We start from the raw sequence: 69,292 nt of genomic DNA on the forward strand, positions 1-69,292 counted from the left end.
CCTCCGTTGTCAGAGCCGAGGAGCTGTCTGCCGCTTTCCCAGCAGCCCTTGGGCCAGTGACAGGGAGATGGATGATATCTGCAGCCTGGCCGCACTGCTCCCCTAACACACACACACACACACACACACACACACACACATATAGAGCAAACAAAACACCTACACACAGACTCTTTCGTCCCTTTCTTCCCTCTGCTCTCCCTCTTTTCCTCTGACACACACACACACACACACAGACACACAGACACACACACACACACACACATATACACTATGAGCATGTGCTGTTTGTCTAATATACCTCTCTCTTTGTTGCCTTTGGTCACAAAACCAATATCCTACATATCAAGGGGAATGAAAACCTCGGAAGTGAAAACAATGGAAATATTTTGAGAAGAAACTGCAGGATTTGCTTCATTGTTTGCTTACACAGCGCTGTTTGAGACAAGTCATATTTATGAATAAGCAAAACACACCAAATATATTCAAAGAGAACATTTAATGACATCACATTATTTACAAAGCACAGTTTTGGCATTCCAATATCTAGTGTACAAACATTTTATTTTCTAATAAGGCCTAAAAACAAATGACATAAATGGAAAATAATGGAAACAATGCATACACCATATGAAACACAAATTTTATTTCAATAAACACAACTGTATGATCCCAGAGATTACACATTACAAAATAGTGCACCTAGTTTCTATGCATCTCAAGAAAAAACATACAGTTACACGCAATTATATTTGTTTTATGATTACATGAGTATTTCTTACACTTACTTTGAACAGTTATGCTATGGATGTGGCTTTGAGAGCGAGGCTGGATCTGAGTGAAAAGAATCACAGTGGTGTGTGTGTGTGTGTGTGTGTGTGTGTGTGTGTGTGTGTGTGTGTGTAGGAGACTACGGTCCTCAGAGGAAGTCTAGCCCTTGCCCTCCCCTCCTCCCGTGATCTTCTCCCTCCCAATCTTCCCATCTCTCCTTTCCTTTTCTTCTTCCTGTTCTAGTTGCCCTTACCTGCTATCCTGCTCTCCGACACTGTGCTGACGCTCCTGCGGTCGGGTCCAAATCCAGCAGCCGTGTCACCCGAGCGACACCCGCTGCATACTAATAACGAGGAGAAAGCTAGGCTCTGCTTTTGCACTGGCAGAGAGAGAGCCACCCCCCACCTCTTTTCCTTTTCCTATCCCTTCCTCCTGCTCAGGCTCCTCTTCCTCTTCGTCACTCTAGGAGAACAGAGGGGGGAAGGAAGGGGGCAGGCAGAAATACAAGGAAAAGAGAGAAATAAGGTAAGAACGGTGCTGGGGGAGGCGGGTGTAAAGAGAGACTGAGTGAGGGAGGGGGTGGCAGGGAACGGGGCATTAAGGGAAACATCCATCACTGTTTTAAGTGACTGCAGTGGGACGGGGCTGAGTAAAAGGTCGTCTGGTCTCTCTCTGTGCATAGTGGGCACCTGGGCAGAGCCGAGCGGCTTCCAAATGACTCGGGGCTAATTATCTGGCCCAGGCCGTCTGTTATGGCAGCCTGACACTTTTACTGACTCACTCATCTACAGCCAGTGCACAAGCAAAACAAGGCAGCCACACGGCGAAACACTAGCGCCGACACTTGTCTGCTAACGAAATGGATCGTGTAGAGACGCTGGGAGTGAGGTTTTAAGTTTTTCAACAATTAGCAGAGACTTTGGTGGTGCGTGCGTTGGAAGTGCAAACTGTGATTTCTCTTACCTGGGAACACGGGGAGAGAGACAGAGACAATTGCCAGGGCTCCTAGACAAGAAAAGATAATGATAGCAATTTAGCGAAGAATATAGGTAAAAACAAAGTAGATGCAGAAAGTAAATTTTTTTTTTACTCTTTTCACACGGGTGAGAAAAGCTCTCAAGAAAACTGGAGTCAGAGAGCTAAATTAATCTCCACAACACCAGCCTTTTACAGTGGAGTATCACAGCCGCTCAGCGCACAATCAGAGTAAACATATTGTGTATATCTGAGTGCCCACCTGTCCGTGGGCAGAATGATGTACTTGAGAACACACTAGGAATTTCTGGCCGTGACCTGCTTTAGTAGGGACACAAAGGCAGCCAGTGGGCCGCTTGAACGCTTATGTGCACACGTGTGAAAAAATGAGTGTTTATACATTTAGCATTGTGGAATCTCTGAAATACGAATAAAACCACTGCAGAAGTTCTTAATTTTTTACTTTTACTGCTAGAATTTTTTACTATGTACTTGCAGAGCAACAGCTTCACGCTCAAAGCATTTTTTGTTTTGTTACCGTGTGTTACAATTAACAGGAAATGGCAGAAGCACAGAGGTATATGAATTTGGATCTACACTGCAACATCCACGAAAAAAACTGCCTGCAGCACTAATGCAGCATCGCAGACAGACATGTAAAGGAAGACTCGTACAACAGCTGCAAATGTAGCTCACTGACTGGGCATCTTTGCCAAGGTTACACCAGCCCAACTGTCTGGTGGCCAAGGGGTTAAAAGCTTTTGCCTGTGGCGACAACGCTAGGCCAGCTGTAGGTCACATTCAAGTCCCAGCCACTGGAAAGCCAACCTGCAAGACAGAGCATAATTATCCCAGCCAGTTACAGTTCAATAACTCCATCAAGCTGCTAGCCAGATACCAGGTTTCCCTGGCAACGCCTCCGAAGTGATTCACAGATCAGAGGGAGAAGGGGAGATAACACCGGACCTGAGGAGGGAGCGGGGCCACGGGGGCTGGAGGGGGGGCCTGTCTCAAAAACCAAGTACCTTTAGACAATACCAACATTCACACACAAATACATATGTGCAGCACCGATGTACACACACATACACACACACACAGGGCAGGTCTGAGTGCAGTCCAATTGGCTGTGCTGAGACCTCTGGCCTACCAGACCCTCAAAGCACTCCCTTTGAGCTCTGTTGTTTGGTTTTCAATCATCAGTTCCACTTTCCAGCCTCCTGGGCTGTGCCCACAGGCCTGCGGTGAGAACACTCTGGTCTCAGGGCAGCTCTACTGTCCTCTCAATAGACTCTTTGCCCTGCAGCATTCACTGTAATCTGCAAAACTTAATGGAGTTTATCGCTCCTTTCCGTCGCCCTGAGAATAACAGAGAAACTTTTGTGCTTTCATTGCGCAAGGATGATTGCATTACAAGTGGCACTACAATTTATACCTTAGATTGAATTAAAAACCAAAATTGAATTTGCTTTAGTGCAGATTTAATGGGGGCTTTGTGCCTGCACATGCGTGCAGTGTCATCTGCACACGTTTGTGTGTGTGTTCAGGTGACTGTCTGGCCTCCTGCCGCAGTGTCTGGAAACTCAGACACCCCCACCCCACCCTCCTCACCACCCTCCTCCCCACTGATCTGCTATCAGGCATACCTGATGCCCCCCCCCCTCGGCTCCATACACACACACACACACACACACACACACACTCCTACCCCTTTGCGATAAGAGATCCGCTGAGCACTAAGCTGGTTCAACAGACAACAGAACCTGACAATCAATGCAAAAAAACAAGCCCTCTAATTCACTAAATCCATCTGATTTCCGTGTCAGCTCTAGCCTAAATCCAAATGTGGCGGATAAATGTTAATCTGTCCTTATTACTTTTATCACAGAGCGATGCGGCAGCGCAGTGTGTTACATGACCACCTCTGAACAATGGAGTGTAATCTCCAGCACACACTCCAGTCCATCGCTGCAAACACTAATCTAGAATCAGCTGGAGCCTTTGGTTTATCTACACCTATTCAAGGTCTGAATCAGTCTTTCCTACAGCTGGAACTTGAAGACTAGCCGAGGATATGGACCGCATTTTGCACAGTGTTTATTTAAGACCTGGGCTGATAAATGTGCATCACAGCATATCACACATTTTGCTGAGATTGTGGCAGCTACTTGTGTGTTAAATGCTACTTTAAGCAGCAAGACCTTTATTTCCTGTGTCTGCTTCTTTGTCAATTTAGAATATGTACAGTATTTTTAAGTGGATATTAACACCTCATTTCTTAAATTAGCAGGTTTTTTTTCAGTCTCAGGGGTCTATTTTTTTTATATGCAGTGGCTGTATTTTGATTAGCCTTTTGCAAATAGAAAAACAAATTATTCACTGAACATTTATTTTAATGGGAAAAAAGCATTTGAAATAAAAGCCAATATTGCAATCTTGTGTTATGTAATTTGACCTTGACAACCACCTCCACAGTTGTTAAAGATTACATCTCATTACAACAAAATCAAAACAAACTTCCCACAATGGCCATTCTTAGAATCAAGCAAAATTAGAAATTAACAACACTGTTTTTTCTTCACACCAACCCAACCTATATCTCAAAAGATATTCACATTAAATAGCATTTATATCTGCTAGAATATTGTGAATACAAGAACACTTCAATTATTCATAGTATAGTGAAATAAATAAATTGAAACAGCGCTTGGACAGTGATTCTGAATGGCTTCAATCACATTTCTTCTCACCATTTTACCCATTTGGTACAGCAAACAAACACTTTCATCTCCCATTGTCACTGAACATCAGCACTTTTACCCTACAGGTCGAGGAAACAAAAGAGAATTTGTTATTTCAATTTATGTAGGTTTTTGATAAAAAATACTGTTTCACAGAGTTTCCCTTTAGGAAATTTCCTTCTCGATGCACACGGATCCGACGCCGCACAGTGTTTAGATAGCACACATTAAGTCGATTTACCAGTCAAGAACTAGTTTGACTTTGAACAAACTTTGTATTTCCCCTTTGACTGGGTTACAAACTAGCCCTGAGCTGATTTTTACGGGGTGATATTTATTGGAACCTTGGCAGATTGGACTGCGCATGCTGCTTTGTTACTGTTGGGGGAGCGGTGAGGATTTCATCAGTGGGCTCGGGTGCTGCCAGACTTTGCTGCGTGTCAGACAGATCCTAATAAAACTGTCTGGCTGTTTTGTGGGCACCAGCTCTGCTCTGGCTGTGCTGCGTCTGACTGCTCAGCACTTGTCGCACTGTGCCTGGCTGTTTGGTATTCATAGGGCATGGCACTCCTTCAGCTGTTGCTGGGGGCTCTGTGGCATAGGCACAGACTGATTAGTTGGCATCGGCATTGTTCACTATGAAACCAAATGGGGAGACAGGGGAAAAAAAACATAATTAGGGAGAGAGGGAGTTAGGGGGAGAGAGAGATGGAGAGAGGGGTATTAGAGAGAAAATCAATTGTTTTGAACTGCATTCCTAATATGGGTAATTTAGCAGAAATTAGGTTTTCAGAAAAGCATGCTGCCTTGGGAAAAACTGAAAGTTTAAAAATCAGGTCAAGCTGTGATGGTGAATGAATTCACACCTTTGAACAGCATAAAGGAACAGAACTAATTTTTTTTAAGCAGGCCTAATTTATTGTAATTGCACTTCTTTAGTCATGTTCACAAGAGACCAATCCAATGTTTTCATTTTCTATTCAATGTTCAATCTTGTCTCTTTTTACACCAGGCTGTCCGGCTAAATTACATGTCTGCCTCAGTATTCTTAAGCCTAATATTGAATTTCTTCATTCACCACCTTTGGTTGTGACATTTTATGAAGTCGACAAATTATTGAAAAAATAAAGACAACAAAATGCGTGTGGAGCTGCTTAAACCTTTTTTTTTTTTTTTTTTTTTTTACAGTTTACACATTGTTTGAGTTTTAAAGAGCATTAGTAACAAATAACGAGATAGATTTGTAAGTTATTATTATTATTATTATTATTCCATCAATAATGGTGTAACCCATAAATCCTTAGTAGAAAATATTAGTAGGCTACTGCAATTATTACTTGAAATGAAATTCATTTTAAAATTAAAAAAATAATCTGCAGTACTGAGAATAGATGGATGTTACTTGTTTGGCCTTTGTAGGTGAACATCTGTGAGTGTATCAGCCGACGCAACATTGAAAACCTGATTTTGTACATAAAACATAAAATCAAAATACTTTCACACATGCTGATAGTTTGCTGGGGTGATTTAATGCACAAAAAAATAGGACAATTAAAATAGCAATGTGTGAAAATAAAAAAAAAAAAAAGAGACGAATGCTGGTTGTGCTGTTAATCAATCACTGCTGTCAGTGGATTATGTTAGCTGACAGCTAAACAAGAAACTGGAAAACAATAAGGTATTGCAGTCAGTATTTTCACCGCATTTGAAACAGCCGCGACAGACGTAGATATAAGTCTCAGGCTGCTCCGGTAGCGTCTGAATGCAGCTGGAATGATGAAATTCAAAGTGACTGCCTTGGTAATGGTGGATCTAATATATTGGCATGGCTCTCTCCATTGCTCTGCTGTGGTGGTGACAGGGGTTAATCAACACAAGTCCGGGGTGTGGTGGGTTGGAGTGGTTGGTGTCCTGCCATTTCTAATCAGATCATGTACTGCATTTGAATGGTATTCACACAAAGATGTTTACACAATGACAGATTAGGATATCGGTTGACAATGCAACGCAGTGTCGATGGGTATAGTATTTCGGGGTAATGGCGATGACACTGCTACGATCACAAATGGCGGTCTCGATAAGTCACTGGAAAAACAAAACATTCTGGCCATCCCGAACATGCATGCTCCTGCAGATATACCTTTGCCAATGCTGTCATTCATTCAGCACTTTATAAATACGAGTTAGACAGTATTGTCGAACAGAAATCCTACATGTATTTGTTCTTTATAGCGTGGAAACCTTTTCGTGTGCCAGCTCTTCCTCTCTGTCTCTTTGTGTCAACCCTAACAGATGTACGTTTTTAACAGTAAATAAATGGCTGGTTCATGGCCGACTCCACCCTTGGAACATTCGGTAGAAAGTCGATTGTGCCCTCCGCCCGCGTCCCAAGAGCCTAACCCGTGATTTTTTATCAAGAGAGCTCACAAGTTAGGGTCTCAGGGAGCAGGTGAAGTACGACAGGGTCTACTGAGGAGCCGCAGTCAGCTGCAGGGCACTGAGTGGCACTGACACCGTTCTCTCTCTTTCTCGCACACAGACACTCTCTCTCACTCTCCTCTTCAACCGCTGCCACTTAAAGGTACCCGATTACTGCCCCAAAGGCACCCAAAGCCACAAAGTGTCTCAGTACTGACAGGCATGAGCTACATTGGTTCTGTCAAAGAAAAAAAAAAAAAAAAAAAAAAGTATAACAGCCCTCTGCCCTGGGCCGTGCAGAGAATAAAAAACAAGAAACTCCTATTCTTTCTTTTCTTCACTGCAGATAACTTATTTCGTTCAGAAGGCTCAGCTTGATTCCTGCACACACAAAGACATGCAAAGGCATTAAAAAAAAACTCACAGACAAATGATAACAGCAAATGCCACAAGAGAACAGGCAATAGCAGCAAGCAGAGGACAGCAGAGAGATGACAAAGGGAGAGAAAGAGGTATCAGACTCATTGGAGACAGCAAGACTTGAATTATCTCCATCGCAGCACCGAGATAGAAGCAGAGGCAGAGGCTCAGACAAACAGACAAGCCTGCACTGCCTGCTCTGTGCTAACTAGCCTTTGTGCTGGCAAAGGAAAAGCCCCCCAGCCAAGCAGCCGGGCTCGCCTCTTTGTCCTCAGAGCGTCGGCTGATCATCAGTCTAGATGTCTCTCTTCCAGGACGGCAGGACGCGGACGCCTCTGCTGGAGCCTCCATCCGCCTTGCAACTGACCAACGGAGCAAGAGAGCCACCTACCAGCCCACAGCCTCCGGCTTCCACCACAGGGGCGAGTGCCGACAACGCTCAGTCAGAAATTAAATAATAAAAGCCAGCTCTACAAGGCGCTGTGGCTGGTCAGCATGGAGGAGAATGCAGGTAAAATTCCACGCTGAGCTCGGCTTTAAGGAAGGTAGCAGAAACGAACAGTATTGTCTCCAGCACAGGTAGAGGTTTACAAAAAGCTTCCTTCAAAACTAGTGGTGTGCACCCCCCCCCCCCTCCTCAAAGAGCCCCCCCACCACCACCACCCTTTCACTTTCTACCTCAGACTGCAGCACCCTCTTGCCACCAGACCCCACCACCTACCCTCCGAACTCTGCCGCCATGGGGGCAAGCTTGGCACATGATAAGTTGTCAGTGTCACAGACACCCAGCTTCAGTCAAATAAAAAATAGCTTCTATCTGAACCAACCAAAAAAAAAAAAAGAAAAAAAAAAAGAAAAGAATCTACAGGCACAGTTGGAACCAAAGAATCCGCTGCCATAAAATGCCAAACTGCTCTGTCATACATGTTAGCAAAGTGACATTGAAAACATTCCCATGTCATTTTCGCCTGTCATGTACCCAAACACACCACCGATTGCCCCCCATCACCCCCCCCTCACCTCCCCACCACCACCACCACCACCATCACCGCCACCACTACCCCACCATCCACCTCACAACTCCTCCCCCTCAGACTAAAGAGGGAAAAAAACAGATAGATGTCTCTGCCTGTCTCTCTCTCTCTCTTTCTCTCTCTCTCTCTCTCTCTCTCTCCCTCCCTCCCTCCCTCTCCCTCTCTCTCTGGGGAACGCCAGGCAAAGTGGAGGCTTCCGGAAATGAATGCTCCCCGTCGCCCGGCACCTCGCCTCGCACGCTCTCTCCTCTGTCTGCCGCCGACTACGCCTTTTGTTATCCATCTTTGAGCTGAGGATAAGGAAGAACGAAGTGAAAAAAGGAGAAGCGGCGGAAGAAGGAGGGGGGAGAAAAAAAAGAAAAAGGGAAAGATGTTGGGGCAGGGGGGCTAAGGTGTCCGGGGGAAGCTGCAGCCAGACGCAGGTCAGTGAGGTGGGACGCCCCCCACCCCCCGCATTCCACCCCTCACCCCCACTCAACTTCACCCCCTCCGAGCGCTTGCATCGTCAGCTCCATCTCAGCATCCCACCCTTACCCCTCCCCGACCCTCCGCCTCCCCTCTCCTCTCCAGACACTGGGACATCAGCCGTGTCGTGACACTGTCATCTATACCCCTGTCCCCCCCACCCACCCAGCCCCCACCCCCCCTCTACCTCACAGGTCCAATAGTACGGGCTGCCATCAGAAAAAAAAACAGGGGTGCCAAAACCCATTCGGCTCCTCGCTCTGCCACCAGTGCTGCCAAACGCCGCGGCCGCCACCGCCACACCCCCCTTCACCTCCACCCTCCCCCTTTGACCCTTCCAACCCCGAAACCCTGCCTCTCCAGCCACTGCTGCCCTCTACCACTATCTCCATCACTCCCCCCCACCCTCCCAACCCCCTCCCATCCCATCAGCCCTCTACCTGTCTGCTTGTCTGGCTTGTCTGTTACTCCCTGTCTGCGGCTGCTTGCCCAGAGTGAGATACTGCAGCAGGAGTCTGCAGCGACAGCCCTCTCTCTCTCCCTCTCTCTCTCTCTCTCACACCCTCCATCCAGCCTTTGCCAGCGAACACGTTCCTCCCTGTGCTGATCAATTTCTTCTCTTTTCCAGAGGCGCTCAGACACACACACACACACACACACACACACACACACTGCAGCTAACTGGTTGGCCGCGGAGGAGGATGCGCTTTAGCGATCACACTGTCTTGTACCATGCACTGCAACATGAATGCAGTGAGCTCACACAGACACACACACACACACACACACACACACACACAGCCACAGCCACAAACACATACACAAATACATGCAAACACCAAATGAACAGATATAGCCGCTGACACAGAATTGGAGGCAGGCGCAAACACAGTCATCTGAGACAGTGCAGAAAACACACAAACAGGGACGCACAGTCAGAACCAGCAGCAAATACTGCTGGCAGTAAACGCACAGGCGACAACAAACAAACAAACAAACAACACATATTCAGAAGCAAACACGTCCCCGAAAACACAACCGAGACACCCCACGCAGTTTAAGCGGGAGACGCGAGAGACAGAACACAGACTGACAACACAGTGCCTATGCTATCACTGTCACCCAGCAAACACACACACACACACACACACACACACAAACTGGAGCACAGACAGCGATGCGGTCAGCCAAAGCATGAACACAAACAGTCACTGTCACAATATTGTGACCAAGGCTTGAAGGCAGCACGGAGCAGAAGAAGGGACGGGACTGTCCTAGTCAGACGGGAAAAGCAGCGACCAGCGCTGCATCAAAGAATTCAAGATCCACGGCAAACTCGTCTTAAATATTTTCAGGGTTTGTCAAGAACTGCATTGTTCAATTATGTGTTTGTTTGCTGTGGAGTCTGAACACATAAGTAGCTTTGATTTGTTTTCCTCTGAACTACCTACAAATAAACTGATGCATTACTCTTGTGGTCTTCTGCCAGCTGAGCCCCTTAAGATGCAGGACCACAGAAACACGCCACCATGTTGTGGTTAATAAAGGAGGACCTTTACATAGCAAAACCATCCCACCATACTGTAGACTGTCAGCTGAATACTAATCACATGTACACACAAACACACACACACACAAAAACATAGTTCCTCCACGTCAGAATCCATTCAACCTGTGCTGTGCCAATTTTACATGGAATTACTAAGAAAGTGTCTGAGAGTATACAATGGCGTCCCAAGAAAAATGTATAAATGACATATGCTCTTTTCGATGTTACATTTTTGCCTCTTAGCAGAAACGTCAAAATTAGTATCTCATAGTATCTCATAATCATATTCTCCTAGAAACTTTTGTCTGATAATGTCTGCAACAGGAATATGGACTCAGGGTCCTCATCATAAAAAACTGTTCGACAACTGCAATCCAAGCAGACACACCAAAAATCCATTAGTCTGAGCGATTGCGTATGTCCTGAATGTTTTCATGACATAGCTGCTATAATAGATGCCTGGGGTATTTTGTGTAATGCATGGTATATCAAAAATATCAACTCCAAAAGAAATAAAAAACAAAAAGAGAGGAAGACATTTTTGTCTCTCCCTCCCCCTCATGTCTGAATGAGATCTGCCCTTGATGGCTTGTTCTAATCTCCAAGCCTAATCACCTTCAACACCCTGGATAGATTAGGGTTGTGACCCTGTGCGACATTGAGGGGGCAGGGAGAGAGATTTGCAAATGTTATCATTGATTGATTATACCCTTTAATTCAAACGGAAAACGGCAGCTTTTTGACTCTGCTGCAATATATAAGGGGCCGAACTAGAGAGCGTCTCTGTCAGCTAAAGATGCCAAACACATTGGCGCATTTACGTCTTACAGAAACATACAAATGCAGGTCGACGATGGAAGACATATAGAGGTAAATCCTTCAGCCAATGTCAAAACCGTGGCCAGGTTGAAGTGTATGGGGGAGGGTTGGTCTTTGTAGATCGGCCCGGTGATGGCGGCGGTGACGCAGGGAGTGGGGGTGGAGTTGCTGTATGCTCGAGCCAGTGGGGCCAGCAGGCGGCTATATAGGTGATCAATCAGCTCCATTACAGCCGTGTCACTGCAGCGTCTCGAGCTGCCGCCGCAGCCCGCCCATCACCCCTCCACACACACAAGCACAAACATACACACAAACATCTTTCGCTCCATTCCAACTCTTTCGCTAGTCTAGACTGCAAGTATAACCCTTACCGGTGATGAAATGAATCTTTAAGAGTATACCTCATACACTGGCAGGTACACAATCCTGTTTTTGTTAAATAACAGTGGCATATGTAAGAAAAGCAGTAAGATTCAGTGCAAGCAAGCACCTTATTACGGTAGGATTTGCCATCGATCAGAGAAAAAAGAACAAAGTTGATGCGGCATGGCTGAAACAGATCATAATTCACCTGTTTTCGTTTGCACCAAAAAAAAAAAAAAAAACTTGACATGAGACAGATCTTTTCAAAGCATCCAAAAATAGGACCGGCTCCATTGTGATTGGTAGGTAGCACACACAATGAGCCAGGAGACATTATGCAGCAGACATTTGCAATGACACCATTCGTTTTACAATGAGCCCAAAATAGCTCCGCATGGCCTGGAGATGCATATCTGTGCCACAGATGCCAAGCAAGCGTCAGACAGGTATCCAAACAATGGACTTATCTCAGACAGAGCAAACAGCAGAGAATGGGAACATGGAGGAGCAGAAGTAGGAGGAGGGGCGAAGGAGGAGAGTGGAGGAGGAGAGTAGGAAGAGGAGAGGAGGAGGGGGCAGAAAATATGTGATGCACAGTGCCTTGCTAGCCAGCCAGCCAGCGGGACATTAATGACGATCATGTCTTGTCACACTAGCTGTCGGGCCAGTCAGCAGATCCTGCCCTTGTCCCTGCCCTTCTCCGATCAATGGCATTGATCTGTCCCAGGGGTCAAGGGGCAAGAGCGTATCAATAGGGGGAGAGTGGCTGATGCAGCAGGCGGAGAGGGGCTGACTCCAGACAGATCAATGACACCCCCCGTCTGCCATCGGTGTGTTATGATTATTCATTTGCCATTAACCCAATCACGTTAAGGCAGTATCTTTCCTTGTGAAGAATGAGTATGAGGCGGCTTGCCTTTGTAGGTACGTCTGGTTTTAGGAGTTGGGGAGCTACAACACCAGTTTGGCTGGAAGGAACCATCTTCAGGTCCCAGACGATTTGTTACTAAGGTTTCCGCCCTTTAGTGATGACAGGAACAAGCCAATCGCTGCTCGCACAGCGGTTACCGACGGAACAAGCTATTGGCTAACTTTATAAGCATTATTGTGCCAAAGTGTCGCTCCCTGTGATAGATTTAGATCATTCATTGAAAGCTTGACAAATCATATATGGTATCCTTGTGGCCTAGGTCATTTCCATCAATACCTGTGTATATACGCTCTCTAAAACCTCTAAACAAGAAAAGCAAGACTGTTATCTGCAATATGATCATGTATGAAATGTATGTATGAAATGTATACCTTGGATCTACTCCACTGATGATTAAAGAGACTTACTTTACTGGACTGGGCTGTTTGTTTTAGCTTTTCAAGCCAAATGAGATTTATCTTACACTATAAAGAGCTGTGAACCAGAAAATATACCTTCATAATGTATTCCTTCAACCACCCCCTTGTGTATGGCTCTCATAGTCACTTTTTCAATCTTTTCCAATTCCCTCTCAATTTAGCTGTAGCCTACATTAGAATGAGAATATACAATGGAGGGCAGAATAAACTCTTCTCTTTCAGCCCTGGCAATAAGAGGCAGCAGTCAATATTTGCCAGTGCATACTGAACTGTGCTGGGATGAAGAGAATATATTTTAACACTGAAATTCAGTGGTTTGTATTTTAAAGAAACTTGTAGAAAACAAAACCAGTGGCACATTACAGCATTTTACACAACAATACATTACAGTACATTATGATTTTATCACAATACATTCTAAAAGTACTGTTTGTTTTATTCCAAAAGAACAATTTAATTAGCCCTAATTTTCATTTTTGTTTGACCACAAAACAAAACATCTGTTGGCTCTTTGATTACATTGTTTCTATTTTCATTAACAGTTTGGTGTAAAGGTGACTTTCAGCCATTGTGTGGCTGGTAGGCCTAGCATACCAGTGCCCAGTACCCCGTGCTGCATGAGATTGGACTGCAGCATCCTGAATTCAATAAAGAGTAACTTTATTTTCTTAATTCCTAAAGTCAGCTGAAGAACCTTGAGGCTCATGGCCAGCAGACTTCTCAAAGGGGCTGTTGAGCCAGTGGAGACAAAAAAAAAAAAACAGCGGCCCGATCCACCCCTATCTAATCCCATAATTTATTTGTTCAACCATCCCATAAATGAAGGCCCAGCTGGAACCAATGACTTTTAGCTGTGCTGCTGGGGCAGCTGGACAGAGGAGTGCTGAGGCAGCATGATTCTCCGCAGCGACGCTCTCCTCTACACATCTGGAGGACCGATTGGGGTTCAGAGGTGAGGAAAGACGAGAAAAACGCAGTTCTTAAAATAAACTCTCCTTGCTCTGTTAAACTGGTGGGGGGCTCAGGAACAGGAAAGAGATTCATATTTTAGCTAAACTGTAAAATATGCTATATGAGTCTGATATAATAAAACAGTCACTATTTCTTCCTGCAGTGTTTTCTAAACTAACTGTAAAATTTGACACTAATTGTGAATAATATTCTGCTCATGCCACTGTGAGTGCGATCATCTTTGTTCTTGTAGTACCTCTCTATGTGAGACAGTCAGAGCCAGGTGTGTTCAACACCTGGTGATGGTTAGTTGACCAAGTCGGTGTCATCACCCTAACGATGCGGTAGCAAAGTGCCAGATAAAAGGACTTCATGGGTTTCTAGGGATTTACCAGGATCAGATTCTCTTCCAAGACCCTGTTTGATGGCAGTGACTTTGGTGGCAATGTGATCAGGCTGAGTGGGCTCACGTGAATCACTTCAGTTGAAGTTGTAGTGTTATTATCACTCTTTGTTGGGCTCTAATTGATAGCTGTTTCCAATTAATCCCATTCAATACCAGCACTGATAAGAGATTCCACCAACTGAGAGGTTATCATGGGGTGTTAAGTACCATTACCAGTGGGGTGTTCCCAAGAAGATGGAATGCTCCCAGGAATTTAATGTCTTTTTGGACTTAAAGACTTAAATGTAAAGACTACTGCTCCATCTGTGAAGCTAGTCTCTAAGACACAGTGCTTTGGCACAGCAGCTTGAGTTTTCCACTATTACAGAAAATGGATGGCCTAACTTGGTTATTATTATAGGTCTAATGTATACACTATCTTTCAACCAATGGAAATGTTAATTTTTCAAGATCAATCGCTGCCTTTGGAGAAGCCTATAAACTTTTATGTATTTGGTTTAGAACTGTAAAGTACAGCAACACATCTAACGTAGCGTTAGGCTGGCTCTGTGGAAATCCTGATGACCAAACACTATGAAAAAAGATGAAATCTTCACAACGTAAACCCAAAGGGCTAATAGGATAAATGACACAGGTCCCCGAATGGTGGCCCACTCAGCCTTGGCCCTCAACTCAGCAAGAGCAGTGTCATTCATCAAACAGCAAAAACACTGCCACAATGATAAAGAACTACAACAGAAATTACAACAACACTCCCTACCCAAGCTGCATTTCAAATCAGCTTGGCCTGAAGAGTAACAAACTGTGGTACATCTTAAGCTGATTCGTCAGGCCATTTTTCTCCTATGCGGTGCTCTGGAGTCATTTTACAAGTCGTGGCCTGGTGCCAGACAGAGATGAAGTCACAGGCATTGAGCCTAGTGGACAAGCCTACAGTAAACAGAGACTTCAGTGTCACCGAGGCAAGCTTCAACCTGAAACTAGACCTCATATCACAAATGTTCACTGTATGGAACGTCGGATGCTATATCACAAGGACCACTGACAATGCATAAACATTCGGCTTTTCCCACATGGCGACACTTGAAATATTACAGAGGTCTATGGAGGCAGCTTGGGGTAAACAGCTCTAAATACTGCCAGGGATGATAATCAAACCTCCAAATCGCTGATAAATGTATTTGACCTAAAACCTCATCAGCTTGAGAAAGATATCAAAATGAAAAATATAAATGGATATGCTGTTAAACACACACACACACACACACACACACACACATAATGGGCATTTGTCAGTTGTTGGGAGGAGTCCCAACTTAGATTGGGAACTTTGATCTTAGGACTTCAGATTTATTATGATTATTCCATTTCATACTTTGTGTTCGTACCCTATCATCTCTGCATCATACAGCTTGGCAGTGATTCACATCCCACATGTGACTGATTCAGATGACGTCACAGCCCTGCACCAAGTAAACTGTGGCTGAGGCGCAATACCCGGCCTCAAGGAAGGAGCAACAGTTTGAAAAGCAAAACCACCACGGTGTGAAATAGGTTCCAGCACACAATTACGCCTTACTGAGAAAAATGACCTTTCACAAGAAGGCCAATAATATAGCGTGATTGGAACATTTTAAAAGTTTTTTTTTCTACATTACCATCCCCAGCACCAGAATGAGCTTTATAGGTATAAATGGCACAGCGATGGTTAAACAAGGAGTCGTTTAATTTGGTCCATTCACTATCTTCAAACTGCACTTTTAACTACTTCCTCTTCAAATCTATCAATATAGCAGTGGTAACCCTGGGGAAGGGGAGAGGAAAAGCGTAGATTTCCAATATGTTTGTTCTGTGCATTTTGCAGTTAAAGTGATACCATGAGACGATCGATTACGACTTACCACAGTGCATTATGTCTAAAAATATACTGCATTTAAGGCAGGAGCTAATTGACGGTTTTAAGCCGCAGCAGGCAGGCTGACCATGGCTGTCCGCAGCTAAAGGTCAGCCATGAGCCAAGAACCCCAGGTGGGCAGGAACTATGTTAATGTAAAGACCATTAACACTGCAGAAAGTAACAGCAGCCTACACATCAGAGTATGCCACAGGTTGATATAACAACAATCTTATCAAACACTGCTACATCGTATTCTGTCAATTTTACACAAAGCAGCTGGTTGGACAGACTTACAAAATGACAGTATGTCTTTGTTGTCGTACGTGTACTCCAAGGAAAGCTAGAAGGTTGTACAGTTAACTCCCAGGGTGTAATTCTAAACCATACAACCTACTACCTCAACCCGGATGCACACATTTTCACTATGGCTCTTCTTCTCTATACTGAACAAAGTCTATCATCTTGTGGCTGATATTACTCAGCAACCCTCCTATCTATCACAGAGCATCATCATAGTTATTAAAGGTTCAAATTAAGGTACTGCTGCACCTAATAGCAGTGTCATGCATTGTTGGGACATTTGCAGCATCCTGCTGTCACAGAACACGTAAGCATTTCCAAAATAAAAACTGCCACATGATCACTGACAATGTGGTTAATCACCAATAAAACCATTCATGTTTCATGTAATGAGAGAAAGTGAAAAAAAAAAAAAAAAATAAATTAAAAAAATAACCAAATGTGGTTAAAAGACGACGTTCACACCACAATGACAAAGACCCACAGAGGCGAGCTTGTGCTGTCAGATGTGCCACAAGATCGGATCTACGGGTTTGTGCCAAATGGTTAAGGCCAAAGTACCAAAATAATTCAGCAAATGACTAAAAATGTATCCTAAAAGCTAAACACTGTAACCTCTGTGATAAAGAACCACAAAAGTGAATGTGAGCCAAGCGTCTCAGATGATGTCATTGCAAGAGAATGTCAATAAAAAACGGTCTTGCCTTGTGTGTTGATTAACAGTTGAGTATCAGATAATAGTCCAAGTTCTCTGCAACATTTATATAGTGCAACAACAACAACAAACCTGCAGTCTAAAGCAAAATTACGTTGAGTTCAGTTTGCTGACATTTAGAGAAGCTGCACAAGAGGCTCTGTTGTGACTCCTCCTATCCCCCCGACCACCACAGGAAAAAAAAAAACAAAAACAAAAACCAGAAACAAGAAAACAAGGAAACAAATGCTAAGAGTTTTGTGATAACTTACCCTTCATGGATGTGCCATGCTCAGGGGTTCATTTTGTCCCAGGTCGAGTTCTGTCCTCTCTGAAAACAAGTGAAAGAGTTTCTTTCAAAGACTGCTTCATTCAGGCCTCTCATAATAAGGAATTGCTATAAACATAGAATAAGTAATTTCTGTGTTGATGAAGTGCCAGCACTATCAATGAAATGCATAAGAAACTTAAGAATAGTATGATGATGGAGGAGAAACAGAGAAGAAAACTAAGTTGTAAGATATTGCCAGTAACAGTTTTGACAGCAACTGATCCACATGGGGAAAAAAAACAACCAAAAACTGAAACGCAAATGACATTCTTACATTCCCAAATATGAAATCAAGTCCACAATAATAACAATCATAATTCAAAACCAACTCTGTTATGGACTGCTGTCCTAAACAAGCCCACAGAATCGCCATATCTGTCCTCCTCCTGGCCATGAGCATTGTGGTTGTGGCGAGAGGTTAGCCCAACTTAGCCAAGACCGCAGATAGGAGAGAGCCATGGCAAGGAGCTGAATAAATCAGAGCGACTGAAAGGGATGCCAGTGTAATCAAGCATGCCACGGTCAGCTACCATTAACCGTGCCAGTGCCAGAGAGTCGCAAACAACAGAATATTCCTACGGCTGCAGTGCGACAAAGGCAGGTATGGAGTGAGGAGAGAGTGAAAATGCCACTTACCCAGACTTTTATTATCTTGTCTGATTTATCATCTCTGTTTTTCTCTGGGGGGGTTTTCTCTGACCACTCTTTTTCTACCTGGAGACGAGCAGCACGAGTTACGGCCATCCATGTTTTTTTGTTTTTTTTTTTTCTTATAGAAACGACAGGAAGCATTTTTTACCACGCACAGGCACATTCATGATGAAAAGACTGAGGGGCATTTCTACACTGAGCTCGCTGGCAAGACGGGTTCAGTTCAGCGATGCACTGTCCGCCATTTTCTCAGAAACAAACAAGAATGAGAGAGGGAAAAAAAACTGGATAAAAAACCTTTTGCTGGCATCGTTATTCAAAGTTTCCCCCTTTTCTCCCTCTGTGTGTCTTTCTCTCTCTCGCCTGGCACCATTACAAAACCTTGGCTGGAAAGATCACATGATTTCCTACCAGAAAGCCACAGCATTCCCAGTAAGTATTCTGCTGACATTGTGAAGACATCTTTTGTCTAAATCAAAATGTTAGCCCAGTCTGCCCCCCCAAAATTTGGCACCTTCCGGGGGGGTGGGAGGTTAGGGGAGGGAGTCAGTGCAAAGGGGTGGTGTTAGGAGTCATGGCAACCCTTACCTGGCAGGCTGCCCAGCACCCTGAGGTGGGGAGAAGTAGGGGCTAATGTGGTGTGGAGCAGGAATGCTCAGAGCCCTCCAAAGTCAACTCTATGGGCGTGCTGGCTGCTTAAGATTTCAGCTCAGATTCCAGATTTTTTTGACACAGTCAACACAAAGGGCTTGCCGAATGACAATCTAATAACAAAGTCATACCTGATGATGCAAATACAATGTGGTGTGCATTTACATTTACATTAGCTGGTGTGTGAAACTAAGCTGACGTGTTCCTCTTTTTCAATGTAGAATTTATCTGAATGATCGAGCCTTTCAGTTACCAGGCGTGGTAGGTCAGCTTCAAAATATGCAGAACAATTTTATCAATTCATGTGGTTTTGGTGGAGAATACACGAAACCAGGTTACTGGGAAATATGAGGAATCTGACCTGATTGTTAATGCCATAACTCTTGTTTCTTGTGAACTGTAAATTTGATCAAGCCACTTCTGGGTGGAATTCCTGTTTTATTCTTCAGAATGTCAACAACTCAATAAACTGCAATAGGGAAATGATTTACTGGTAGATAAACCCTGTTTTGTCACAAATATATCAAAAGCAGGCATAGCAGATTTTCCAAAGTTGCATACCATTACAGTTAGCCAGAACAGTAGCAATACACAGGAATCAGGTGGTTTATGGTAATAATAAAAGGATATGACATGGACCTGCGTCACTATGAGCAAAGTATCAGCCGGATGAAAGATTAAAGATCTACCCACAGAGCCTTTGTTATGGTCTCATCCAATTTAACACTAAACTGCTGAGAAACTGCCTTGCTTCCTGACCTCTGTGATGATTTAAAAACAAACAAACAAAAACAAAAAAAAAAACAGACAATGCTCTGTCTGTGATTGGAACAGAAGTGCTATGCAAATGGATATATTTTTACCCATCTGTGCATGTAGGTATGTATGTCAGGCTAAACAATTAATCACAGATAAGTGTGTATTTGACAATCTTCTATTTTTTTTTTTTTTTTTTTTTTTACCATTACTGATCATGTAATTTAGCAATGTTTAATTGGTTGTTAAGAAGGCTCTGTAGTGGCATATAAAGCCCTTCCATCACACATGACCAATCAAAACCTTTGAATTTCACAACATGCACCTCTGTGACCCAAACAAAAGTTGAGATGGAGCAAGTGCCAAACCTAAACCACAGACCACCTCCAGAAAAAAAATGTGTAAGTGTAAGTCTGTAAGTAAAACACAGTAACAGACAACAAGCTATGCACAAATATTTTCAGTGACCCTTGCTGAATTTTATTTATGATTTGGATTTTGTAAAAAAGAACCACAATGAGAGTAAAGCAGAGTAAATAGGTTTCTAAGGTTTCTTTAGTGGTTTACCTCGAAAAAATTAAAACTGACTCAGAAATCAAGAGTTCTCTTTTTAATTTAACTTGTGCAACATCACACCAAAATGCCTTTTTATGTGGCTCATGGAAAAGTCAGTTATTAGGCTTAACAATATTATTAATGAAAGGCAGTGTTGAATGCTCTTCATTATCAATATGTTCACTGTAATTATGCACTGTATGCACAACCATATCAAATCAAAACAAAAAGTTTGTGTGCAAGAACTGCGGTGAAAAAAATAAATAAATAAAAAGGAAAAAATGGTTCATTCCATGTTTTTAACATATAACAGTTTTGCTGACAAAAAACTGCTTGACTGCTACTTTTTATCTGCTGCTGAAATATTATGAGAAAAAAATTAAAACGTAATTTGTTAATGTGCAAAAGTGCAATAAAAAATGTATTTCCTCAAACTGAGGCAAATAATCTAGAATAATAATCATGATAAGAAAATTTAGAAAACCACTTGAAATCATAATTTTGTTATTTATGTATCTAGATTTTTTTTTTTTATCTCCTTCTGTATCTGCTGGTGCTATGATTAATAAAAAAAATTAAAAAAATTAAAAAAAAAACAGAGAAAAAGACTGAAAATGCTTAGAGAAGACAAGGAAATATATGCATTACAAATGATAAACCATGGATTATTTATTCCAAATCCACTGTGGCCAGTCTGTCTCATCCCCAGGGCTGCGCACCACAGCCTGGTGCGGTGGCCGGGGGAAGCAGAGTAATAAGACTCCCAAACAAAAGGCCATGCAGCCCTCTGAGCCTCATCTGCTCCAGCCTCCATTAAACAGACTCAGCTGAAACAGTTCCAAAACATTCCCCCACTGAGGGGGTCATTTCATATCCTGAAAGGCAGGAGGCCAGGGTCAAAGTTCAAATGAGATCGGGAGGGGTGGGGTGGGGTGGTGGGGGAGGACTTCCCTTGGGATGGGATGTACCACTGCAAACCAGACAGGGGTGGAAAATCAGACACCTCTCAGCCTGGTAATATGGATGATGGGATATATATAGTCAGTGGGGGAGGGAGAGATAGAGGTAGAAAAAGAAAAAAGTGTCCACTGCACACAGATATGACAAGGCTAAAAAAAAAAAAAAAAAATCTGTAGCACATAAGATAAAGCCTCTCTTTGCAAAACACCCTCCAGGTCTAATACTAATATGTTGCCTGCATCAACAAACATTTCTGGATGAAGCCTTTAGTTAGTTAAAAATCATTTTTGTTGTTTGTTTTTATACAAAAAGTAGTGACATATAATTGGTTTTGAATGAAATTAATAAATCGAAACAACTGAGACACATCTTACTTTTGGAGTAAAAATGCCCCTTTCTCAGAAATTATTCATTTGACACTGAAATCTGACACATTACACACGGCCTGTTCATCTTCCCCACAAGCCTGCACTACAGGCAGCCAAAACTAGATAATATGAGCTATTTTGTCCTCCGACAGCACACCAGAGACTAGGTGTTATTTCTGGCTCAAAGCCCTTATCACCATTAATTTAATGTTGCCTCAAGCCATGACAGAAAAATAGTCAACAGGTTAATCCAGACACAAGTTTATATAGTTCGGGTTAATGACGAGAACTGCATCCATCCACCCATTGCAGGGCACCCAAGTATGTGACTGACTTGCCAAGAATGCAATAACACAATATTGAAAAAAAAAAACCAAATGTTGAAATCTGACATTCTGCACAGCATATTTTGGATAACTCTGTTTCCTTAGTTATTTTACAGACTGTCAAAAGTGCAGGCTGTGCAAGACAATGAAGGAAAGTTGAGGTTTGAACGCAGGTTTTCCCCTGTGGAGAGGCCTCGCCTTGCTCGGCCCTGCTCTGGCCCTTCGTCTTCAATGTTCCAGCCACCCGAAAAACAGGAATCACAAAAGGCTATTCCTGTTATCTTACATCAACTGCAATTTGTGAAAATAAACAGGTCATTCCCAGACTAGACACAAGAAAGTCAAGATATCCTCAAGAGAAAAATCCTGCTTCTCCATTAATGGAGATTATAATAGAGTCTTTGTGAGCACGGTGATGTAATTTCACAGACAAATGAGCATGTTTTCTGGTCCATACATGTTCACATTATGATGAAACACAGCTCAGTTGGATGCAAAAGCCAAGACGAAAATTAAACTATGACACAAAGTCAGACTCCAATTCACTTTCAGGAGGGCAGCTCTAGGTTCTGTCTCTTGAGGACAGCACACATCAGAGCCGTGGCTCTCAGTATTCTGGCTTCAGGAGGGAGCTGTTGATACTCACAAATATTGACTAAACCGTTGAGGATAATAGAAATAGTGTTTTGTGAATGCTGATCCAGGGTGTAATGTTGCTTTAAATGCTTACAGAGCTTTGCCGTGCAGCCAGCCGGGAAGATGACTTTGCCTGACCCACCTGTCTGTTGATCCTGCTGCCTAGCACCAGACTAAACACTGAGACTTTCGGCAAGGCTTATTGGCTGCAGCTGACTGAGCTACAGCCAATCAGAGCGTTGGGAGGGATGGATGGTGAGCGAGAATTGGGCTGCTATACAGTGAAGGGGAGAGGAAGAGGCAGTGCAGAGACAACCAAACCTCCCAACAAACTCGGGTGCTGCCTCGAAACAAGGAAGCACACCAAGACAGAAATGCACCATGCAGACAACAACAAGCTCTCCTGTCAATAATTTGTTTTTGTTTTGTTTTTCCACAGAAAAATGTGATAACACGACAGCTTTCCCAAGACTGAATGCAAAAGCTGTCTTTTGGGATATAAATAGATATAAATGCTGCAGTTTGACTTAAAGTCATCATGCTCCAAGAGATAGGAGTGCTTTTTGCTAGGGTAGCAAATGTTGATGCATAACAATAACAAACTAAAAGGGCATCAGTTTCTGAATGGCACTGAATTGATTACTTGGCTTCAGATAGGGCCGCTATCAGACTGTGCTTTTACCATCGCTAAAAAGGATCAATACCTAATGAATTCCAAACAGCGGAGTTTCAAAAACATAACTGTATCCTACACATGAGTGCATAAAGTAACCTCTGTGGATCGATGAATATGACATTACACAAAGCCGGAGAAATGCATCTTCCTAATTGACTTGAGCATTTCAAATTAATTCAGATGACAATTAAAATGGATTGGATTGTGTGGCACCTTTCGTCCAGGGATCTCGGAGAGCTTTGTATTGTATGTTCAGCTCACCTCATGACCTGGCCTTGTGTTTTAATTACCACCGTCTCCTATCAGACGGCTCAGGCAATACAACAATAGGAATGGAGAAATTGCAAATCTTGGTTTAGCATTTACAAAGTGACTGAATTAGCACTGTGCAGCGATAAGGGTTAACATTGTTAGCTAATCAAATGTAATTAACAAGTAGAGAATTGCCGGCCATGAATGTCGAAGAACAAAAGAAAGAAGTCAGTGACAAAGCTTGGTCAACGCTGAGCGTTTGTTTATGTCAGGTGTTTTCTGATCAGACATGTACAGGTTCTGCATTTTCAGTGAGAGTCCTATGTTGTGTTATGGCTATAAAGGATGTTTTAAAAAAATTGGATTTGTGTTGCTCACTAGGAAGTAATTGCTTGAGGACGCCCCTGTGTGGTGAAGTGTTTAGAAGCGCAAAACTTGTTTTAGTGAGATCGTAATATCAATCACACAATCGGAAATGCAAATATCCTAACTGACTTTCCAACAGAATCCACATGTGAGCAGGTACATTTCTGCTTAACATTTGCTGATATTGAGACAGACTGCCATCACTATGAGATGCAAAGTGTTTACAAATGCACCTGACGCTGTCATGAGTAACTTACAACAGGTGAAATAACATTTAATCTGATGGCTGAGATACATCCGTGTTTAACTGCTGCTTACTTAGTGTGGAAGTAACAATGCTTAAGTTTAGCTGCGCATATTTCAAGAGTGTTGCAACACATGAATGAAAATATAATAAAATAGAACAGAAAACTAATGTTTGTGCATGTGAGCTCAAACTTTGAGACGCTTGTAAAAACAACTCACTTTAAAATTACTGAATGCTGTTATACCATATCGTGTAAAAATATTATTTTTTTTTATTACTATTAATATATAATGAACACACAGATGTTATTCAAATAAGATTTTTGTGTTGCTCCACTTTCAGTCTGGTGAATCTCTAAAGGTTCCACACTATGTTCTAGTTACACCAAACATTAGTAATATCTGACATTGTTAGTGCACTAAAAGACAGCCTTCAGCTCTTTTCTGCCACGTAAGAGGTTAGTGACAGGTGTGTAAATGTCTAAGAAACCCAAAATTTCTATGTCCCACAAATTTTTTTCTCTGGAGGAGCAGACTGTAATCAACTGCATTAAGGATGACTTCTCATTTGGGAGGCAGAGGCGGCAGTTATCATAATGATACCTTTTCTCAGCATGTCCTTAACAAATGCTTTCCCAAAGATAATCCCCCTGCACAACCTCTCATTATCAAAGCAATTGACTGACAATGGAAAAAAAGAACACTGGAAATTACGCGAATTAGTGTAAGCCTATAGAAAAATGATTGCCGATTTAAGACTTTAATTAGGCTATTGCAAAACAATCAGACACAATTAGGAGCTACCCGTCAATAAGCTAAAACTCATAAGCAAGAGGAGATGAATTAATATTTGATGATTTCTAATGGCTATTTGGGCTTCGATGCCTTTCGCTAACAGTTGGGTACTAGATAGTGGAAAGTCTCCACAGCTCCTGTGGTGGTTAATAAAGCAGGTGACTTGCAGGTAAATCAGCAGGTGAATCAGCATAACCTCACGATGAAAACGACCATTAGGGTGTAATTGACTTTCTAAGTACCGTCTGAGTGGGACCGGAGACATGCACTGAATACTTAACAAGGCCACAATGCGCCATACAAATTTCAACGAGGTCAGACAACAACTTTCAGCATTAAAACTTGTTCTTCTTACAGATCAGAGCTGTTTCTAAACAGCGTCTTAGCTTCAGCACTCATTACGGTGCGGTCAAACCTGCTGAGGCTCTGATGGAAAACCTTTAACAGGCTTTTGTTCATTTTACTTTCACAAAAAAACTAAGCTATCAGTACAACCTGAATGGTTGTTTTGATTAATTTGACATTTTTAGTGCTTATCCAGAAGCATGTGCACAGGTGAGAGAAATTCAGCCCCAGACATTTTTATTTTACAAGACATAGTGCACTCCTAGCTTATGCACATACACATATGTATTACAAAAAATGTTTTATTATTGTTTTTACCTAGAAACAGAAAGATATTAATGCTATTTGGTGAACACACTGATCTGAGGCCACATACAGCATCGTGACAACAAATGGTTTCAGCAAGAGGTTTGAGCCAAGGGTTTCCCTCGTGGAAATCTAATCCCCAAGCCTGGCAGAGTTAGTGTCATGTAGCCATTAAACGTAATATGACAAGGTGTGAACTCAGGATTATAGGGTTCTGTCTGACTTTATTTTATATTAGAATTAAGTTATACCCATATTCATCGTATTTGATTCTTAGACTTGTTAAAGGGTTATATTTTCAAATTTCTAGTGTTTAAATTCTAACTGAGACCCTGGCCTTCAAAATGTTCCCCCATCCTTCCAAATACCACTAGGCTGTAGTTTGTATATTGAGCCCTTTTTAAAATGAGGAACTAAATTAGCCTGAATAAAATTAAACATATTGAGCAACAAACAGAAACTCATTTGAATATAATGAACCACAGATTGCATTTTCACAACACAGAAAATGCAGAATTAAAATTGGGTTACAGACCTAGAGTGCTTCAGAATCTCGGACAGAGAGGGTGAAAATCTGTTCCTATTTCATTTTGTGTATTTATTTATTTATTTTTACTTGAAGTAATGGAGAAACACAGCATTATTTCTTGTACCTAGAAGGTAAGAGACACAAAAACATTCGGGTGGCTCAGATAAAGGTTCGAGGTTGAGCTATTGTATGAGAAACAATGAAACGTTTTACCAATATGAAAAAAGGGCTCCAGGGTTGACTGTGATGAAAGAAAATTACAATGCTTTGATTAATCATTTCAGAGAATTTAACTGCTCATTCAGAGAAGGGAGCTATGATATTACATAAAGCAAAATGGCAAGCCAGATTTTGATTAGCCAAGTACAACACAGACAAAAAAAAAGAGGGCTGCAAACATCAACAACTGTGCGACATTGTGTTGTGCACTGATTTATCTAGCATTCATCTAGGCCTGTATACAATCTCTACCATAAATGGAGAGCCGTAAGACACATCTAGACCTAAAGCACATGACACATTTGATATGTATGACAGATCAAGGCTTATATCATCCATATCACGGCGGCATACAATACACCCAGAAATCACATGCAGCTGGGGTGAAAACAATGAAGCCAGGCACCGGTCCAAAGTTCACGTTCATCCATTCGGAATTAAACCATTTGTCTTTAATTATCATTTCTCGAGCCAGCTTGTACAAAAGCGTGAAACATCCTCACATGGCCTGGAGGGCTGTGTGTGTGTGTGTGTGTGTGTGTGTGTGTGTGTGTGTGTGTGTGTGGTGAAGGGAGTTCTAGAGAGATGCGCCCCAGTTGAAAACATGTGGCTCCTCTCACCCCCAAAGCCATGTAGCCGTACAGAGCACATGTGTCAGTCAGCCATGATTCGAGGCAGAGCAAACGGGATGGGACAGAGCGGGGATTATAAGGCAGCCTGGTGTTTCCACTGGGGTCTCCCCTGCTGGGCTACATGGTCCCAGCTCCCTTTGTCTGCTGTTAACCCGTTAAATCCCGCGGAAGAGCCCATTCAGAGAAGTGTCACATACCCCGGGGGGGCATTTTGTGTGGAATAATGATCTTAAAGGGGTTACATAGCATTGCCACTGATTCCCCCCCCACCCCCCCCCCACCCCACCCACCTTGCACAACCCCCCCCACACACATTCATTTGTTTCCTGGGGTGTTTGTACTTTCAATTATTGTCAGCTCTTGTCTTGTCCTTGTTGCAAACATCTTCAAATGATGTTCCCTTAGAGGAAGTCCCCATGCACTGAATCAACACCAGCACAGTTGTTGATAAAAATCACTCAGTGGGCATCCAGGCATTTCTCACAGACGAGTTTAACAGGGGTATTGACTTTTGGCTGTGATACGAGGATATGATTTAGCTATTATTCTGGATGCACACTGGTTTGTAGCATCACCGCAATATAGCACTGCCTCCCTCTCTCTCTCTCTCTCATGTTCCTGTGATGCACTAAACACTTTGCAGTGGACAACATATGACAGCGTGCGTGTGTGTGTGTTTGTGTTGTAGACGGAGATAAAGAAAGGACACGCAGGGAAATGTTGCGGCTACACTGAGAGAAAGTGTAATTATACTGCAGTAATGCCCTGCATGATTAATGATGTGGGCCTCTGAAACCAAACCACTGAGCCAATGGCAAATTACCACGGTAAAAATAAACCATGATGTGAACAGGTCAGTGAGGCCAGAGCACAAAATGTCTCCTAGTGTGTATTTATATAGAATGTATGAGCAAACGGGGAACGAGGTCTAGTAACCCAATTAGCGTTCGTCCACTTTCCCGAACCGGCTCCATCTACATCACCGTGTTACGCACTTCTGTAGTCAAACAAGACGGTATATATATATGTGGCGTTGACATTTCTGCCTCAAAATACGAGACTCTCGCGCATGCACATGTATAAGTACATGTTAGCAGTGACAGTGCTGGCCGACCCGGGGTGAAGCCAGGAGAGCTTGTAAGCAAACGAGAGAGAGAGACGAGAACAATGTCATCTAAATTCTCGTTGACGTCGTACCATCATTGCTGCACTGGTAAGGAATGTGGTACAAATAAATATCAAGTGAACAACTGTATGACCTAATCCTTGTGGCGCAAATTATTCCCAGAAAACAGCAGAGGACGAAGGAAGATTTGGCTCTATCTGGACAGCACAATAAACCTACAACCGAACTGAAGGGCTCTAAATTCTTGGAAGGTTTCTTGAGCACTACAGAGTCAAGCTCACATTTCTCGTCAAACATGTGAGTACACTGTTGTGCGCATACCCACATTTGATTAGTTACCAAAAACTGGCCCCCCTCAACCCTCCATCCCCAATAACACATACACACATACCCTTCTCGGGTGGAGAGCACTTGACTCGTACCCAAATTGAACTCTTATGCACTCTACTTCTATGAAAGATAATGCCTTTTCACAGGCAAACTGCAATGGAGTATTTTATTGAGAGCATGACACTCAAAGCAGCAGCAGTCAGAGATTCTTGTGGTTCTACATCAGCTTTTTGGAAAAGCGCGAGCCGATGTCAAAAGCATGAAAACTCCCACCATTAATTGACAGCTCACAAGGATATTGAGCAAATTTATTTGAATGTGGCCTCATGTCAAAATAATATACTGCAAATTTTCCATTTGCAAGATAAGTAGAATGTCGCTGCCAGAATGAGTGAAGCCAGAAAAATAATTCCGTGCAATGGCACAAAATGTTTTTTTTTTTTTTTTTTAAATTTATGTCTTGAATCTTTGAGACATAAATCAAAACAGAGTTAAAGAGTGAGTGAAAACTGGCTGGATAATATAAACACACTCAGAAACACATACACACACACACACACACACACACACACACACACACACACACATCAGCCTTTTTTTTTTTTTTTTTAATTAAAGGCACAGTATACTGATATGACTAGGACAACATTTCAGTAAAACAAATATAATGTCCAAAATATCAGCTGCAATTATGATAGCAGGGATGTTTCAACAGCTCAATTTTAAAATTGTGTGTATCTTTAACTTTCTAATATTTGCAATTAGATCATAGATTAAAATTGCTTTAAGTGTATGAGTGAGGGGGTGCCTGCCTTCACTTTGTGCCAGAGTGATCTTCTTTATCCCTTTTATGACTGTTTTTTTTTTTTTTTTTTTGAGGTGGGGTGGGGGTTTCCTTATGAGTCATTTGAAATTTATTTGATTTGATTTGAGTTTAAAACTTGTCAGCATACTTCCTTCAAGCTGTCTTCATAAATTCAAACAAGTGAAATAAACAAAACAGTGTTTCAATGCAAGTAATCCGTCTAACTTTATTGCACATTCAAATAGATAATTAATAACCCATTAAGCCTGTGAGCTTCTTATGAGTATGAATTTGATATGTGTATGCATCTTCAGCATCAATCAGTTGAGAGCCTTACAAGCGGCCCCCATTCTTTTTTAATAACAATAAATCAAAGAGCGCACATGGCCATCTCCCTGAGACAGAGATAATCAAAAGCAGACAGTAAGATGGCCAAACATCATGTCCGACGTCCCCTCAAACCGAAAATCGACTGCTTCCAATTAAGATTACAAAGACACATGCAAAAAATAGAATGAACCCATCAACCCCACCGCCTTTGACACACACCGAAAAAAAAGGAAGTTTCTTTAAAAAAAAAAAAATAATAATAAAACCCAAACAGCAAATCTTTTCCATGGGTCTCCAGCTCCTCCAGTTTTCTCTGCACAAAACAGGACACTAGCAGTTGCTCGCAGTGGCACAAAGCGCCGTATACCATTCTCTGTGTGCCTATGTTAGTTTTCATTTCTCATTTCTTTCATTGCTATTTAATCCAGTCACAGCTCCCTGAGCAGGTGAAGTCAGCCAAAGACTTTCCCACGGTCTCAGAGCAAATCCAGCGCCCCGAGCCCTTCCTGAGGGCCGGCCATCTGTCCGTTCTGTTTGGAGTGTGTTAGGGGGTAAAGCGTCAGCTGCATGACCAAATTCAACGTTCCAACACACCCCTCCTTCGTCAAGAAAAGCCCAAAGCAGCCATTCAGCCCAACACACACACAGCTTGTGCCCAAACACAAACAAATCAACAAACAAACAGACAGATGTGACTTTTCACATTCATTTGATTTGCATTCAAAAAAATCCTCACTCATATTCTGCATGTAATTCATGGGATACGTTGCAAAAACTGATCTTTAAAATCAAGTAATTTTTTTAACAGCTTACAATTTTCTACTAATAGTGAAAAATCAAACGCCACAAAAAAAGTAAGAACAGTGTGTTAAATTCAATAATTTTCTTGAATGACACACCGTTTTTTTCGGCTTGTTTGACAGTCTAAAACTTGAAAGTTGCTGATGGGTCGAACTCTCATTAAGAAGATATCCCTGCCTCTTAACAAAGGAGTTCACCACATAAACCTTGACCTTTGCTCCCTCCGAAGATAAATCATCTATGCCACTGGCTTCCACAGAACAATACGAATTCCGCACAAAAGCAGCTCAAAATCTAGACCCAACAAATTCGAGAAACAGCGCTGTGCCTCGCCGAAAAAACATCTTACTTTGAATTAGGATTCGCCACGATCATGTGACGCATTTCTTTCTTTCTTAAGCACATGCCGCCGCCCCCATCCCAAAGCGTTCCCCCTACTCTTTTTTCCCTCCTCAAACTGACATGTGCTATCATTTTATTTCCCCTCTCAAAGAAGCGACTCTGCCGCTTGTGGATATGGTCCTCACCCCGGCCTGACGCATTTTTAAAATGCGTGACATTGCCTCTGTGGGAGCATGAGAACGGAGCTTCCTCAATAGTAGGGTCCCCATACCCGGCCCGTAACCATGGAAGCAGATGCCTGCCCTCCCGGCCCTCCTTACCTCCTGGCGGTCGCGGGCTGTGAGCCGCTTCGGCAGTGAAAAGAGGCCATGCCTGCCTTTCTCCTCGCTCTGACCGAACTTGCCCCGCTCCTCAAAAGGAGCCATTGAACAGGTCACTGGTCTAGACTTGTTTGCACGGTCCAGGGAGCAGCCTTGATGTAACCCTTGCTCTCCTCTCTCTCTCTTTCTCTCTCTGCCTGCCACACCAGCCGCCCAGCAACTGCAGACTGTGGAGGGGTGGCGGGGGGGACATTGGAGACGTGGATTTGAAAAGGAGCCCGTCCGATTTTGCCATTGTGCCTTTTCATTCATCGATCGAATGAATATCGAACCTTCTGTCCCTGCGTGTGTGAAACGGATAGCTTAGCAAGCATTTTTTTTCCCTCCCTCTCCCTGCCCAGGTCTGTGTTGTGGGCCCAGAGCTGTGATTTCTTTTTTCACTCTCACTTGTAAGAAGATCATTCTTATTTTATTTTATTTTTTATTTATTTATTTTTCTAATTGTTTTATTTGAAACATTTTTGTTCCTCTTTAATAATCCCTGTTCCTACTAATTTTGGCATAGCCTGATATTCTGAGAGGTGATTTACACAGTAATAAGGTCTGGGGATTTCATCACTTTGATCAGTGTAGGGAGTCTGGATTTTGTTGAGTGTTCATTTCTGTTATCATTTGTGCTAAAACAAATAGCTGTGTGTAATATAAGGCAAAATCATGTAATAATGAAAAAGATAATACAACAAATTGTGGAAGTTACAATGAATCAAGGAATTAACAACGAAGTAAGCAAATTTAGCAAATGAGGCAAAAACCTTTCTGGTAAAAATTTAAATCTTCTGGAGGGAAATTTTCTCACAGACAGAGCAGAATGAATAAAAAACTTCCTGCAGCTGGTTGAAAATTAAACTAATACTGACTGAAAATTAAATTAACAATTGTAATTACATCTATATCAATCTTTCTATTTATCTATCTATATCTATATATGTATACACACACACACACACACACACATACACACATACATACATAGATGTGTGTGTGTATGTGTGTGTGCAAAAGGAAGCATTTCATTTTTCCCGTATGTTTTTTTTTTTATTCCCCATATGTAATTTATGCAGGTTAATGCACACACAGTATTACACTGCCTGATTCAAACTAATATGTTTCAATTAATACAGTATGACTAAGATCAATAATAATATTCATTTCAAGTCAGCACAGCCTCAGTCTGTCAACTCACTACAAGAGAAAATTACTTGAGAATGATGATTACTTCAGTGCAGGCTAAATGATATCTGTTTATATTAGCATGAAGTAGTTTGTGTTCATCTATTGACCCCCAGCAGTAAATGGTTATGGGCGACTACATGTGGCTCTGACAGGGAGACAGAGAGAAGGACAGCGAGAGATTCGACAACAGCTTTAGGAAAAGGTGAGACGATCAATGTTAACATATCAATATTGTTCAATCAGGGATGAGGTCTGGGATAAGCTGGCGATTCATAAAGCAAATCTCATTTCATTGTCCACATTGCCTAAAATTTCAGGACTTATCACTTGACACTTTTCATCTCACTGAGTTTCAATTACATTCAAAATGAGACTAAAAAGAAAACAAAATGAATTAAAGGCATCTTTCCTTGACTTATCTTAAAAGAATCAAACAGAATCAGATTAGTTTATGTTCATACAGCTGTTGCAAACATTAACGATTGAGTTTACACTGAAAACATGATAGCAGCCTTTTTAAAATTTTTTTGTCTAAATGTGATATAAATGTTTCTGAAAATGAGAGGTAAATGTCTGTGTCTGAACTGTGTTAGTCGGGCAGTGGGAGTGTAACAAGACAGCGCATATTCAATTCTGGTGAAAAACAATTCATGAGTGTTGGAAATATGCTCCTGGCAGTCAAAATTTCGAAGGGAGAGCGTGAGGAGCAGCTCCCATGCTCCGTGTGACAAGTTGCTATGCAGGGGCCAATCAAAGGGGGCATGAGGGGGAACAAAACAGGGCAGAAAATGAGCAAATTCAAAGGCAGAGGAAGGAAAGCAAAGGAACCAGTGAAGTAAGAAGGCAAAGGCATTGTGTCCGCAAAACAATCTAGGCTGCTCCCACAGTGAGTACCAGGCCTGCCTACGAAAATACTGCTACCACCACAACCCACAGCCAAACAGCACCAGCTGAACCAAACCACACGAGTTTCAGGGCTCAGGCAGGAGGTCTGCTCTTGCTTTCAACAAATGTCGCTTTACCAGAGAGCTAGAACAACATTTAAAATAACCTGATTTAATAAATAAGCCGAAGAAGCAATGTCAGGAACGATTGTGAAAAAAAAAATGTGCTGTAACAAAGCAAGTGGCACTTCTTCTAGCATTTATCTTTTGCAATGAGTTTCATTTGCTATCTGTGAATTTACAAAGAAATTAATTTAAACAAATTTAGCTATTTAGCAATATTAATATTGTGTTAAATGTAATTTGATAATTTCAGAGAAAACTAAGAAAAATAGGAAACATACATATGAATTAAGGCAATTGTAATTTTGAATTGCCATTTTACATTTCTATCTTATAAAATTATATACAAATCCAATAGTACTGAAAAAAATAATGATTTTTTAAGAGTAGAAAATATGAAGATGTGAAAATGTCATGTTTCCTTTTTTGTTCATTTCTTCTCTTTTAAATTGAGGAGAGAAAACATCCTCAGTTAAAGCAGATGCAAAGTAACCTCAGTAACTCAAGTCCAAAAAAAAACAAAACAGAACATAATTCATTTTATTAAAAAAAAAAAAAAGAAGAAAAGAAAAGAAAAAGAAAAGGTAAGAGGCAAAGTGACACGTTGAATATCCATAGCTTCTGGATGATGTGGAGCTGAGGGAGGATTGTTGGAGAAAATGGAGGGTGACAATGGTTTTGACTGCAGCTCAGTGACTGGGACTGCCACACACACACACACACACACACACATACACACACACACACACACACTCCTCCATAGGTGGGAACAATGGTGGAGATGGGGGGGAAAGGAGCGCCGAGACGCCTCGCCTGAACCAACACGCAGCACAGCAGCAGGGACAGGCGAGCCAAATCTGCCACAAAGACACGCTAAGCCTTCCTCTCCTCTTCCTATCTCATATTACACACTCATACAAGACCTAATCCTACATATATGCACTGTACAAAAGACAATTAAAAAATAGTGCCCTTTGTGATGGACAATAATGGGAAAGAAATGTTTTATCTATTGTGCCATGCTAGCTTAAAATTATTCCTGCATGCAGTCACTGAGTTTAAAACAACTGAGGTTATCGTATAAATTTTCCTTGGATCCATGGCATTGTAGTCAGAATGGCTAAAAAAACAAACAAATGAAAAATCCAAATACGCCCTTCAGTGAGGCCCGTTTTTTTTTTTTTTCTTTTTTTTTTTCCAACATCATCTCAAGTTATCCTCGAGCACTTTGAAGGAGTGGAGCAGAAAGTGAGACTCCGAGTCGTGCCCGGTGCTGCCCATACCGTAGTGTACATCATCCATCACATTTGGGTCGTCACTGAATGGCAGGCAGAACAAAAATCGATTAAAAGGTAACAAAGGACAGCGTTGGATTTCTTTGCACCACTCACTGTCTCAGCACCACACACACACACACACACACACACACACAGAGACACCACCACACCCAAACCACAGCTTTGGCAGATGTTCCCTGGGACATGCAAGCAAACCAGGCGTCACATCATCACCATCACCATCGTCCTGCCTGGATACAGTGGCAGCTGAAAGTGCGGCTTCACCACGTCTGATTTAACGGCGGCAGCGACACAACTCCAGGAGTAGCGCTCGCACGCTGTTACATGACGAGGACACTAATCAAACACAAGGAAAAGTTTGCAAGGGACGGGAACTTCCGGGATCCAGTTAGATCTGTCTCTCTGCTTTTTTTTTTTTTTTTTTTTCTTACTCCAGTCTGGCCTGATCCCTTCCTGGTTTCGTAGCTGCTGATTGGGCAGCCGGCAAACCACGTGACTCTTCAGCTGACATGTGACATATCTGTAGAGCTCTGGTTCTGTTTGACATTAGTCATGGAGAGAAAAAGATACAGACACCGTTCAATATTATTACTGCTAATTAGGGTTTGAAGGGAAAATGCAATACTTTTAGAGTCAAGTTTCAAATAGCTTGTATTTTCTGCCAATGTTTAATATTTTAAAATTTAACCCTTTTCAAAATCCATAACAATTACAGGCAGTCACTGTTTCCCCAAAAATTTTGTTATAGAACCTGCACTTGAAACTACATTTAGACTACATTAAGACAAAAAAAAAACAAAAAAACAAACAAACAAAAAAAAACCTCAGCACTAAAACACAGACTACTGAAATTCTTTTGGGGTTTGGTTTCAGACACCCAGCTATTCAACAGCAACAGAAGGAAATTTCTGGCAGATACTGACCCCTTAAATGCAGAATTAACCTATGAAAAAAACAACAACTATTAAACAAACACAAAAAATGTCTTCAAAATTAAGTAAAATTTCACTTCATGGATTAAAGCCTCTTTTAATGCAGTTGTGATTGAGAAGAAACCTGGCAGATAATATATATATATAAAAAAGCCTCATTAATCTGCAATCCCTTGCACTATCCTTTCAAATGAGTGCGCGTGCACAAATACACACGGAGTCGGTCTAACTTAGGCACCGTTACTCATGATCCCTCGTCCCCTCTCACGGCCACAAAGCTTTGTGGCTCCCTCCCTCAGGTCAAGCCCACGGGCTGCGACACAAAGCACAGAGGGCATCATAATCTCCTAAAACCCCTGGAGTTGACCCTGCTAAAAATCCACAACGCTAAGCACATCCAAAACATCTTCACTATATCACCCGGCGTCACTCTATCCGGCTGACGTGTTAAAACTGATGGGTGAAAATGACTCACATTTCATTCAGACGAGCGGGCTGCTTATTAAACTGTTGATTTAGTTAATAAAAATCTGAGAACCTCGCAATTAAATCTGCCAGTTCTGATAACGACTGTGGACACGAGGGATCGTCTTAAAGAAAAGTCAACGCCGCCTCTTCATCTGACGAGGTTGAACATGAAAAGTTATGCTAATTTGCGAGATGAACTATCACATAGGAAGCCTCTGTAGATCACAAACTGTCAGGGAAAAACTATGATCATTCCCTGTGAAAGGCGGCTCCTGCGTTTGCCACGGCGCGGCTGGGTTTCAAGCGTGCGCCATCACTGTCACCAAAGTCAAACATTAAGCTTTCGAAGGTGCTTTAGAAGGTGAATTGGAACAAAGGGCCCTCGCCGTAACAACTGCACAAAGGGCCGTTTAATTAGGTGTAGAGCAACAAATCCTCCCTATTCAGTGGCTGGACACTTGTGGTGGTGGAGTGGAGTGTATCGTCGGTGAAAGACTCCCGTCATAACACTAGAGGAGTGTCCCCTCCCTCACAAAGACACACACTGACTCGCTAATGCCTGTGTGTTAACAAGCCCATCGTCTGCTTCTCTAACTCAATGTCTCTTGAATGAGTGCTAATGGAGAGACAAAACAACGACACACACACACACACACACACACAGAGAGAGAGGCCCTCCTGCGACGCGCTGCTCTTTTTATGGACCGGACACTTGTGTTTATAACCTGAGGGATGACACGCTGGTCGCACACCATGTTGAGCCTTAATGTGACGATAAACTCCACAAAAAAAATTGTACCTGTAATTTAAAACGGGAAATGCAAAAATACCAAATGTGTTTTTCAAAATAAAATTAAAAGTAAATGCTATAAAGCCTTTTAATATGAAATGGCTTTATTCAAATTTATCAACGCAATCATTAAGAGAAAATTCCATTCAGGATTAAATTTCAAAATGTAAAATATACTCTAAATAGAAAACAAATTTCAACAGGTTTAAATATATAGTAATTGTCTCCAATTTTCAAGAGACTAATAAAAAATAGTTTTTATTCAAGTGTAATTCCTTGTCATTACAGCTTCACCTTTTTTTCTAATTTCAACAACTAGATATTTGACTGAATTAAATGAATCCTGCCCTTTTTATTTACTTCTTTATATTTGGTATGTTTAATTCACCTTATTAAATAAGACAAATTGCAGAGATAATTTGAAAATTATTTTGGAATAATAAAAAAAAAAAGATATGTTGTTGAACTTGTACGGGCACACTTTTCTTAACTACCTAGTTGAATTAAAGACAAAGTAGCTCAGACTAGCGTTGGATAGGCTGGTGGGCTCTAATCCTGGAGGACAAAACCAGCATATCCACCGAGACAAATCGTGTTTGATGGATCCCTGCTGCTAGATCCAACCACAGCAGTCCAGTCTGGGAGGCCCATTGTATAAAAGACGCTCGAGAAGGAAACACACTCCAAATTTATTAGAAACGGGACTCCTAAAATGCAGTATTAATTCACAGTCATCATATTAAAGCAAATTACCTTAATCCAATGTAGAACTATGCAGATTCTCTCAGAGGAAATGCACAATTTTAACATCCCCTCTGCAGTATTTATGTATTTATATCATTTTAGCTGATGAAACCATTTATTGGTATCTGTTAATTAATTAAAATTCTGATCTGTTACCTGCTGAATTTAATATGTCTATTTCAACTGCAGCTATTTTAATAAAATATTAGGGGAAACATTTTCACAATTTTCCAAGTTTGTAGAGCATTTTTCCTTTAAAGTAGCTGTGTCATATAAACATATAATAGTCTCATTTCCTTGTCACATCTAATACAATAAAAACCTACCACTGACTGCTCTCTGCATTTTGAGCCTTTCATTATTTACTCATTATAAAGTAATAATGATTCACTGGCTCAACAAAAATAAATAAAAATAAATGAATGAATGAATAAAAATAATGAGGAAAAAAAAAAAAACTTTTCAAAAGCAATCCAACTACAAACTAAGAGCCAGGCTTTCCTCGTCCTGCCGAAGGAGAGGATCATCTGGTTCCAGGGAGCATTTGGGTGGGCGAGAGAGGGAAGTGAGGGTTAATAAAAGAAAGAAAGGATTTGAGAGAGAGAGAGAGAGGGGGGAAAAAAACGGGGAGTACTGCAACACTGGCGTCTCCCTGGGATTTAGCATGGCTGTCTGTGTATGTGTAGGACAGAGACAGTGACAGAGAATGAGACGGCGCTCAGTGTTCCCAAGTGCTCAAGTGTATCTAATTGTGCGAGTGCAATTATAAGCATCTGCGGGTCCTTTTTCTTTTTTCTTCTTCTTCTTCTTTTTTTTTTTTGAAAGTCTGAGTGTGTGTGCGCGCATAAGTATGCCTGAACGGTGTGTGTTGCTTGCCGAAAATGTGCTCGCCTCTCAGCTCTGTGGTCTGGGGGCCGAAGCTGGGCAGTGTCTTTAAGCCAGCTCTGGGTCAGTACAAACACTGGCAGCCATTCATGACCAGATCAAGTTGATGTGAGAATCTGTCCCTCCTCTGCCCCCCATTTCCATATGAATGTGGAATATGCTAAAGAAAAAAAAACAAGCAAGATCCTTGTCCCAGGGAGCCACCATAGGTTGAGAAAACACACATTTGCAAACTGGACTCTGCATCCCGTTCCGTGACAAACAACGGGGATAACGGTGGCGTTAGGGCGTTTAGATCAGATACCAAAACATTAAAACACTTAGGTGTAAAACAGCTTATATACACCCCCCCACCCCTCACCCCCCACTCTCTCTCTCTCTCTCTATCACTCTCTCTCTCGCTGTCTGTCTTTCTATCCACCACCACCCCCCACCCCCCCACCCCCCAACACACACACACACACACACACACACACACACACACACACACACACACACAATCAAACCCAGCCAGACAAAGGTCAACCCTGCTGTCAGCCCAGCAGCTTATGAATCAAAACACAAATGCATACACACATTCAGACATGCTTTATCATAAACACACACACACACACACACACACACCCTTACACACACACACAGAAGGACAGCTCCATGCAGGCTACATCCCAGCACCTCAGTAAAAAGGGTTGAACCAGACAAAGAGTCCGTACTGAAAGACAAACAGCAGGAAGCGAGGAAACTGGCAATGAACGCAGAAAGCGGACAGATGAACGTGAACGTGTCAAAGAGCCCCGAGAAGCGAAAAAAAAAAAAAAAAAAAAAAAACATGATGGCGAAAGAGACCATGGGTTGAAAAGACAGAGGGAGAATGGAAGAAAAGGGAAGAAAAGCGCAGATCTGCATACCCTGGATGTCCTGCATCCTCTCTCTCGCTACCTGGCAGGCCCGAGGTGAAGCCCGCCGCATCGCAGTCACGTGTTCCTACATGTGTTTCGGCCAGACACGGGCCTCCTCATGCACATAGACAATGTCACACGCTCCTATTGTTCCCCTCCGCGGGCTGACCAGAGACAAACCTCAGTCCCGTCTAGCTGTTTAAAGGTGGGCTCAAACCCAGAGCGATGAGGCCATCTATTAACAAGAGGGAGGGGAAGGGAGGGGAGGGGAGACACAGACCCCTAGATGGGGGGAAAGCTCAGTCAGATTGGTTTATGGCGGCCGACAAGCACTGGGAGCCCAAAGCCTGCCGCCAAGACATGGGGATCACAGCGTCCGCAGCAAAAGAAACACCTACATACGTATACTGTACATCGAAAGTCACCACATCATTTCAAATGGTTGAGTTTTTATTGTGTTGAGGCCTAAACTGAAAACCTATTAAATCAGACGTTTTTTCACTTTCATTTGCAGATTGTCTGGGATGTCTGGGAAGGTAAACACTCCTCAGTTAATTTACATGCTTTTATTTACATAGTTACACCTTTTTTCATCTGCAGAAATAGAGGTTACCTACCTTGTTAGGGCTGACATAAATCTTTAGGAGCTAAATTCAGAGTATGAATAATTTTAAGTAGAATCAAACTCAGGATCTTTCCAGGGGGAAAAAAAGCAAATGCTAATGCTTCTTGGTCAGTATGATTGATGGTTTTCTTTTTCACTGTTTTTGCCTTCTGATGATCATCAGCTAGAGGCTGCAGGTTTTAATTTAACACAACATCACTGAAATTCAGACAAAAACAAAACTCTAATCATTTCTGACAATGTATCTAAAATGAAAAATATACGAAATATAAAATAAACAAAACACTGGTTGCATTAAGTGAGTGCACCTTTCATTTAATACTTAGCAGAGGCACATTTTGCTTTGATAACAGCAGGAGCTTTGTTTGGTTAAGTCTCAAGCAGCCATGGTCAGACTAGATGAATCTAACCTGACTCTAAGCCCGATTTGAATCTGGGCTGGGGAGGAAACTCAGCCTCCACTCGTCATAAGCCGATATACAATTTCATTCAGCCCTTGGCACATCTGGGTTTAGGAATTCTCTCTCGTTCTTCTTAGTGGGGAAGTTCAACACTCAAATTGCAAGGGCACCTCAAGTCTGATTCGATGATTTTTCACTTCAGGCTTCAAGGAAATAAAAAACTAGAAAGGCTGTGGCTGTGTGTTTAATGAAACATTCACACACACAAAACAGGGAAAGAACAGAGGGAACCAATCTTTCCATTATGCAATAGGTTTAAATGTTTACATCAAATTTATTGTTAGTTTTGCTCATTCAATCCTTGATCATTAACAGCGTTGTATATGTAAGATTAAAGTTTGTGTATGTAAAATAAATAAGTGTTTTACTGTCGGAGGGAGAAGCCTGCATAGCTGGCCAGTACGGTCATAAACAAACAACCCAGACTAAAACAAGCAGCCCTCTACTTTGGAACAACATTGCAAGCTAATTTGATTATAACAGCCCTGTGTGCAGGCTAACTGCATTAATGTAAATATGGTGAGTGAGTTTCTGTGTTTCTCCCTCGACTTGTTTTATTTTGCTTTTTCTGTCTTCATCGCCTTGAGAGGACGATGAAGGCCAGCTTCAGTCCACAGGTTTTCAGGGTCTCGAGCGTGGTGAGTCGTTCTGCTCAGACATATCTGTCACTGCGGATCACTGGGACACAGGGATATGTGTGTGTGTGTGTGTGTGTGTGTGAGAGTGTGCTTTTATTTTAGAAGGAGCCAATCGGACAGCAGGGATTTCGCCTCCCCTGGTCGCCCCTTGTGAAACACAGGTGATATTTGTTAGGACCAGTCGCTGTGAGGCCTCCACCGATGTATACACAACCTGATGATATTTAAGTTTGATTGTGCTGCTATGCTGGAGCTGGTCTATTATAATATCCTGTGAAAAGCCTCCGCTGTTCGCTGCCGCAGTGACCCTGACATATTTTAAAAAATGGACTAATGCTCTCTACAATATTACAGCGGTGATTTATTTTCCTTATGCAGACTCCAGTCTGGTCTGGTTACCATCAGCCCAGCTCCAGCCACCTGTGCCCAGGCCCTCCCATATTTACGTTGTGATAATCACAAAGGGGGATCTTGACCAGATTGCGTGTCTTATCTACAAAGGCCACTCACTCTTGTCTGGATCAAAAAAGTTACAAGAGACTCAGACATCCTCGAATGCTGGCCCAAGATTTCAAATCATGTCAAAACAGAATCAAAGAGAAAACAGAAAAAAACAGCAAGAAAAAAAAAGTGGATTGTGGATTTTTGTGGCAACAGGGACATAAAAAGAAGGGCTTGATTTTATCCTGGTGTTTGGACAATGTCCTGCTGGGCTGTTCTGGGTCCTGACTGAGTCGTACTGTGTGACCCTCTCCAGCAGCAGGCCCAGCCTCTGCCAGCTACACAAACAGTGGGAGAGAACATGACATCACCCCTCTATCATCCGCTAGATACACTCGAGGCTCACAGTTCAGCAGGTTCAAATGCTCAATGCAGATGGAGGCTAATGTTAACTCACTGAGGCAAGAGATCTTTCATACTGTAGGCACCGTTTTCTTTTTTAGCACTGCCTTAACAGACGCTGGAAGGTTGTTACAAGGGGATTGTGTTACCGCATGGTCTAAGACGTTTTTCATCCCCCCCTTCCCCTTACAAAAGAGCACAACAAACCGGAGACAAAGAGATAGTTTGACCATGCTGAATGTTGAGGGAACACATAAGACTCTGCAGGCATGTGGAGGATGTTCTCTCCTGGCCGGGCCCTCTGTAAGTAAGTGAGACCGACCTCAGCGGGAGTAAACAGAGACACAAATCTCTCTTCCCCCCAGGGTGGCCCAGCGAGGAGACATCAATTCCCGCTTGCAGCCGCCACTCCTCCATTCAAACGGATTTCATTACACCCTCGCGACATCACACCCTTCAACAGCTAACATGCGGAAATGATTTTGGATTTTGCCTCTGGTTTGATAAACAGGTTACACGAAGGCTGTGGATTTGACAGTCAGCAAATAGCCAAACGAGGGTATTGTTTTTTTTTTTTGTTTGTTTTTTTCTTAAATGGGTCAATCTCACAATATAAATCTGTCATGACCCTGTGATGCATTTTTCAATTTACCTATAACGTGAAAAAGAGTACTCTCTGACAGGGAAAATAGAACCTTGTCTGACCGGGACATGAAGGCCACGGGAAGAGAAAGAAAGAGAGAGAAAAAAAAAAAAAAAGACACCAGTCCACCATTTGGCCAGCAATCTATTCATTGCTCCCGTTTAATTTCTTTTGGGTGCATAATCCTTTCACTTTCAATAGCAAATTTAACAGTCCCTAAGGCCTAAGCACCAGACTGGTCAATAGAAAACCAGACAACTAATTACTGAGCGCACCACGCTCTCTCTCTACCCCTCCCACCACCCACCCCCCCTCTTTCTCTCCGTCTTTCCTCTCTCTCCAGCAGCTGTGGGGTTCATGTACACAAGAGCAGCAGTCAGGCAGTATTAGGTTTCCACTTCCCAGATCTCCCTTAAAAGCCTGTCCCATAATGGCCCTTCAGTCACACAAACACGCATAGAGTTTCACACAAAACACACACACACACACACACACACACACTCAGGGTTGCACAACCACATGTGAATATATAGCCATTCACTTGAGCCATTCTAATGATTCCTAAAATAGTGCTCTGTGTGTTTGCCACTCTTAACTGTCACCAAGTTTGTTTTCTTACTTCACTCTTTTTAGTGTTATCTAGCAGAATATATATATTTTTAAAATGCTGACCTCAAAAGTGGTTTACTCAAATCTTTAAAGTGTAATTTCCTAATAGCGAAACGACACCACCATCCTGAGATAAAATGCTGTGTTTATTGAGAAACAGCAGTATAAACTCTCATAATGTCTAGCAGTTAGACACTAGCTTTAAGAGCGTGTAATTGCCATGTAATTGACTTCTTGTTTTCAAGTAATAAATTAGACCACAACTTGACAGGCTGTTTAGCTAATAAATTAACTGCTAAAGGGTTGACTTACATCCGAGCAGAGAGTGGTTAACACTTTGAGTATGTAAGATATTATTTAGAAAGCACAATCTAACAAGTTAGGCCCGATAGGTAAAATCTAGCTGTGTAATTACTGAAAACACAATTATAATTAGTTCCTTGGACATTTCACACAAGGGAGCCCGATTGTCAATTGTTTATTTAGAAAAAATGAATATGGTGCATTTTATTTTGCTCAAGCAAGGATTCACTTTATTCCCCATGTTCTCCATTTATTATCTTAAATCCAATTCCCCAACCATAATTCTGATTTAAAGCATTAAAAAAGATAGGTTTTCTCTTTACTGACTAACTTTAAAAACACAAGCAGACTTAGCACAGAACCCCCTGAATTGAGCTTAAATGGTACTTAAAGTGTTGTGAGATGAGAGAGAAGTTATCCCCTGCTTCCCAGGAGTAAATACCCCGGCTGTGACAATGATAAGGCCGTCATGATAACACTGATAGCATGCTCAGTGCTAACCCAGCCCCATGTTGTGTGCTGTTGTGACTGCTGTCCTGTGCTTTACAGCCTGCCTATGTAAACAGACCCACTCTGCGGGCTTTGATCATGACCCAACGCACACCAGCCACTCAGCACAGCCCCTAATTTGCTGATGGGTTTAAAAACTCCCTCAATTAAGATCACTTCCCTCGGATAATGGGAAGAGTTGGCCCCACTGTGACCTGAGTGGAGTGGCCTTTGTCTCACTCCTAATGTTTGCCTTAGCCTATTGTGTCTGTATTATCCAGCACCTCCACCCCTCCTCGCCACACAGCTTTGACGCGACAACCCCTCTGCACCACACTGGACTGCCCCCCAAAGAGGAAATGCTAAATGTATGGAAGCCATTTCCCAGTGTACCCCGGAGCTCTGTAAGGCCTCCCCACCCCCACGGTCCCCAACCCCCCATGTTTGTGTGACCACTGAGGGGCCGGGGCTGAGATGGTTAAAGAAGCCAGGCTGTTTAAAATGGTGTAGTTAATGTGATGTGCCTAACGACAGTGCGCCCAACCCACAGACACACACACACACACACACACACACACACACACACACACACACACACATACAGACGACTGACTTGCTGCCACAAACAAGACCCGCTCCCCTCAGTTTGAAAACACGGAGGACGAACTCCTGTCAGCTCAAAGGCAAGCAGACAAATTGCCTGTGATCCTTTGACCTGGGAAAGAGGCAACTGTCCAAGATAAACTGCTCTAAAACTGATGAAGCACAAAATAAGACACGTTTATTTGCAAAATGTAATAATAAGTAAATTGGATCCATGGAGGTGCAGGCAGAGATCAGCACTTTTTGAAAAAGGTGTTTTAAAGGCTAGCATTCAGCAGCAGGTTTTGGCCCTGGCATCTTTCACTAATCACAGGGATACTTTCACAGCCTTTATATTAAAAAAAAAAAAAAAAAAAAAAAAAAAGCTGACAAAAATGTCAAAGCAGACATATAGAGGTAGGTGGGGAGAGTGATGAAAAGGAATAGTCACCCATCTCTTTCTTTCTTTCTTTCTTTCTTTCTTTCTTTCTGGAGGACAGCTGGATAAGAAATGGATTGCTGGTAAAGGGACATACAGTCTCCATTACAGACATGACATCACCCCCTTTATAACCAACCCAATGGGGGCCATTTGTGGTCAAATTCAATGCTCAATGTGTGTGTGTGTGTGTGTGTGTGCATGCGTGTGTGTGAACGTGCATACATGCCCAATCTATGGGCTAGTTGCTGCATAAAATTAAAAGACCAACAAACTCTAGCTTGTCTGTTCTTATAGCAATAACAGATCTTATTTGAAAGATAAATCAAGGGTATAAGCTTATAGCAGAAAACAATTAAAATTAAAATCAGTTTCATTTTGCTTTGTATGAACCACAACACCTGCTCTAATCTTCAATGATCTAATGAAAAAGTTAGGTTATGTAAATGGAAACAAATCTACTGTCATTCTTCCTTGCATCCATCTAGCCTTGATACTATATAACCAAATAAGTTATGTTCATGCAGATGTAATACTAATTAATATGTATAGCCCAAGACTCAGTTTCATGTCACTCAAACAGTCTCGACCTTGGATGATTATCGTTGCCCTAATAAGAAAAAAGAATTCCATCCCTTCAGAGCATCATTGTTCAACTGGATGAAAAACACAAGAGCTAAGTGGAGCTTGAGACACCACATCAGCTCTGTATAACTTAGTGAGGAGACATGCTTGGATCTTATGGAGGCCGTACATATCTCTATACTCAGGATCCATCCAGTCCAGAGAGACTGCCCTTCTGGAAAAGTGGGTCACGATACCGCTGGGGGCCACAGGGCCTTGACTACATAGCCCTGTGAAAGTGTCAAATCACTTGTAAGGCCTTGGTATCTCATGGAAAGCTATATTTCTTATCAAATGAGCACATACAAGGTGAGTATGACTGCATCTTAGAGACTGTGCATGTCACGAGGTGAGCATATCCTCTTCGCCATCTTACTATTGTCATTTAACCGTCTGAGGGTTCACTGTCTTAGGCAAAAACAAGCCTTTCGAACAAAGCAACACAAGCATGTCATCAGTTTTCCAGTTAATTCAATAACTACAGAGAAGGTATGCAGCTCACTTGTGTGCTTGGAACAGAGCAGCTGACGAAGAGGAAAACCCTCTTACGGAACGAGACAATGTGATCTTAGATCAAAGTGATTTATACGCTTATAAAGAGCAGTTGTCAAGGGTCTCAACCTGAGAGGAAAAGCCCAGCTTACAGTGCTTCAGACACAGCCCAGACAGAAATGGCACATCATTTTGATAAACTGTGACACTAACGGGTGTATGCATAGCATAACAGCATCTACTACCTTGTGATTGACAAAGATGGAAATACATTCTAATAGTGTTTGCCGCACAAATTGGGACTGGACAGTGGAGAATAAGAGTGACAGACCAGGTGACCAAGTCAATCTGTCCATCCAAACGTCCAGGAAAGTTGTGGGTATTATTAGAGTTTGTGGAAGTTGCTCTGGTGCTATATTATAAGGCATATAATTGTGAGATGCAATCAGCAGCAGGCAGACACATCCACCTACAGAGCAACAGATCTGCGGAAATGAGTAAAGGCTCAAGCCAAGTGAAGGACTTCTCCTGACCAATCTCTTCAAAGTTAATGCAGAGTCACCCACAGACCTCCTGCCATATAGCCACATAGTTCACTGTGCTGACACTGCTCAGCTTTGCTCAGAAGTTTCTCAGAGTCAGGATGTAGCAGCACACAGATTGATGGCCTCCTTCTAAGGGAAAGATGCATATGCTAGTCATATCTGTATTTGCATTCACAAGGAACAAGGGAGCTGAGACAAGCTGGAGTCAATCAGGCCCCTGTTATGTTGGTATTCTGGGTTAGAGTTCCTCAAGCTGCATGAACAGCTGCATTGTTAGAGTAGTTTACCTCACGACCCGTCGCATCATATTCCTTCATGGGATGGCATGGATTAACAGTCACACACTCTCTGCCCAGACTGGCTAAGAGCTCATGTCATCTGGAAGAATGTCCCCTCACCAGTCTCTAGAGAGTAACGTATCTAAGACTGGTCAGCAAAGACCTGAGGTGTTTCATTAGAGGCAGCCTATATTTTCCTCACAACCACAGTGCGGATGCCAACCCAGAGCTGTCCAGCTATGGTAAAGATCAGGACCCTAAACATTTTTCAACAACTTAGAGGCAAGATGTCATGAGTTATCTGCTCCTCAACATTGGATAAAGAGCAGCCCGCCTTCGTCCTCTCCCCTCTAAAGTGGGGACTACTACAGAATAGATGTAATCGAGTGTTATAAAAGCTCCAAAAAAAAAAAAAAAACAAAAACGAAAAGTGCCTTGATAAACATAGCACAATGTAAAGCCGGCAATTTCTCTCTTCTGTGAGAGGCACAGAGAACAGCCTCCTCCTATTTCCTGAGGCTGATCCTAAGTTCCCGCTGGCTTTCTGAGTTTCTGTTTTCATCCTGAATGGCACCTCTGTCAGTCGCATAGCAGCGGCAGGCTAGCAACTAATAAATCACTGGCACTAAGTGAGCTTTTCCTTTCACTGCTTGCAAACAACAACCAGGCTAATTTATAACCAGGGGAGGCACAAGGGATAGGCTAAAATCAGTTCTGGGGTTAAAGCAGGTCTTCACCTGCCACAAAAGACAACAAGCTGCTCACATTATCTATAGTCTTACTACAGATCATGTATGCACTATCATTAAAAATATAAAGTACCTCCTTGAATAATCTGTAGGTCTCTATAGGTGGACTAGGAGTGAGCCACCCAAACTCTGTACTTTCGCTTGAAGCATCTGCACGGCACATAAACCCAGAAGGTTTATTTATTCACTTTCTTATTCAGGCTGACAGAGGATACTGCCTTTTAACAATAGTGCTGTATGATTTGTAGAGCCACAGAGGATGAAAAGAAATAATTGCATTCTGAATATACTGCACAAACTGTAGTCTCAGAGAAAGTTGAGATAAATAGCATCAAAACGGATTGGAACGGCTCAGATGCTACACAAGCACAAGTATTTAAAGAATACGCACAATAGAAAGCTCCGGTGGCTCTAAGGCCCGAAGATGAGAGGCACAACCGTGTACTGTTACCAATTACCATTTTCCTGAAACAACACAGACAACTTTGTGGTGGCAGAAAAAACAAACATGTTCATGGGTTGACTTTGGATCTTTATGTTATGAGAGCTGTTCAAGTGTTGTGACTTATGATACTAAGAATAAAGTTTGACATTTAAAAAAGGGCCCTTACCTGTCAACTAAGTGATCCTCAAATTCAAATTGGTTACTATAAAATGTACTTGCCAGTACTAAACAGGCAAGTTGAATTTATAGTTGTAGTAATAGTGCATGCTTGAAGCAGCAGCAACCAGAAATATAACTTTGTGACAGCAACTTCATGAGCCCTCATTAAAAACGTGTGCAGTTCTGCTACTTCATTAGATTGTGACCTACATGCTCAAAATAGAGAACTAGATTCTGCAGCAGACACAGTCTGTGTGTATTTATAAAAGAGCAGTGGGGGCAATCGAGACCTCCAAATATACTATAAGTTATACCTGTATTATGCGACGTTGAGAGCAGAGTCCAAAATAAATTCATGACACAACTCTTTTTTTTTAAGCAGAAATAGGTATTTCTGTAAAATTAACTATTTTTATACCAACTGTATGAGAAACCTGTCCACTGTTGCCAGTCAAACCACTTCATTCCCCTGTTATTAGGATGCCTAATGAATGAGGGAGCAAAGAGAGACACAGACATTCTGATGTCCTCTAAAGAAAGAAGGGAGGGAGGTCAAACCCCTTAACTGCCGATGAACCGTCAAAGTGAGATACATAAATCAAAGTTCTGAACTCCAACAGATTCCTGAGAGGAGTTCACTCACTCATTCAAGCTGACCTATTGTTGTTACAAAACTTCTCTTTAGGATCAAATGCGGCATGTCACAGTTTGTTTAAAGGCTGAAAAGACGCCTCATGTTTACTCACAGCTAACAGTATTAAGAGCTAGCATGTAAATAACTTTTATCAGGAGCTGGTGATTTATGAAAAGCAAACACAACTATAGGGTATTTAGCTGTGATGAATATGTAACATTACCTATTAGCTGCTATGGTAAAATTTATAGGGCATTTTGTTTGTGATGATTTATTATCATCTATGCTATTATAAAAGTTACAATACAGGCAACAAGATAAAGATAATATCAAAACTAAATGCACAAATGGAAACAGATGCCAGAGTGCAGCTGTATCATCCCTGTGCAACGCTACCGGTGAAGAGTTATTCTTTACATATATCACACAATTACATCAATTTAGTTACAGTGCAGTAAGAAATTACTTTCACAAGCAGCTACATATGCCTATAATAAATGCTACAGAGTTTAAACAATTACTTTTAATCTGCAAACAAGCATCTTTCCAGCAAATCTTTTTGTTTAATCAGGATTCATGAAGCATAGCTTCTTGGACCAATAAAATCTGGATTGTGACAAATTAAGTTGTAATTGTATAGTTCTGTTTTTTGTTTGTTTGTTGTTGTTTTTTGTTGTTTTGTAAAAAAATTGTTAAATATATTTATGGTGTTTGAATGTCATTTTATGCTTGTTGTGTTATTCTTTAAGAAGCTTTGAGGTTAAATATTGAAAAAAAAGTACACAAGTTTTGCCAGATGGTGATGGTGATTTGATTATGTCAAAATTTTGATGCTCAATATTTCTGCACTCCACTAAGATGGAACTTTATAAGTCCAAACTTGAGAAACACGAGAGACCACGCTGTGTAAGTGATCAATTTCAATTAGCTAAATAAGCAGCCTCCACAATGAGCCTCATAAAAGTCAGTTTCAAACACGCAGCTGTTTTCAAGTTTCAAGGCAGGCACATATTTCACAATGACCGTGTCATGCTAAAAAGTTTACAAAGAAACTGTGCTGTGATTATGTCCAGGCTTAGTAGTGCCATTCTCTTTCACCCCTCCAAATTCCCTTCCCCCAGTGCCCCCCACCCCCACCCCAACCCTACCTCCCTTCTCTCTCTACCTTGACCCTCAAACTTGGTACAAATTCAAAAGCACAAAGCCCCCTTGTCATCATAGCACACCAATTAATCGTTACACTCAAGCATGAACTTGAATGTACTGAAAGAAATCCTTACCAAAACAACAACTACAAGAACAACAACAAAAATTGAGCTTGAGTTTGTGGTGAAAAACAAAAAGCTTGAAGCACAATAAAATAATTTACTAAACAAATAACTGTTTGCCACATGTGGATCAAAAGCAAAGACAAGTGAACAAAAGAATAATCAAACACACTGCTGAGAATGGAGGCATATGGAGATTCCTGGGTGTATATAACTTCCCAAAAGTGCTCAAATGGAAAAAGAGTGAGAGAGACAAGCACTCACCGCATAGATCCCGACATCCGAGCCCAAGACTGAAAGATTCCTCTCTTCTATCTCCGATCCACTTCCATTTTTCTGAGCTCCCATATGGCGCCCCCCACCCCTCACAGAGGCAGAAAGACAGATAGAGAGAGACGGGGAGAGAGAGGGAGAGAGAGAGAGAGAGACAGAGAGAGACAGAGAGAGAGAGAGAGAGAGAGAGAGAGTGTGTGAGAGGGCGAGGGAGAGGGGCGATAGTCCTGGTGTGGAGATGGGGAGGTGGAGGGGACTGCTGCAGCTGTGCACCCCCGTCAGTATCTCCTCAAATCCAATCCTCTCCTCCATGTGTGTCTGCAGCACCGCGGAAAAAGGCAACGGAAACAAAGTGATCCTCTTACACACGGCCCAGAGAAAGAGAGAGAGAGAGTGAAAGAGGGAGGGAGAAAAAGCGAGAGAGTGAGAGTGAGAGAGAGAGAGAAGCAGAGCGAGAAATACAGGCAGAGAAAGGCCGAGAGAGAGAGAGAGAGAAAACAAGCGGGCTAGTTAGAAGGCCTGGGCGGCTGAAGAATAGCAGGTTCAAGTTTTCAGCGTTTCCTTTACTTTGCCGAAGAACTCCTCAGCTGGCTGAGTGGGAGGGAACTAGCAAGAGGGAAAAAGCTTCTAGGAAGGCAAGGAACAGTGCATAATCCCTACCAGCTTCCTTCTGCCCCCACTTTTCGCTCTCTCTCTCTCTCTCTCTCTCTCTCTCTCTCTCTCCCTCCCTCTATCACTCTTTCCCCTGTCTCCCTCTCTCTGGTAATAAGCCCTGCTACAACAACCCCCTCCTCGGGGCGCTGGAATGCAAGGCAAGAGTTTCAAGAGGCCCAGTTAGACAACCCTCAGAGTCACTGCACCTTGACCCTCGGGTCAGACGCAGTGTGTATGTGTGTATGTGTGTGTGTGTGTGTGTGTGTGTGGGAGGGGTGGGGAGCTTTGGTGTGTATGTGTATACCAAAATTTGTGGGGCCCGCTTCGCCTCATGAGATCACATAACTGTATCCACGAAGCCCCTTGACAAAGATAATACTGTCTCATATCTACACCAAAGTACTATGTTACAATCAATGTGATACTAACAATACCTGCCTTTACCCTAGCACAGTAATTTTATTCAGTGGTTTTACGTTACATTTAAAGACCAATATAATTCCCTTCATGAGTTGGTTTTCAAGTGCTGTATGTCTTGCTGCTTTTAAATAAATAGCCAATAGTTAAGTAAATCAGGTATTTGAGGGAAAGCATTTGAAGAATAGGCTCTTACATGTCTGGCAGATCGCGGTATTAGTCACATTATTGGAGAGTTACCAGCAGTGGAAACATGTCCACCCATTTCGGTGAATTACAGCATGCTTTCAGTGCACCGACTCATGTTGATAGCTAGTAATTTTTGTTTACATCTAGATTTCATGCCTCTTGAGTCTCTACAATAAATAAGCTGTGGAAAAACTGCAGCAGAGCAACAGGAACATCATGACAGTAATATGACTACTGTAGATCAGATGAAGATAGGAAGGAAATTGGTGATGTAACTTGTACCTTGTGGCAGCCAACAGCATATTTAAACACTGTATACAACATGGCAAATACAAATCTAACAGGGCCTCTTCACAGAAACTCAGAGACACTGTCAGATTCTGATTCATCAGTAAGAAAATCTAAGTTATTGGCTTTTTTAAAATTTCATCCATGTCTTAACAGGTTTCAGATTAACTGTGCCACATCACACATCACAACTGAACTTGGATTTGTTTGGTAGCCCTCCTGAAACAAGCGCTTAAATCCTTCCAATCAGGCAGGTTTGCATCATTTGAATCAGGGAAGCTGGTACTGTCTGCCAGTCAGAGCCCAGTATTGTGGCTGTTCTGCATGTAAGCACCTATTCTTCAAATTCATTCAAGTGTCCCTGCTTATACGGGTTTCTCCTGCACTCTCTCCCTCTCTCTTTATCTCTACTACAGACACACACCCACAAACACACACACGGCAGTACACAAGGAAAGGAAAAAATAAGATATTTATTTACTAATGTGTAAAAATGATTGCTGTGTTCTTACAGTACTTTTAGTCTTACTCCTCTAAAACCATTCAATTAATGTGATGAAACAGGCATTGAATTGCTTTTTACTTAGTAATTTTTCTTTTGTACGTGTGAAAATAAACTGTATTATTTGCAGCAAGCCAGCTCTCTGCATGGCATTTTTTCATTTCAAAAATACTGAAATACCTCATTGCATATCTGTAATAGAAAAAATAGCATTAGGGAAAAAAAAAAACTCCTCAAAGCTACCTAAACAGCTCCATACTGTGATAGTAATAAGCTGAGACTACTGATAATGTCTTAAAATCATGACAAGCAAGCAACTGATCGACGTGATAAGAGCAGCTCATAAGGCCCATGCTCAGACCAGCTGAAAGTCTGTTTCTGCTTGAGTCAGACTTGAGCCAGAAGTGTACAGCTCTAACAGGATGTCCTGTTCAAGGGATACTATCTGCCCTCTACTCTGCATCTACCTCCAGCACCCAGATGTCTTTGTACCATAAAATGAAGTATGATTGTTAACACCACATAAATGGAGATAAATAGCCCATTAGACACTGCAATGGGTGATATTTTGTTTTGCTCACGGAAACGAGTAAATAACTGTTTCAAAGATTCTCTGTGTTTATAAAAAAAAAATTCTGAAAATTCACCAACTTTACTTGAATAAATGTCTTGCCAATTGTAAGTGAATTCATTGTTAAAGGAATATAAGGGCACTGTAACAAGCTACATTTTTATGTTTTTTACCCCTCCTTGGGCAACAGTTCTTTAATTAGTTCCCTAACCTGGAAAAAGAGTCTGCTATTAGTTTAAATTAGTCGAATTTGCCCCTCAGTCAATAATTAATCAATGTTCAATGTGTCAAGAATATCTCTAGTGATGCATTTATTATGTTTTATTTAAATACTGTTGTTTATAATTTCTAAATTTACCAGACATTGATTTTCTTGGGTCATGCAAGTGTATCTGCTCTATAATATCTCATTACCATCTGCTGGCTGAGGTGACCTATTCTGTCATGATGATCTCAAGCTAGCTAGCTCTTATCACCAGTCTCTTGCCTTCCTTATGTCAGAGAATATTGCACACTGGGTAGTTATCTGATAATACGCAAAGTTCATAACAGCTGATAAATACAGAACCACACAAGTTACAGGTAGTTTATTTCAAGCAAGAAAAACATATTTATTAGAAAGATAGAATACATAGATAGAATATAGATAGATAGAATATTAGAAAGAAGTCTGTAAAAGATTAAAGTTCATCCCATGCTTTAAGTGTAGGAAAAACAGAAAATAGGAGCTTCTAAACAGCTTGTTTTTGCATCAAGGAGCTTATTTTAATATAAATTACAGTGTGAAGGATGCAAGAACGAAATGCTTCCGATCTCTGTGACCAACCCATCTCTTCAAAACTCATTAATCAGGCTGTGTTATGCCAAACTGTAACTTTGTGCCCCAGCAAAACTTGCAAAAGGTCTTTGCTCTTTTTTGCCAAAATTCTCAACCTGACTGAAATATTCTATGATTTTATGATTGACAAAGACAAATATCAAAAGGCCACTTGTCTGACTCTCTTACTGAACCTGAGTGCTTTGGCTACAGCCCTAATTCCTCCTTACTTTAAATAAGCACTTGTCCAGCCTTGTTTTAAAAAGTCAGCCAGAGAACTCCCCATATATGATAATTTCTGACCAGTTTCCAAACAGGCGTTCTTTTAAGAGAGAGATTTTTATTCAGACGTAGAGAGAGGGAGAGAGAGAGAGATTAGATATAGATATGTGTGTGTGTGTGTGTGTGTTTAGATTTAGATGACTGATTTAGACTGCGTCTCTGTATCTTTCTAACAAACTTTTTTATTATTAGTAGCAGTATTATTTTATGTTTAGCTATGTTTTATTGTTTAAGTCTGGAATACCTCATGGTTCTATTTCAGGCCCCACTTTTGTTCTGACTTCAGATGTTAACTCTGCTTCAAATTCAAAACCACAAGCACCAAGCTTTTGTTTAAATAATCTAATAACCTGTAAGGAGAATGAAATAAAATGACAGCCATGGACTGAGAATATTTAAGGAATGGTCATACTGTCATGCCTACATTAAACAGGAAAAAACATTGCCTATACTTTGCTTGCTAAAAAAAACATCAAACACCCAGTAGAGAGAGAGAGAAAAAAAAAAAAAACTTCTTCAGAAATGTACTTGTTGTGTACCAGAACAGTGGCAATGTAAAGGCAGCAGGATGTGTCAACTAGTTTGACACATATATTTAGCTGCCTAATCAAGGCACTATCAACTCCTGCATTATTAAGTTCTTAACTCATGGCCAAGACAAGACTGTGACCAGGCACTAAACTGCTAAAAGTTTGAAAAATGATGATTGGCAATGAATTATAGTGACTTATGTAGCATTTATTAATTTAATTACAACATGCAAACCTGCCCAAGAATTTTCATCATCTCTTTGAGGAGCTTTTCTTTCACGAACAATGTGTTCAAAATGTAATGGCATGCATTGTAATGTGATATGGATTCACTTCCACTTAAAAATGTCCTTGACAATATCCGTTCTTTTCTGTCTTCTCAGCCTCTTATTATAATCAGCCTGCACTGCTGTATCAGCTCAGCAATTTCAACTACAGAAACTGGGAAACTGGTGGCTATGGCTTTAAAAGGGCTGAGTCTGACCGTGTAACGTCAGCAGAGGCTGAGCGTGAGGTAGACGTGCACTGTGGTTTTCGGCCTAGCTTTGGACTGTATTGAAAATTCAGGCCCTTAAAGCTGATTTGCACAAAAGGGGTGGTGTGTTGGGCTTCTCCTTAACTCTTATTCTTCTTCACAGATTTCAGGCAGCCTGCATGCATCTCAAGCCTGCTGCTGCCCTCCACAGGTAATGAACAGACAAACCTTTTCACTTTGTGAGGAACATGTTGGCAAAAACTGAAAGTGACTGAGGAAAAGTTTATTTTCTACTTCCACTATCTACTGCATGCATTTCAGCTTTAAACTAAAAAGTGACCTATAGCTTACACTTTCAAGATGTGTTAGAAACATAAAATATGCTCTGAGATAGCACAAGTCTCATCCTTTTACATTCAAAACTGTGGGCCTATTTCTCAGGAGATGGAAATATTGTTTCGAGCTGGAACACAACGTATTTCTTGTGTGAAAATGGAGACATTGTTGCTACATAAGCCGCACTCAGCAAGACCCAGGAATACATGAAACCTCACCTCTTTCAGTATTTGTTTCTGTGATTCTGATTGTGTGACGGCACCAGCCTCCAGATTAAATTTCATAGCAGGCCACAGATCTGTGAACCTGTGATAGCCTTTCTCTTCTATATGGGAAATATGACTCTTTTTGGATATTACATGGAAGGCTAAGATGGGATCATAAATAGAGCAGTGTATAGACACTGATGGAGATGCTGAGTAGTTGGAGAGTCTTGTTTCCCTCTCCCCCTCAGTCACACATACACACACACACACAGAGAATATAAGTGAGTGTAGCCTGTATCAATATCAGCATGTTTTTAATGTTTTGGTGATATATGATATCAGATGCAGGGACTCCTGTATCACACTGACAAGTGGACCAGAGACTGATCATTGACATGATACCATTACTGATATTATTTAGTCAGTGAAATACATTATTTCAAATTACCTCAGCTTAGAACAAACACTGCTTCTGAATGATCCCTGGTATCTGATGTGATTTTCATAAACCCTCCAAATAAAATTCTAGCATTTTTTGGCTCGTCCTCGCTCCACAATTGAATGACAAAACTACAACAAATTCTGAATCACTTTATAAAAATGATGCTATTTAAAATGTGACAACTAAAATTACAAACTGAAGTACTGCAAGGCTACAGAAGAGATAAAGTAGTGGTTTTGAAAGTGGGATGTGCGGCGCCAGGGGGTCCGTGAGGGTTACCAGCAAAATGAGGGACAGTTTAATTTCACTATAATTTAAATCACTAGCAGCCAGACCAATTAATGCCATTCTCATCACTATACCTACAGTTTAAGAGACAGACTGCACAATTCGAAACCAAGGGGGGAAAAAAAAAAGAAATCCAAATGGGAGTCCCTGGGATAAAATTTCATCAAATGGTGGCAGTGGCCTAATGGGAATATATTTGGTGGTCAGTGGCATGAAAAATACTGAATTCTTTTACCACACACACACACACACACACACTCCCCTTAAGAAACCTCTGCCTCTTTTATGCGAATGCCCTGGCCACAAGAGAACTTATTTTTACTCGTTGTCCATTTTGGACAAAAACAGACCTAATACTGCAACCACAGAGTTTGAATTAGGTCTGTAGAGGGAAAACAGCCTAACCTAGGCTTCTGACATCTGGACGAAGATAAAAGATACTTTCTAGTGGTTGTAAGTTGCAGGCTATCATTGCCAATATTTTTTGGAAAATCCATTCAGTCCATCAATAAAGCCAATATTCCAGACTCCAAGATATATGGAGTTTACTGCTATCTACACCAAAACAGGTTATTTATATGACAAATCTGATCAGCTCCTGCCCTGTCTTCAATTTGATTCAGGCTATCATTCTCCAACAACACACGCCCTTCCAAGCTATGAAATCTAAAAAATCTGCGGCTGACAGCAGTTTGACACACGGGGAATGACAGAGAAACAGAGGGAAGGAAAGTGAGGCTGAGCCGAAAGCCACTGATGGAAATGAGATGCAATTACGAGCGGCTGCTTGACTGGACTCACCGCATATTTTCTCTGCTGTTGTTTTGGTGAGATGTCAGCTCCAAATGAGGGAGAGGAACGATCCCAGAGACCCTAACTTTGTTTCTTGGTTGCTGGAGTCGGCAGTTTTCCTGGCAGCTTGCGTATACTCCGTGCAAGATGTCTGTTGTTCATCCCTACAGTGTGTGTGAAACTGCCTGTGACGACAATGTAACAAAGTTAAAATGCAGTTGTCGGTGCGCATTGATACAGCGATTAACCAACTTATGAGGGGAAAAAAGTCCTTTAACCTGCTTGCGTCTTTCGCCGTAAAAAATGACTAAAACAGAGCCAAAATGGGTTAAATGTCTCCTGAAACTGTCAATTATTGATTTCACACGGTATTTGGTGTTTTAATGGCGTGTACCTGACAGCAGAAGGACGCTGGTTAATTTCACTGTGGAGTGGTAAAAAGGAGAAAAACAAACAGCTACAGGTGAATGAGGCAGGAAAAAAGCATAGCCCCGTGGCCGAGCTGTGCCAGGAAATGAAGCAGCAAATGACATGGCTCTGTAAGCTCTCTGTCATATTGCATCATGTAACCAGGCTGAGGACATGTCCCGGTGAGGGAGACAGGACAGTCCTCACAGGAAGTCCCGGAGGCTGAGGGGACAGACAGGTAGCTGGATTGACTCGCGCAATGAATTATGGGTGAGACCTGAGGACAGAGAGCACAAGCTGGCTGTGGCTCAGCAGAATGAATGGGCCCCAATGGGCAAGTGCTGCATAAACGTTTGAAAATAAAATTACAGTTGCTACTAATGGTTTTCCTTTTAATTGAGACAAAGTGGCTTTTCCCTTCATCATTCAAGTGAATTCGCATTTAGCAGTGCAGCCAACAAACTCCCAAACCAATCAGAGGACCTGTGCTCACCTGACCTGCCTCCTCACAAGATAACCTGGCCTGACTCCTAAATATCACAGAGAAAAAAAAGAATACATTGTCTGAAGGCCTGAAGCCACAGTCACCTCAGCTCACCTCAGTCTCTGTCGCAGCTGTGTACGTGTTTTATTGGCTGCACAACCACAGTGGCAGGGCCATTGTTGCTGCGTTTTGTCACAGCTGCTGTCTCACAACAGCAAGGCCATGGAAACTTATTTCTTATGGGGGTTATGAAAACACCATCTTGCTTTTGAAAGTGATATTTAGTTATTCTGATGTCATGATTTGGAAAAAAAAAAAAGTACTACAAATTGCTACTCAAGTAGAAGTAAGTAAAAGTAAAAAGTAGCTCATTTAAGATGTACTTGGGAGTAAAAGTGACTGAGTTACTTTTTCAAAACGGTAACTGTGTTAGGAGTGAGTTTTCCCGTGCAGTTAGAGAGGCATGAGAAAACATAGTTGAAATGTCATTCTTTTAAAGGTGCATTCTGCATAATTGTTGAGTGTTGCTTGAAGCGTGGACCCTGTAGACTCAACTGCCAAACTTAAAAAACTAATAATAATTATGATGGTTGAGCCTCCATTTTTTTGCCAACTGAGTCTAAATGCTCCTCACCTCCATAGTGTCCACCTTTCACTGGAAATTTAGAAATGACAAAAAGGAGAACCAAGCAAGCAGAAGCAGATTCCTCTTCTCATCTTTGCTGATTGACCTTTTATTGTGAAAAGTTCCACAGTCTGTCACTGATCATTTGCTCTCTTTAAAATGTAGCGAAGTACATTACTCAAGGAAAAATATACTTAAGTAAAGGTAAAATAACCGACTTTAAGAAATAATCCAAAAAGCTACTTAATTACAGCAATTTAAGTGAATGTAATTAGTTACTTCCACCTCTGATTACCTGAGACACCGAGCTGCAGAACGGCTCTCATGAAACGAAACACAGGCTTTTCAATCAACTCTCCACATGCCTGCCAACTGTGAGCCCTTGTATCGATATTACTATATTTTTCTCGGTTGAGGTCGTGGATTTGTTTTCAAGCGAAGGCCTTACTGAGCATCTTGTCATTTTTCTCCTTGCAGTTTTTTTTTTTTTTTCCACAGTTGTGTCTTGGCGGTTGCAAATGTGGCGGTATCTTGGCGGACAGACGTCGATATGGGAATGTGTAGGATTAGGTTTTGACAGTCACAGCAATTTTCATAGTGATACAGACATCCACCGAGACAGGTTTGACCTACAGTGGGCATTACAGTGGCATGCCCTCTGCTTGTGATGGATTTATGTGAAATTTGGTATGCATGTTTCAAATTGAGCTCCTGACATGTTTTATCATTATGAGTGTCAGACAGCATGACATGGCATGCCTTACCAGTCACAGTTGAACCTTATGTATTCAATTTGCCCCTATAGCACTAATTTTTGTGGCATATATTCAATGATATGAAATATTAGAATCTGCATTGCTGGGTCATTTTGGAAATGCCTTTTGTACCTAAAGTTGTCCTAAAAATTGGACTGAGGTTTTAACAGTTGAAGATTATGTAAAATATATATAACGTTCACATTGACTTGATTTCCACAGAGTCTGCTTGCGATCTATCATCATTCAGATCATCTGTTTTTGTTAACCAAATATTCAGCACTGAGGAAGCTAGCTTAATACAAAGGAGAGGAACTCTGTTTTAATGTAGTCATGATGAGGCATTTCATTCTCTGTACTCTGTAAAATAAGTTTGAATGTGACCGTAATGCTTCAGTTCAGCCACAACACAGTTCCTCTTCACATTTCAGCAGCGGTGGAAAATCCTGTACCCAAGTTAAAGTAGCAATACTAGAAAAATATTCTGTAATTAAGTAAATAGATAGAAGTATCAGCAGTAAAATGTATGTAAGAATCTAAGGTAAACATGGCCCAGCTGAGGAATGCTTCCTCTGAGTGTTAAAGTATTGATGCATTAAGGAAGTATTTTAATGTTGTTGCTCCATATACTGTTGGCTGTCTTTCACTTTAACAAAAACAATGCATCATATTTTAAGAGCTAATCATGCGTTTTACATGGAAAACCTCATTCTACCAAGTAACTAGTAAGTACAGCCATCAGATGAATGTTACAGAGTGAAGAGTACTACTGTATATTTCCCTCTGAAATTAAGTGCAGTCAAAGTAAAAAGTCTCATAACATGCAAATACCATGTTAAGATGGTATGTTAAAATGCCACTACCTGGGGAAAAAACTCTACTTAAATAAAGTAGTTAAGTAAATGCACTTTGTTACTTGACACGTCTACATTTCAGACTTTTGGTATCCCAGCTGAACTCAATGGCATCTTGAACTATATTTGATTACAAAAAAAAAAAAAAAAAAAACCTTGCTGTGAATTGTAATGCTTAATGTTGTGGCCATTTTGGTAGCAACCAAACATTTTGTCTCTCATGGACATGGGCTGTGTTTAAAAAAGTGCGATAATTAATACATGTTCCTTTGGCAGCTATCGCAACGGGTATCAGTCACACAGACAACTTCTTCATAGCCGTTTCCAGCTTTAAGTCCACTGTCACATTCATTAGTCAAAGTGTAGAAAGGTTTCTTGAGGACAACACCTCATAAATGCCTTTAACACCGCTTTCTCCCTCCTCCTGCCAAATGGCCCTTGGGCTCTAAATAAAACTAGATATGCCAAGTGAGCTGGCAAGAGAAACAATGCTCTTAGTGAGTTCCTCAGTGATGTGGGCCACAAGGCGGGGGGGAGGGCAAATTAAAGAAGAAAACTGTGCACTGAAAGGGCTTAAGGTAATTGATTTATGGCCTTGTGTTTAAATGAATGTTTCTTCATATATTAAATGCATCAGTCCGTCTCTGCGTTGACTGGAAGCCAAGACACTTTTTGCTGATTGTGACTTTGTCTAAATGGGAAATTGAATGCCTCAAGTCTGAAGTGCTTTTTGCAGCCTGTCTGTGTGTGTGTCAGGGTCTCGTCTGCTTCCTTCACTCTGCCTTCCTCTCTTCATTTCTCTCTTTTATCCAGTGCTATCAGTATAGTGCCGGCTGCTTCACCACATCATGCCTGCAAGGCTGGCTGAGTTACTTTAGAAATGGATTCCACTGTAGTTACTCAAGTTACTAGTTGCCTAAAAAAAATGTATATGGTAATGTATTTCACAGGATTTCCCAGACTCTGCAATTTATTTTGATTGCTTTCAGTTTTTTTTTTTTTTTTCCCAGATGACTTTGCTGCATATTAGGTATAAATGTAAAGGTTTTAAAAATCACACAAGAAAGTTCAGAAACTTTATTTCAGGTTTGTACACAGTTACAGATTTTATTCTGTGACACTTTATACAACTTTCTTTTAGTGCTTTTCAACATGTACTTGTCAACCTTGAACTAGCACTTAATGCAAGCAAAACAAAGTTCATGCTTTTCTTCTAGCATAAGAGACATTGATTTTAACAGTCGACACTTATCCACACTGAAAGGCTGCAAAATAGAGTCACCAAGGATAAATATCTAGGAATTTGGATGGATGAATCATTTACAGTTGAATATCAGATTGAAAATCTCACCACCAGCAAAAACTTAGAGAAACAGATCCAGCTTTCCTTTGGATTGCAGGGAAAAGGATAGTTGATGCAGTGTTTCTATCAGTCCTAGATTATGGTGATTTATTCTGCAGACATGCTGCTGCCTCCTCTTTCAAACCCCTGGACTCAGTTCATCATCCTGCCCTCAGATTCATTAGCAGAGATCCCTATGACATTTACCATCACATTTAGTATAACAAAGTTGGGTGGTCTTCTCTGGCACAGAGGTGTGATAATCACTTGTATCTTTTCATCCATAAATCCCTTATTGGACGTTCACCACCCTATATAACGTCACTGCTGGACTGGGTTAGGACCGTACCAAACTCACTCTGCTAACTGTCTCATGCTTCAAGGGCCCTATCTTGTGCCACCCGCTATCCGCTGCCACTACCCGCTACCCGCAAATTGCGGATTTAGGAGCTTCCGCTATCCCTAAACGGTATCTTGCGCCACCCGCTACCCGCTATCCTTATGCCGACTCCGTCATTTGCGCCTGGAGGTGTGTTCGTGGGCGTGTTTCATGCGCTATCCCTGAGGTTGCTATCTTGCGCACACACTTTAGGGATAGCGGATAGCGGGTGGTCCTGACCACCCGCTATCCGCTATCCCTAAAGTTTGGGCTGTTAGGAGAGCGCGCCAAGGCGGCTTCAATGCGCGCCCCGACGGAGCCTCACCACGCACACGGTCGGACTGATACCGGGACGCCGCCGGAATGGACTGAGTATATTACTCATATAGACTGTTTAGAGGAAAGACTGTTTTGATTGGACACTTACGCCAGCACGTTTTATTGTTTTATCATAAGCCAGCAGCTGTGCTATATTTTTATTTTCAATATTTTATTTGCCCAATCTACCTTGTCAATAAATTAGTTTACACATAGTTCCACCTCTGCCTCTTGTGTGTGTGTGGTGTGGCCGGGGATTTTACTCAATCAGTACAACCTTGTGACACGTCCACTTGGACACATGTGGCTCCACCTCCCGAATTAACTTGCCTATAATATAATATATCATATCATATATATATATATATATATATATATATATATATATATATATATATATATATATATATAGCCAACTTGCTTTAGCCTCAGTAGAAGCCCTGAGAAAATCTACCTCCCTCTCCATCGCGGGTTTAGGATTTAGGATTTAGGATAGCGCATCCTGCCCTTAAAGGCAATGGCACCTGGCACACTGATTGGTTTAACTGGCATAACGCCCAAAACACGCCTATGCATAATATAGCGGGTAGCGGAGGTGTTTTGCGGATAGCGGGAGGTGCACAAGATAGCAACTTTTACGGGGGAACGCCTCTTCCTAAATCCTAAATCCGCAAATAGCGGGTTTAGGGAGTCTGGTGCAAGATAGGGCCCTATGTCCCACGATTTCATTCTGCAGTTGGAAAACCTGCTTCAAGTTTTTGTTCAAAAACCCCATTTGAACTATCTGCGACACATCCTCAAGATCAACACTCTCACAACCCCTGGACAATTCAAGACAATGTCCATGACTGCTTTTGAATTGGTTAATTTTACTTTTCTCTGTATCTCGACATCATTGCAAATGAGGGAACTGCAATGATTTTCTTGGCTTAAAAAAAGGTTTGATTTGGATTTGATTTTAGCAGCTATTCAAATGCCCCCCTCATTTATTTGTTTTAAAGGGATACAGTGATTTTTTTCAATGCAATGCCAAAGCTGCAAAGTATTGCATCACGACCAAACCCTGCATGTCTTACTGTGAATACATATCATGAATGACTGACTCTATGCCCACCATCTGCACCTTCACCAAACACTGTATTTGCAGAGTTATTATTTTTTATAATCGTCTTCTGTGCAGCCAGTGGAGAAAATGGTCAAAGTATTGCCATTGCTAAGGCTGTTTCTTCCTCTATATGACTGATTTGTCTCCTGTCCTTTTTGGAGCCACTGCATTTAAATGAGCATCAAGTGTAAAAAATAATATAGCTATGCTTTTAGTAATGACAGAGCAGCAAAAAAAAAAAAAAAATCTCTACCTGTACATCAAATGTAAATTTGAACAGCCACAACAGGTTATGGATCTCATTACCAAGGTAGCCAGACCCTACAATCCCATAATCCCCTGTGACCATCTTGTGATGTCAGTGCTTCATCCTGTTGCGGTCTTATCAGGGCAAACACATGCCGGGTCCTTTCCACATGTGCTGATTGAATGCAGATCATGAACCCTGTGCGGTGTATTTGGAAGGAAGACTGGTGGCACTTTGTACTTTTCCAGCCAATGCTTCAAGAGTCCCAGGGTCTACCGTTATAGACTACAGACAGAGAATGATGTGGGGTGTTTCTGTGTGTGTGTGTGTGTGTGTGTTTGGGGAGGGGAGAGGAGGGACAGGGGGCTCCAAGGTCACTTCACTGGCTGCTTCCCCCTTCTCTTCAAACTGGTCAATGAAGTGAACAGAGAGGGAAAAAAGCTAACTGAGAATACCAAACTATGCTGACATGTGTATAAGACTCAACAAGGCAGGAAAAAATGAATTAAAACCGAATCAAGGCAAGTGATAGAAAGCCTGCCTGGTTTTGAGGCTGGACTTAATTCAGGAAAAGTGCAAACAGACAATGTGCAGCCCGCTGCTTACAGTGAGATGCTTATTTCCTAGGCAACCTCGCTAACGGCAATAACAGAACCGATCTCCATGAGAAAAGATTTATGCTCAACATCACTCATTACCCCGAGATCTTGATGAGCACTGCCCTTAGCTGATCGGCCTCAGAGGAAGATCGCAGCAGCAGTTTGATGTCGGCTGTAACAAGGCCGTCAGAAAAACGCCTCCTCTTTTCGCTCACTGATGGAAGTCTTGTTTGGCCCAGCTGCATCTCCATGGAAGTGGCACCTTGAGAGGCTCTTCAGCCCAGAACCCACCCTCCCCAACCCATCCTCAGCCCCCTCCTCCTTCCGACCAAGTTTTTCATCACACCCCTGTGTGAGGCAGCGGCTGCTATGCAACACCAGCCCCTGGCACAGAGCCCAGACGGCATTTTTCTCCCTACACAACTTTTATCTGACCATAAAACAGCACCCAACGAGGGCAGGACTCTTAGAAAGCATCATTAAGTGCTAAGTGAACGGGCAGCAATTAGAAATCCCTTCACCCCCCACCACCTCGCACCCCAACACCCCAACACCATCATCTATTCTCAAACTTCAGCTGGCTAAAGAGGTGCTTGTTAATTGATATTCAGTTTAGTGGGGGATAAAAAAAGACTCGCATGAACAAAGATGTCAAATATGTGTTCGGAGTGGCTGTGTGAAGAATGTCCTCCACTGCTTTTTATTCATTCAGTGGCTGCAGATTGCCAGCGGCATGACGTTAGAACTGTCCTGCTCTTACGGATTTGTTGCCTTTTACTCAGGCAGTGCAGCTGCAGAGGGCTGGGCTCTCTCACTGCACATTTATTTTTTTTGCACGCTTGTGAAGTATGAATTCTTTGACAAACTCAGAAGAAGGCTGACTCAACTGAAACTCGAGTCATTTAACTTTAAAAAAAGGAGATTGTATCAAATTTATTAGACACACAGTGGAAGCCCTGCCATCTATCGGCTTCAGCTGCATGCCTCTCTGACTTGAGCTCTCCCACTGCGGCAGTAGCACAATGAAACGGGGGGCAGACATGATGCTGCCTGGCCTGTCTTAAAGCATGGGACACAAATCGGCTTATTTACAGCTTGTTTATATAAACATGTGGTCATTAAACCATTGCTGGCTGACAAGGAAAATTGTGCCAAATGTCTCCAAACACCACATCAATCACAGTGGGACCTGCAGTTCTCACCTGAGAACAAACACATAGACACTCATGCACGTCATTGCAAAAGGTGCACATTTTCCCCCTCTAGGCTACACTTTTACACTTTTGTGGTTACCATTTGCACAAACTAACAAACAGATAATTACTGCAGTTGTTAAACCAGCACTTAAATTCACCTCACCTGCAATTATGCTAAGTACTACGCCAAGAAAAGTGTCTAGAATATCTGTTGTATAGTTGAAGTAATAAACTTCAAATTTTCCATCTTGAGCCGCCTATGTATATTTCCTTCAGCATCCGCAGCTCTTGGAAAGGGCACTGTCCTCATTTCTCTCCTGTCTATTTTTTGCCTAAACTCACCTAAACCATGCTATTTCTGGCTTTGCTGTAACTGTGAAATGTCAAAAGAACATAATGTTTGCATATTTCCTAGACTGTAATGTTTAACATCAACTGTACAGGACTATATAATTTTGTGACAGTTTCACAAACTTATTTGGACGTTTTTTTCAATAAGTGCTACACTCGCTGCATATATAACTAAAATGACTTGGCAGGGAGAGTGCATATTTTCAACTACGGGTCACAAATTGCATGGATAAGGTTTAAATTTGGATGCTGCTGCAAAACCAGTTCAAACCACTGATTTAGCCTATAAATCATTATCAAAATTGCAATTGTGTTACTCTATAATCATCACAGGATGTGGCATCATGCCCCATTTTAAATCCGTAAAAGCAAAATGAGGGAATGCCATTAGCATTAACAACAATTAACTACCCATAAACATTTGCAAGCCACTAAAGTCTCTCCAGGCAGTGTCGCCACGGGCCAAAACAAAGATGGCTATACACAGACAACATCTCAGATTTCCCAAGGGCTCGTCTTTGGATGGGGCAGAAAATCCTTTGTGTTTCCATTGTTTCTATGGCCCAAACCAATGTGGACATGCTGCAATGAGAAAAAATTGTCACGTCATTCCAACACATATCACACCCAGGACTCCAACACATCCATGGCAGCACACATGGTGACCCCTGCCTTGGTGCTGTAAAGCTGCAGGGTAAAACAAGAACCTATCTTACATAGATCTCCACCTCATATTACTTGTTGGGTCTTCTGACAATGGTTAAATACCTAGAACCAGAAAGGAACATCATTGATTTTCAGATAGATGTGATCCACCATGGCTGGGGATGGGACAGTGTATCAGGTGTCACCGAGTGTCTAGACGCTCAGACAATGAAGGATCAGTATGGAAATGGCTCTTGTCGCAGTCGGCAAAGCCAAGCAGGTTAACAGATTGCGTCTGGCCTTTGATAAACCACCTAATTTTGGAGAAAGCCTTTCTGAGGGGATTAAGAGACAATTGTTTTTTTGAGCAGAGTGACTTAGATTTTAATTAGCCTAGAGGAAGGAAAACAGAGAGCCTTGCACTATGGAAATGAAGCGTCCATCCTCCGCAATACTGAGCAGACTGAACATCACGAAACAGACTGAAAAGGTGAAACAAGGTGAAAGCCATGATCCCCCATTTGATTTTGTCTGCCACACCCTCCTCAGTCACTGGAGGTGAAGGGAGGAACACAAGCTAAGGAGAGATTTTGAGGACTTGCAACATAGATTGTGTACTTTCAGAGCCAAGGGAGGGGTAGGAGAACCTTTAAAACAGCAGCAGGCAACTTTTCTCAAGAGGTAATATTTGATAGATTGGAACTTCAATATTCACAAATCACATGACATGTCTACGCTGCACGCAGCTGGCTCATATTTACAAATCCAGTTGACCTGTGATGTTTTAAGCCCCTGACACACCAGGCCAGCGGTTGGCCATCGGCACTCATTGGGTCAGCAATCACCAGTAGTCTCTGTTGTGTCCCCCTCCATTGTCAGCTATGAAGGAAAATGAAGGAATAGCACTATTTTTTTTTTTATCATTCTTTGATCCTGAGGCTACCGGTTCACTGCTTTGCTATGGAGGGTTATTTCATCACACAGGGGCAGAACATGCCAGCATGTCGGCCGTCAGCTGTAATCTGTACGGTGTGTTCATGAACAACTATTTTCAGGCAACTTGAGGTGACACAAAGAAATCTAACCATCTGCCTCAGTCGGCTTTAGTCCCTCAGCATCAGCATGGTGTGACCCAGCCCAGGCTTTATTCCACAGAATACCAAATAATACAAAGCATCTGCTCTGTATTTACATTTATGTTTTGTTTCATCACTTCCTATGGATGAATACTGTGGGCTCTCTTCGAGACCATACACAACACCATAACTTCATGTGCAATATGATGAGACACTTTCCTCTGTTGCAGCCTCACTTTGTAATATAGTCTTGTAAGATGGGTATATTTCGACATAAAAATCTTGTTGAGTGCAGATTTAAATGGAATATGTAAATACATGCCAGGGATGCCAGTTTAGTTCTGTCTCAAAAACTGCAACCCAGCTAGGTTTTTCATGCTAAACGGTTTCTTGTGTGTACCAACAATGGTCCAACACTGAAACAAAATCCAGCCAATGGCAGGCAAGTGGCTGAAACTGGCTCAATGCTAACTTAAAAAAGAGGCCAAAGGAGTCTGACACAAATTGCAGCAGACAGGCTGTCAACTAACAGTCCAACATTGGTGCTGGAAGAGCCATAAAAGAGTGCACAAGTAATTGTAAGTTGTCAATACAAAGCCATCCAAGGTCAAAGAAAGACGCAGAGTAAATGCTCTCCAACCATCAGAAGGAGGGAACATTTGTCAGCCTGCTTGTCACTGTAGCAGTACTCTCTGCTTATTCAAATGATTAAAGTGCAGAGTGCGCAAAGGGTTTTGAGGCATTATTTCAAACTGCTACGACACCCGTTCAAACCTAAATTAAACCTGTTTATAATTCTCTTTTCTTGATCCTGTAAAAACAAACCTTACCTTCTTTGAATGGCCAAAGTCTCTTGTCTGAGTGCAGAGAGTCACAGGGCTGGGATTATGAAAGGTCACACCATGTCATTAAAAATGAGGTAAAACTGAAAAATCTGTTTTGCCTTTTAAATGAGCTGTTAAGACCAGTTGCATCATCATATCGAAATCGGCACTTTGGAACCACAAGAGTGTTAAGTGCAAGCCATATACACCCCCAATCTCAACATGCGTCACTGTCTCACTATTACAGCCTTCTTCATTTTTGTGCAGGACTCAGCCATAGCTAAACACAGCCTGAAATGACTCCTATCAGGCAACATGTATAGTAAAATGAAGAATACAATCGAATACAATTTTAACGATTTGCATATATTTAGAAGTCACTGCACGTTAAGCATTTTTGACTACATGAAAAACTAGCCCCTACTGAATTTAAGATGGAAGGGTTAAGTGGGCTCGGCTGTGTTTATTGTTTTCATCATAAAGCTGTAATGCCTTTCATTAGGATAGGATATCAAAACTATAAATAATGTGTCAGTCATCAGTTTATATGAAGGGTAAATATGGCCAGCCGTCCTGTGGTAGTAGCTTTTGCTAACCAACCTGTTTCACATACATGTATATATTTTATGATCTGAAAGACTTGTGAAAGTGCAGGACAGAGTCGAACTGAGATACTAACTGGCATCAAGTGCTCCCAGAGTATCGAGCTCTGCTTCTGCACTGGAGTGGAGTCAATTTCCTGGCATGGAATTAAACTGGTCATCCATTAGATGAATTCAAAACAATTCTGAATGACCACTTTAATCTTGTGATCCATTTTTCACCTTGATGGCAGTGGTGTGTTTTCCAGGATGACAGCATACATAGAAACTAGACAGGATGATTTGAAACCATGGAGGGGCTTTCTGGAAGCGTCTTCTACCTTTATCATGTTGTTCAAAGTATAAATAAATAAATAAATAAATAAATAACTCCAAAACATAAGTAGTTTTAAACATCAGACAGACAAAACTACATTTCAAAAGCAACATTGTTAAGTCTTTGTATTGCATTTTCATTATTTTGGCCACATACTGACTGCTGTGGCATTTTTATGAACACAATAATGAATTTCTGTACCCAGTAACTTGCAT

General features: G+C 41.8%; 1 long non-coding RNA gene across 1 annotated transcript; it reads right to left on the reverse strand.

Moving 5' to 3' along the window:
- Positions 1–480: 480 nt before the first annotated feature.
- On the reverse strand, positions 481–57,571 carry LOC115371806 (uncharacterized). The gene is made up of 6 exons (XR_003929390.1): positions 57,346–57,571; positions 56,961–57,136; positions 50,154–50,480; positions 17,426–17,484; positions 1,735–1,776; positions 481–1,233 (listed from the first exon to the last, which is right to left on the reverse strand). It is a non-coding gene; the product is annotated as an uncharacterized LOC115371806 (long non-coding RNA).
- Positions 57,572–69,292: the final 11,721 nt, after the last annotated feature.

This window comes from Myripristis murdjan, chromosome 14 (genome assembly GCF_902150065.1).
Source record: "Myripristis murdjan chromosome 14, fMyrMur1.1, whole genome shotgun sequence".
Classification (NCBI taxonomy): domain Eukaryota; kingdom Metazoa; phylum Chordata; class Actinopteri; order Holocentriformes; family Holocentridae; genus Myripristis; species Myripristis murdjan.